This window comes from Arachis stenosperma, chromosome 5 (assembly GCF_014773155.1).
Source record: "Arachis stenosperma cultivar V10309 chromosome 5, arast.V10309.gnm1.PFL2, whole genome shotgun sequence".
Lineage (NCBI taxonomy): Eukaryota > Viridiplantae > Streptophyta > Magnoliopsida > Fabales > Fabaceae > Arachis > Arachis stenosperma.
In genome coordinates this window covers 29058987-29131075 of record NC_080381.1, presented here as the reverse complement: position 1 = coordinate 29131075, position 72089 = coordinate 29058987, and positions in this window count along the sequence as shown.

The following is a 72089-nucleotide window of genomic DNA, read 5'->3' as shown; positions in this document are numbered from 1 at the left end:
AGTTGTGAATTCAACCGGTGCCATAATAATGAATTCATACAAATACAAAGAATATGGATCACAATTTCGTCCACCAAAGGACCAAGCACCCCACAGACTAGAGGAACATCCACTTCCCAAAATACAGGTTGTTAAGTTCTAATTTTAAGCTTTAACTCTGTGATAGTATTTTTATAGAAATTTACCTTAGAAGTTATATAGGAGTAGTAGTAATTAGTATCTCTATTTTGATTTTATCTCCAATTAAGCTATAATTTATTTTTCTCATCATCATCAAACATGAATAAAGTAGTAGATTTTTAGAATAAAGAGGCAATATTTTTTTTCGAGTTCTTAATAAGGAAAATTCTAATTATTTATATGTGGTGGCAATACTTTTTGTCTTCTGAATGAATGCCTGAACAGTGCATATTTTTTATATTGAATTTCATGAATGTTAAAATTGTTGGCTCCTGAAAGAATGATGAACAAGAGAAATGTTATTGATGATCTGAAAAATCATGAAATTGATTCTTGAAGCAAGAAAAAGCAGTGAAAAACAAGCTTGCGAAAAAAAAAGTGGCAAAAAAAATATAAAAAAAAGAAAGAAAAAGAAAAAGCAAGCAGAAAAAGCCAATAGCCCTTAAAACCAAAAGGCAAGGGTAAAAAGGATCCAAGGCTTTGAGCATCAATGGATAGGAGGGCCCTGATGAGCGGATAATTTATACGCTTTTTGGCATTGTTTTCAGTATGTTTTTAGTATAATTAGTTAAGTTTCTAGTATATTTTTATTAGTTTTTAGCTAAAATTCACTTTTCTGGACTTTACTATGAGTTTGTGTGTTTTTCTGTGATTTCAGGTATTTTCTGACTGAAATTGAAGGTTCTGAGCAAAAATCTGATTCAGAGACTGAAAAGGACTGCAGATGCTGTTGGATTCTGACCTCCCTGCACTCGAAGTGGATTTTCTGGAGCTACAGAAGCCCAATTGGCGCGCTCTCAACGGCGTTGGAAAGTAGACATCCTGGGCTTTTCAGCAATATATGATAGTCCATACTTTGCCCAAGATTTTATGGCCCAAATCGGCGTAGCAATTAGGCCTCAGAAATTCCAGCGTTAAACGCCGGAACTGGCATAAAACTTGGAGTTAAACGCCCAAACTGGCATGAAAGCTGGCGTTTAACTCCAGAAAAGGTCTCTACACGAAAATGCTTCATTGCTCAGCCCAAGCACACACCAAGTGGGCCCGGAAGTGGATTTTTATGTCATTTACTCATTTCTGTAAACCTTAGGATACTAGTTTACTATTAATAGGATCTTTTGACATTGTATCTGGACCTCATGACTTTTTTACACGTTTCTTTGTGTACATTCCACAGCATGAGTCTCTAAACCCCATGGTTGGGGGTGAGGAGCTCTGCTGTGTCTTGATGGATTAATGCAATTACCACTGTTTCTTATTCAATCATGCTTGCTTCCATTCTAAGATATCACTTGCTCTTAACCCGGATGAATGTGATGATCCGTGACACTCATCATCATTCTCAACTATGAACATGTGCCTGACAACCACCTCTGTTCTATTTTAGATTAAGTAGATATCTCTTGGATTCTTTAATCGGAATCTTCGTGGTATAAGCTAGAACTGATGGCGGCATTCAAGAGAATCCGGAAGGTCTAAACCTTGTCTGTGGTATTCTGAGTAGGATTCAATGACTGAATGACTGTGACGTGCTTCAAACTCCTAGCAGGCGGGGCGTTAGTGACAGACGCAGACGCAAAAGAATCATGGATTCTATTCCGGCCTGACCGAGAACCGACAGCTGAATTCCGCGTGCTGTGACAGAGCATATGCAATCGTTTTCACTGAGAGGATGGGAGGTAGCCATTGACAACGGTAAAACCCTACATACAGCTTGCCATGGAAGGAGTCTTGCGTGTTTGATGAAGAAGACAGTAGGAAAGCAGAGATTCAGAAGATGGAGCATCTCCAAAGCCTCAACCTATTCTCCATTACTGCTGAACAAGTACCAATTTCATGTTCTTTTGCTTTTTACAATCAATCCTGATAATTTCTGATATCCTGACTAAGATTTACAAGATAACCATAGCTTGCTTCAAGCCGACAATCTCCGTGGGATCGACCCTTGCTCACGCAAGGTATTACTTGGACGACCCAGTGCACTTGCTGGTTAGTTGTGCGGGATTGCAAAAGTGTGATTGCAATTTCGTGCACCAAGTTTTTGGCGCCGTTGCCGGGGATTGTTCGAGTTTGGACAACTGACGGCTTATCTTGTTACTTAGATTAGGACTGTTTACTTGTGTTGGTTTAGAGTCTTTTAGTTGAGTCTAGTTTCATATTTTAAGTTTGGTGTCTTTTGCATGCTTTTATTTTTCTTTTGATTCTCGTTTTTGCATGTTCTTAGTCCCTTTTTGATTCATAAAAATTCTAAGTTTGGTGTCCTCTTTGTGTTTTTCCTTTAAAATTTTCGAAAATTAGTGTTTGATTTTCTAAAAATTTTAAGTTTTGTGTCTTTTTGTGGTTTTTCTCTTTCCTCTTTTCAAAAATCAAATCTTTTTCATAACAATTTTTCAATCATATCTTTTTAATTGCTATTTTCAAAATCTTTTTAATTAACTGATTGATTTAGTTCTCAATTTGCTTTGATCTTGTTTTCTTTTTTATTTTCGAATTTTTTATTTTAATTTCCTTTTGTTTTATTTTAATTTTTCGTTTAAATTCAAAAAAAAAAAAACAAAATTTATCTCTTTGCAATCATTATCATTTTCCTTTTGTCCATTATGGACTTAAGTGGGATTAATCAGTCCAAAAGGACTCTGTGGTCATATGCTAACCCCATTACAGCTGCATATGGGAGTAGCATCTGTACACCTCCCATCAAAGCAAGCAGCTTTGAGCTAAATCCTCAACTCATTATCATAGTACAGCAAAATTGCCAGTATTCCGGTCTTCCACAGGAAGAACCTACTGAGTTTCTGGCACAGTTCTTACAAATTGCTGACACAGTACATGATAAAGAGGTAGATCAGGATGTCTACAGACTATTATTGTTTCCATTTGCTGTAAAAGATCAAGCTAAAAGGTGGTTGAATAACCAACCTACAGCAAGCATAAAGACATGGAAACAGTTGTCAGACAAATTCCTGAATCATTTTTACCCTCCAAAGAGGATGACACAGCTAAGGCTGGACATCCAAGGCTTTAAACAAGAGGATAATGAATCCCTTTATAATGCCTGGGAGAGGTACAGAGGTATGCTTAGAAAATGCCCCTCTGAAATGTTTTCAGAGTGGGTACAGTTAGACATCTTCTACTATGGGCTCACAGAAAAAGCTCAGATGTCTTTAGACCACTCAGCTGGTGGATCTATACACATGAGGAAGACAATTGAAGAAGCTCAAGAGCTTATAGACACTGTTGCTAGAAACCAGTACTTATATTCTAGCAATGAGTTCGTTCCAAAGGAGGAAGTCATGGCATTAGTCACTGATCCTAATCCTCAAGAACAGATGAATGAGCTTAATCAACAATTGCTCCTGATGACAGAACAGTTAGCAGAATTTAAAGAAATGCTCCATGATACTAAGGTTGCTAACAAGAGCTTAGAACTGCAGTTGAATCAAGCAAAACAGCAAATATCTAAACAGATAACAGAGGAATGTCAAGCAGTTCAACTGAGGAGTGGGAAGACACTGAATAACACTACTCAAAAGAGCAAAAAGCCAAACAAGGAACAATTGACAGAGGATAACCAAACCACTGTTCAAAATCCCTCTGAGGACAGTAAGAGCCCAGAGAGGAATGTTATTGGCGTTCAAACGCCAGAAAGGGAAGGAAAGCTGGCGTTAAACGCCCATTCCCTGCCCAGTTCTGGCGTTCAAACGCCAGAAAAGGGGGAAAAGTTGGCGTTTAACGCCCATTTTCCACCCAATCCTGGCGTTCAGACGCCAAGGGAAGATCAGACACCTGAGAGTGCTGACAGTAATCCCTCTAAAAAGGCTTCTTCAACCACTTCTGTAAGGAATAAACCTGCAGCATCTAAGGTTGAAGAATATCAAGCCAAGATGCCTTATCCTCAGAAACTCCGCAAGGCGGAACAGGATAAGCAATTTGCCCGCTTTGCAGACTATCTAAGGACTCTTGAAATAAAGATTCCGTTTGCAGAGGCACTTGAGCAAATACCCTCTTATGCTAAGTTCATGAAAGAAATCTTAAGTCATAAGAAGGATTGGAGAGAAACTGAAAAAGTATTTCTCACTGAAGAATGCAGTGCAGTCATTCTGAAAAGCTTACCAGAAAAGCTTCAAGATCCTGGAAGCTTTATGATACCATGCACACTAGAAGGTGCTTGCACCAAGACAGCTTTATGTGATCTTGGAGCAAGCATCAATCTAATACCTGCATCCACTATCAGAAAGCTTGGGTTGACTGGAGAAGTCAAACCAACCAGGATATGCCTCCAACTTGCTGATGGCTCCATTAAACACCCATCAGGCATAATAGAGGACATGATTGTCAAGGCTGGACCCTTTGCTTTCCCAACTGACTTTGTGGTGCTGGAAATGGAGGAGCACAAGAGTGCAACTCTCATTCTAGGAAGACCTTTCCTAGCAACTGGACGAACTCTCATTGATGTACAAAGAGGGGAAGTAACCCTGAGAGTCAATGAGGATGAGTTCAAGTTGAATGCTGTAAAAGCTATGCAGTATCCAGACACACCAAATGACTGCATGGGCGCTGACATTATTGACTCTCTGGTAGAAGAGATCAATATGGCTGAAAGCTTAGAATCAGAGCTTGAGGACATCTTCAAAGATGCTCAACCTGATCAAGAAGAACTAGAGGAAGCAAAGGAATTTTCGAAAATTCCTCAGGAGGAGGATAAACCTCCCAAACCTGAACTCAAACCTCTACCACCATCCCTGAAGTACGCATTTCTGGGAGAGGGTGACACTTTTCCAGTGATTATAAGCTCTGCTTTAAATCCACAGGAAGAGGAAGCACTGATTCAAGTGCTAAGGACACACAAGACAGCTCTTGGGTGGTCCATAAGTGATCTCAAGGGCATTAGCCCAGCTAGATGCATGCACAAGATCCTGTTGGAGGATAATGCCAAACCAGTGGTCCAACCACAGAGGAGGCTAAATCCAGCCATGAAGGAGGTAGTGCAGAAAGAGGTCACTAAATTACTAGAGGCTGGGATTATTTATCCTATTTCTGATAGCCCCTGGGTGAGCCCTGTCCAAGTTATCCCCAAAAAGGGAGGCATGACAGTGGTTCATAATGAAAAAAATGAACTGGTTCCTACAAGAACAGTCACAGGGTGGCGCATGTGTATTGACTACAGAAGGCTCAATACAGCCACCAGAAAGGATCATTTTCCTTTACCATTCATAGACCAAATGCTAGAAAGACTAGCTGGTCATGATTACTACTGCTTTTTGGATGGCTATTCAGGCTACAATCAAATTGCAGTAGATCCTCAGGACCAAGAGAAAACAGCATTTACTTGCCCTTCTGGCGTGTTTGCCTACAGAAGGATGCCTTTTGGTCTGTGCAATGCACCTGCTACCTTTCAGAGGTGCATGCTCTCTATCTTTTCAGATATGGTAGAGAAATTTCTGGAAGTCTTCATGGATGACTTCTCAGTATATGGAGACTCATTCAGCTCCTGTCTTAACCACTTATCACTTGTCCTGAAAAGATGCCAAGAGACTAACCTGGTTTTAAACTGGGAGAAATGTCACTTTATGGTGACTGAGGGAATTGTCTTTGGGCACAAAATTTCAAGCAAGGGAATAGAGGTGGATAAGGCAAAGGTAGAGGTAATTGAAAAATTACCACCACCTGCCAATGTTAAGGCAATCAGAAGCTTTCTGGGGCATGCAGGATTTTATAGAAGGTTTATAAAGGATTTTTCGAAAATTGCAAAACCTTTGAGTAACCTGCTAGCTGCTGACACACCATTTGTGTTTGACACACAGTGTCTGCAGGCATTTGAGACCCTGAAAGCTAAGCTGGTCACAGCACCAGTCATCTCTGCACCAGATTGGGCATTACCATTTGAATTGATGTGTGATGCCAGTGATCATGCCATTGGTGCAGTGTTGGGACAGAGGCATAACAAACTTCTGCATGTCATTTACTATGCTAGCCGTGTTCTAAATGATGCACAGAAGAATTACACAACCACAGAAAAAGGATTACTTGCAGTGGTTTATGCCATTGACAAGTTTAGATCTTATCTAGTAGGATCCAAGGTGGTTGTGTACACTGACCATGCTGCTCTTAAATACTTACTCACAAAGCAGGATTCAAAACCCAGGCTTATCAGATGGGTGTTGCTTCTGCAAGAGTTTGATATAGAAATAAGAGACAGAAAAGGGACAGAGAACCAAGTAGCTGATCATCTGTTTCGAATAGAACCAGTAGCTGGGGCGTCCCTCCCTTCTACTGAGATCTCTGAGACTTTCCCAGATGAGCAACTCTTTGCCATTCAGGAAGCTCCATGGTTTGCAGATATGGCAAACTATAAAGCTGTGAGGTTCATACCCAAGGAGTACAGCTACGTGCAAAGAAAGAAATTAATTTCAGATGCCAAGTACTACCTCTGGGATGAACCATATCTCTTTAAGAGATGTGCTGACGGAGTGATCCGCAGATGTGTACCCAGAGAAGAAGCACAAAGGATCCTATGGCATTACCATGGATCACAGTATGGAGGACATTTTGGAAGTGAGCGAACAGCCACTAAAGTCCTCCAGTGTGGCTTCTACTGGCCTACTCTCTATAAAGATTCCCGAGAGTTTGTGCGTAACTGTGACAGTTGCCAAAGAGCAGGTAACCTGCCTCACGGATATGCCATGCCTCAACAAGGGATATTAGAGATAGAATTGTTTGATGTATGGGGAATTGACTTCATGGGGCCATTCCCACCATCATACTCAAACACTTACATTCTGGTGGCTGTGGACTATGTGTCTAAGTGGGTAGAAGCAATTGCTACACCCACTAATGATACCAAGACCGTGCTAAAGTTCCTCCAGAAACACATTTTCAGCAGGTTTGGTGTTCCCAGAGTACTAATCAGTGATGGGGGCTCTCATTTCTGCAACAAACAGCTATACTCTGCTATGGTTAGATATGGGATTAGCCATAAAGTGGCAACTGCGTATCATCCACAGACAAATGGGCAAGCTGAAGTCTCTAACAGAGAGCTAAAAAGAATCCTAGAACGGACTGTGATAGCCCGAAGAAAGGATTGGGCAAAGAGCTTGGATGATGCTCTGTGGGCATACAGAACAGCATTCAAGACTCCTATAGGAACCTCTCCATACCAACTGGTGTATGGGAAGGCCTGTCATTTGCCTGTGGAACTGGAACATAAAGCCCACTGGGCAACCAGATTCCTAAACATGGATGCTCAGTTAGCTGGTGAAAAAAGATTGCTCCAGTTAAATGAGCTAGAGGAGTTCAGACTCAATGCCTTTGAAAATGCAAAAATTTATAAGGAAAAGGCAAAGAAGTGGCATGACAAGAAATTGTCAACCAGAGTCTTTGAGCCAGGACAAAAAGTTCTGCTCTTCAACTCCAGGCTCAAATTGTTCCCAGGAAAACTCAAATCCCGGTGGAGGGGTCCGTATGTGATCACAGGAGTGTCACCATATGGATATGTTGAGCTTCAAGATGTTGATTCTGACAAAAAGTTCATTGTTAATGGACAGAGAATCAAGCATTATCTTGAGAGCAATTTTGAGCAGGAATGCTCAAAACTGAGACTTGAGTGATTCTCAGTAAAGGTCCAGCTAAAGACAGTAAAGAAGCGCTTGCTGGGAGGCAACCCAGTCATTAGGAGGTTATATGATTAGTTCTTACAGAGGCAAGTATCAAAAATGAAGGAATTCACAGAGTTACAGAAGGATTCAGCTCAAAAAGCAGAGAAAATGAGCTTACTGGCGAAAAAAACGCCAGTAAGGGGCATTTTGGGCGTTAAACGCCAGAATGGGTACCATTCTGGGCGTTTAACGCCAGGAATGGTGCCATTTTGGGCGTTAAACGCCAGAATGGGCACCATTCTGGGCGTTTAACGCCAGGTGTGCAGCATCCTGGGCGTTTTGAAAAACGCCCAGTGATAAAGGATTTCTGGCGTTTAACGCCAGCCAGGGCACCTGGCTGGGCGTTAAACGCCCAAAAGGGGCAACAATTGGGCGTTAAATGCCAGAATGGGTGCCATTCTGGGCGTTTAACGCCAGCAAGGTGGGGGGACCACAATTTTGTTTTCAAATCAAATTTTTTTCAAACTTTCCTTTTCTTACCCATACTTTTCTACAAAATCACACTTCAATCACTCATCATTCACTTTGAAATCTTCAAAAATCAAAACCATTCTTCAAATTTATTTCAAATCAATTACAAACATTGTCCAAAAATTTCACCCTTTTCTCAATTTCTTTCCATATCTTCTCAAATCTCCTTTCAAATTTCTCTCTTTTTTCGAAAACTCCCCTCCCCACCTTATAAATTCACGTTTGGCTCCCTCATTCCACCACACCATTCGAATTTCCTCTTCCTCCCCCTCTCTTCTCTCTTTTCTTTTGCTTGAGGACAAGCAAACCTCTAAGTTTGGTGTGCTTTTCCGTGATCACTAAGCCAAGATTCATCAAGATCATGGCTCCTAAGGGAAAACAAACCAATTTAAGAGGAAAGAAAGAGACTAATCCAAAGAATCTTTGGAATCAAGAGAAGTTCTTAACTAAAGAACATGAAGACCATTATCACAAAATAATGGGTCTGAGGTCAGTGATCCCGGAAGTTAAATTTGATCTGAAAGAAGATGAATATCCGGGGATCCAAGAGCAAATTCGAAACAGAGGATGGGAAGTTCTAACCAATCCTGAGACAAAGGTTAGAAGGAACATGGTTCAGGAATTCTACTCAAATCTGTGGCTGACAGATAAGCAGAGAATGACTGGAACCGCTTACCATACCTACAGAACCATGGTCAGAGGGAAAGTTATGTACTTCCATCTGGACAAAATAAGAGAAATCTTCAAGTTACCTCAACTGCAAGATGATCCTGACTCCTTTAATAGGAGAATGGTGAGAGTAGATAAAGGGTTGGATCAAGTTCTAGAGGACATATGCCTCCCTGGAACTAAGTGGATAACCAATTCTAAGGGTATCCCAAACCAACTCAAGAGGGGAGACCTCAAACCAATTGCAAGAGGTTGGCTAGACTTTATTGGGCGTTCCATATTGTCCACTAGCAACCGTTCTGAGGTTACCATCAAGAGAGCAGTGATGATTCATTGCATTATGCTTGGAAAAGAAGTGGAGGTTCATCATGTGATTGCCTGTGAGATCTACACAATTGCAAATAAAAATTCCACTGAAGCCAAACTGGCTTACCCAAGCTTAATCTCCTTGCTCTGTAAAGAGGCTGGGGTGAAGATGGGAGTAGATGAATTCATACCCATTGAACATCCAATCACCAAGAAGTCAATGGAAGGACAAGTGCAAGAAAACTCTATCAAAAGGAGGGCGCAGGAGTTCCTCCCTGAATTTCCTGAAATTGGCTACTGGGCCAGCCTAGAAGCATCTATCACCAAGTTGCAAGAAACTATGGAGCAACTGAAGGAAGAACAGCAGAATCAAAACTGCATGCTCTGCAAATTGCTGAAGGAGCAAGAGAAGCAGGGGCGTGAACTCCAAGAGATGAAACGCCAAAAGCTCTCCTCTCAAGCTGAGGGAGCACCCACTTCTCAAAATCAAGGTTGTTGAGTCCTAACTCTGTGAAAACCTCTATCATTAGGAGCCTATTTTTGCGTTTTTCTTTTGTTTTCTATTCTTATTTTTATTTTTTTTAGTCTCATCTTATATCTATATTTGAGTCTTGTTCTTAATTCATAACTAATAAAATTTAAAGTTTATGCCTTAAAGCTATGAATGCCCTATGAATCCATCACCTCTCTTAAATGAAAAATGCTTTAATCACAAAAGAACAAGAAGTACAGGATTTCGAAATTTATCCTTGAAACTAGTTGAATTAGTTTGATGTGGTGACAATACTTTTTGTTTTCTGAATGAATGCTTGAACAGTGCATATGTCTCTTGAATTTGTTGTTTTGAGAATGTTAAAAATTGTTGGCTCTTGAAAGAATGAGGGAAAAAGAGACATGTTATTGAGGATCTGAAAAATCATCAAAATGATTCTTGGAGCAAGAAAAAGCAGTGAATATTCAAAAAAAAATTTCGAAAAAAAAAAGAGAGAAAAAGAAAGAAAAAGAAAGAAATAAAGTTGTGAACCAAGGCAAAAAGAGTGTGCTTAAGAACCTTGGACACCTCTAATTGGGAACTCTAGCAAAGCTGAGTCATAATCTAAAAAGGTTCACCCAATTATGTGTCTGTGGCATGTATGTATCCGGTGGTAATACTGGAAGACAGAGTGCTTTGGGCCACAGCCAAGACTCATACACTAGCTATGTTCAAGAATCATCATACTTAACTAGGAGAATCAATAACACTATCTGAGTTCTGAGTTCTCATAGATGCCAATCATTCTGGACTTCAAAGGATAGAGTGAGATGCCAAAACTGTTCGGAGGCAAAAAGCTACTAGTCCCGCTCATCTAATTGGAACTATGTTTCTTTGATATTTTGGAGTCTATAGTATATTCTCTTCTTTTTATCCTATTTTGATTTTCAGTTGCTTGGGGACAAGCAACAATTTAAGTTTGGTGTTGTGATGAGCGGATAATTTATACGCTTTTTGGCATTGTTTTCAGTATGTTTTTAGTATAATTAGTTAAGTTTCTAGTATATTTTTATTAGTTTTTAGCTAAAATTCACTTTTCTGGACTTTACTATGAGTTTGTGTGTTTTTCTGTGATTTCAGGTATTTTCTGACTGAAATTGAAGGTTCTGAGCAAAAATCTGATTCAGAGACTGAAAAGGACTGCAGATGCTGTTGGATTCTGACCTCCCTGCACTCGAAGTGGATTTTCTGGAGCTACAGAAGCCCAATTGGCGCGCTCTCAACGGCGTTGGAAAGTAGACATCCTGGGCTTTCCAGCAATATATGATGGCCCAAATCGGCGTAGCAATTAGGCCTCAGAAATTCCAGCGTTAAACGCCGGAACTGGCATAAAACTTGGAGTTAAACGCCCAAACTGGCATGAAAGCTGGCGTTTAACTCCAGAAAAGGTCTCTACACGAAAATGCTTCATTGCTCAGCCCAAGCACACACCAAGTGGGCCCGGAAGTGGATTTTTATGTCATTTACTCATTTCTGTAAACCTTAGGATACTAGTTTACTATTAATAGGATCTTTTGACATTGTATCTGGACCTCATGACTTTTTTACACGTTTCTTTGTGTACATTCCACAGCATGAGTCTCTAAACCCCATGGTTGGGGGTGAGGAGCTCTGCTGTGTCTTGATGGATTAATGCAATTACCACTGTTTCTTATTCAATCATGCTTGCTTCCATTCTAAGATATCACTTGCTCTTAACCCGGATGAATGTGATGATCCGTGACACTCATCATCATTCTCAACTATGAACATGTGCCTGACAACCACCTCTGTTCTATTTTAGATTAAGTAGATATCTCTTGGATTCTTTAATCGGAATCTTCGTGGTATAAGCTAGAACTGATGGCGGCATTCAAGAGAATCCGGAAGGTCTAAACCTTGTCTGTGGTATTCTGAGTAGGATTCAATGACTGAATGACTGTGACGTGCTTCAAACTCCTAGCAGGCGGGGCGTTAGTGACAGACGCAAAAGAATCATTGGATTCTATTCCGGCCTGACCGAGAACCGACAGCTGAATTCCGCGTGCTGTGACAGAGCATATGCAATCGTTTTCACTGAGAGGATGGGAGGTAGCCATTGACAACGGTGAAACCCTACATACAGCTTGCCATGGAAGGAGTCTTGCGTGTTTGATGAAGAAGACAGTAGGAAAGCAGAGATTCAGAAGATGGAGCATCTCCAAAGCCTCAACCTATTCTCCATTACTGCTGAACAAGTACCAATTTCATGTTCTTTTGCTTTTTACAATCAATCCTGATAATTTCTGATATCCTGACTAAGATTTACAAGATAACCATAGCTTGCTTCAAGCCGACAATCTCCGTGGGATCGACCCTTGCTCACGCAAGGTATTACTTGGACGACCCAGTGCACTTGCTGGTTAGTTGTGCGGGATTGCAAAAGTGTGATTGCAATTTCGTGCACCAGGCCCAAGGAAATAAAATCCAGGCCTAAGCGGCTAAATCAAGCTGTCCCTAACCATGTGCTTGTGTCATGAAGGCCCAAGTGAAAAGCTTGAGACTGAGTGGTTAAAGTCGTGATCCAAAGCGAAAAGAGTGTGCTTAAGAGCTCTGGACACCTCTAACTGGGGACTCTAGCAAAGCTGAGTCACAATCTGAAAAGGGTTCACCCAGTCATGTGTCTGTGGCATTTGTGTATCCGGTGGTAATACTGGAAAACAAAGTGCTTAGAGCCACGGCCAAGACTCATAAAAGTAACTGTGTTCAAGAATCAACATACTACACTAGGAGAATCAATAATACTATCTGAATTCTGAGTTCCTATGGATGCCAATCATTCTGAATTTCAAAGGATAAAGGGAGATGCCAAAACTGTTCAGAAACAAAAAGCTACTAGCCCCGCTCATCTAAATTAGAATCTGAGCTTCACTTAAAACTCGGAGATTTTATTACTCCTTAAAATTCTTTTTATCCTATTTTGTTCATCTAGTTGCTTGAGGACAAGCAACAGTTTAAGTTTGGTGTTGTGATGAGCGGATATTTTATACACTTTTTGGAGGTAATTTCATGTAGATTTTAGTATGTTTTAATTGGTTTTTAGTAGAATATTATTAGTTTTTAGGCAAAAATCATATTTCTTGACTTTACTATGAGTTTGTGTGTTTTTCTGTGATTTCAGGTATTTTCTGGCTGAAATTGAGGGAGCTGAGCAAAAATCTGAGTTAGGCTGAAAAAGGACTGCTGATGCTGTTGGATCCTGACCTCCCTGCACTCGAAATGGATTTTCTGGAGCTACAGGAGTCCAATTGGCGCGCTCTCAACGGCGTTGGAAAGTAGACATCTAGGGCTTTCCAGAAATATATAATAGTCCATACTTTGCGCAAAGATAGACGACGTAACTTGGCGTTGAACGCCAAGTACATGCTGCTATCTGGAGTTAAACGCTAGAAACACGTCATGATCCGGAGTTGAACGCCCAAAATACGTTATAACTTGGAGTTCAACTCCAAGAAAAGCCTCAACTCGTGGATAGCTTTAGTCTCAGCCCCAGCACACACCAAGTGGGCCCCAGAAGTAGATTTCTGCACCAATTATCTTAGTTTATTCATATTCTGTAAACCTAGGTTACTAGTTTACTATTAAAACAACTTTTAGAGACTTATCTTGTACCTCATGACATTTTCAGATCTAAATTTTATACACTTTGACGGCATGAGTCTCTAAACTCCATTGTTGGGGGTGAGGAGCTTTGCAGCGTCTCGATGAATTAATGCAATTGTTTCTATTTCACTCAAACGTGTGTGTGTTCCGATCTAAGATGTTTATTCGCGCTTAATTATGAAGGAGGTGATGATCCGTGACACTCATCACCTCCCTCAATCTATGAACGTGTTCCTGACAAACACTTCCGTTCTACATCAGACTGAATAAGCTTCTCTTAGATTCCTTAATCAGAATCTCCGCGGTATAAGCTAGAATTGATGGCGGCCACTCTTGAGAATCCGGAAGGTCTAAACCTTGTCTGTGGTATTCCGAGTAGGATTCAATGATCGAATGGCTGTGACGAGCTTCAAACTCGCGATTGCTGGGCATGATGACAAACGCAAAAGGATCAATGGATCCTATTCCAACATGATCGAGAACCAACAGCTGATTAGCCGTGCTGTGACAGAGCATCCGGACCATTTTTACTGAGAGGATGGGAGGTAGCCACTGACAATGGTGACACCCTACATACAGCTTGCCGTAGACGGGCTTTACAAACAATTGAGTTGAATATTACATTGCAGAAATTCAGAGGACAAAGCATCTCCAAAACTCCAACATATTCCCCATTACTGCACAACAAGTAACAACTATTTATTTTATGCCCTTTTTACTTTATACGAGGCTAAAGAACTCTATTGGTATCCTGACTAAGATTAATAAAATAAACATAGCTTGCTTCAAACCAATAATCTCCGTGGGATCGACCCTTACTCACGTAAGGTATTACTTGGACGACCCAGTGCACTTGCTGGTTAGTTGTACGGATTGCAAATTCGTGCACCAAGTACTAAAATATATCATTTTATATATTATTTTTAATTTAATAAATAAAGATGATTTATTATAAAAAAGTACTTAAAATTGACAATTTTTATATGTTATTTTAAATTAATCAATAAATATTAACTTTTATTATAATAATAAAAAATTATTGCATACTAAAATAGAGAGTAATAAAAAATACTATATTAAAAACATATAAAAAAATATAAAAAAAGATTAAATATACTTAAAAAGATAACATTATAATTTAATATAATGTTATTTTAATAATTATCTATCTAGAGTGATTTTAAGTAATATTATCCAAACAATATTCATTTTATCAAAATCAATTTTAGTATAAAATTGCCAAACATAAATCATATTGGCACAACCTCATTTCTATCGAAAATAAATATACAAAATCAGTATTTTATCCGAATTTCAATCTGACAAACGCTAATCTAAACATACACCGCCATAATTTTTTCTATTAACCTTAATCACACATTCACACTTAACCTTTAACACTCATCTTCATAAGGTGAAACCGATAACCCTAATCATCCTAAACTTTTAACACTCATCTCCCATAAGCTAAATCCCTTAACCCTTTTTTCATTGGCTATGAAAACCCTAAACCCTTATGGTGTAACTGTTACTCCACAGCCCTTAACCCATATCTCTAAAGTATTTTCGTTTAAAAGGTAAATTATACTAGCTAACCCCCAAAGTTATTATTTCAAAAGTTATGTGTACGTGTTTATTGTATATTTTTATGTATAATATTTAGTAATTATTGTGTTAGATGTAATAAATTAAATTATACATATATTTATATACAAATATATATATTAATAGCTGATTTTATTGTACGAATAATATTTTTGAATTAATAAGATGCACTTCAATTCATTCAAATAAAATAGTCTTTAAAAATTATTATTGTTGTTCGTTGTTGTTGTTATTGTTGTTGTTATTTATTAATTGGTAATATTAATAAAAAAATATATTTATTATTATAATAAATTTAATTATCCTTAATGTTTGAAGTTGTTACAAAATATGTAATGTAATAAATTTCACGATTAATGATTAGATATTAAGAATAATTAAAACTTAGTACGTTAAAAATAAATATATTATTATTATTACTATCACATAATGTAAAATACTTTAATCTTTTACGAAAATATCTAATATAAATTTTTTATATATTTTATGATTAATGAAAAAATAATAAAAATAAATAAAATATATTATAATAATAATAAATATATTTTATACAATTATCTATACTATTATAATAGTACTAAGAATAATATAAAGTTTATATTACTATTAATATAATAAATGTTAATTATTGTTCATATTTGTCATTAATCATGAAATGTAATTAAAAAACTTTTAATTAAATATTTTTATAACAAGTGAGAAACTAAAAAAATATTTAAAATATAATTATAATAATAAGTATGTGTTTTATATTATTTTTCTTTTTTTTAACCAATAAAATAATGATCGCTATTTTATATACAAAAGTGATTATTAAAGAGTATTTTAATAATATAAGAGATATAATTTTAAATGCTATTGTTTGGCGGAGTCTGCAAAAAATATATATTTTCTGCTAACCTGAAATGAGTTTATTATTTTTTCTTTTGGTTAGCCATTAGCACGTGATCGATGGGATTTGTTGCTACAGGAGAGATTCTGAAGCTGCTAATATATACGTCTGATCACTTCAGAAATTTTTAGGAGCTCTAGAGAGTTTTACCTAATATTTTGTTGGGAGTTGTGTGTGAAAAATTTTAATTAACTATAGTATACTAGTGTTAGAAAAAAATATTAAATGGCAATGTAGATTACAGGTGAGAAATTTAATATTAAATATTATTTTATTACTATTACAATTTTGTCTCATCTTATATAGTTGGGATGAGATTTTGATCTTTTAAATTTTGAATTTCACTTTAGAGGGTAAAGTGTGATCTCTCACCCTTAAATAGTTTATCTCTCATATTTTCTCTTGGTCCCGCCTATAAAATAAATGGTGAGAGATCACACTTTACTTTCTAAAGTGAAAATTTAAAATTTAAAGAATGCAAATTCGTTTGGATGATGCCCCTTGGTGTAAATGAAAAGCATGCATTATTCCGTCCCTATATAAAAGGCTTGCATGGAACTCATTTTTGAAGAGCTAGAGTGAAAAGGATTGCACTCATGGAGAATGGGAGGAAACGCTTCTATGCTATGAGGAGGGGCCGCCAGCCAGGTATCTACACCAAGTGAAAAGACGCACAACTTCAAATGGAGGGATTCAGCGACAACGAACACAAAAGTTTCCGTTACAAGAGTGATGCGGAGGCTTGGCTGGTTCAGATCCGAATGATGAAGAGCACATGCCACATCGTCTAGAGTTGGGGCCGCATGGTTTGGTTGTTCCACTTCAGACTCTGAAAATGGCCAAGGCGCTGTTGATAGGTGGTGAGGGGAGTTGTAACTCTCGGGCGTTCAATTCGGAGACTGGTAAGTTGGTGTGTTTATGTTCCTTTATGTTTACATGTTTTGATCTTGATGGCATTGTTATGCATTATTCAATATTTGAGTGCAGAGCATGAGGTCGTGCCAAAGTTAGACCAAACAGAGTTTGTTTACATCGAGGACATGGAGTAGATACTCATTCGGACATGTGGCCAACTTCAAGTTGGACCTCCCATCTTTATGAAGTGTGATAACGTCATGAGGCAGGGAAGGTGTCTTGTTTCTTTTGGTGTTGTAGTTCATCAGCCATACAAGGGTGCAAGCATCGTTGCCAACGGATGATTGTCGACTACTGCAGAAAGCCAAGCTAGAGAAGACGCTGCTTTTGCGACACTTGAGCAGTTGCTATCGGAAACGCAGTTGAAGATCTTCGACTTTAACTATCAAGTTATTTTTAGGTACCAACAACGGGTGTGTTAGTTGCGGCGCCAAGCTGGTACGTCCTTGTCGGAACTATTGATGGTCCTAAAGAAGGAGAATGCAGAGCTAAGGCAAATGGTAGCCATGTATGGTGATATGTATCGGCATTAGGATATGTTGTTTAGGGTTGAAGCATGGGGGTAGGTATATTTGTGTTTGGTTTAGGGTTCACATTTAGTTTTTGATGCAAAATGAATGATATTCCCATATTTTGTTAATACAATGTTTGTATTTGTTGAAGGATCTGCTGTGAACTAAATTGTATTGTTAAAACAATGACTCAATATTGCATTATGAGGTTACCTCCTTTATTAATTAGGTTATGGAAATTGGGTGTCATTATCAGACGAGGTAATGACAATTTTTAATTACTAGGTTTGGCTATTTCAGATTAAAGTCTAGTGTCACAGTGTAAGCATACCATGTTAGATTGTCGAGAAAAGTTTATAATTGTAAATTAAAGAGGTAATGACCAATTCGGTACTCGAAAGATTCAAACGCTGACATTTTGGTACCCAACTATTGATATTGACAAAAAGGTATCTGAATGATTTAAAATTTTGCCAAGCGTGTCCAAGAGCTTGCCGGAACATAGCTCCGGTGAGTACGATGCTTACGTGGTGGGCGGTTTTTGCTGACAAGGCTAGTGTTATGTTAGATGGAATTTCTAATTTTAATTATGCTTATCCTACTTGGAAAATAAACTAAACCTAATTTGAACATTAGTTTTGCCCCAATTTTGCCCTAAAACCCAATTAGCATATAGCAAGTTACTAGTTACTGAGTTACTGTGGTTATTGTGTCACTAGCGAAAATCAAAGGTCACGTAGAGAGGGAGAGACGTTGCTCTCGAAGCTTGGCGCGAAGAAGAAGAAGGATAGAAGACGATACGCATTGTCGAATCAAGGGTAAGGGTTCTCAAGTGGCATCGTGGGATCACCATTGTTGGCAAGGAGCAACCCTACGAAGAGGTACGTTCTGCTTCATGTTCTTTGTTTATGTTCTGGTTTTTTGCGTTTGCTGGTGACATCCTGTTTATTCATTATATCTTCTCTCTACTATTTCTTAGATGGATCGTTTAGTTACGTTTGTGTATCATCACATGGGTTGCTTGAAAAAGGTTAGAGATGGGAATGTGATATACGAAGGGGGTTTAGTCACTGAGATACACAGGGTGAATGTGGAGACATGTAATTTATTTTTTGTTGAGGGGTTGTTTTTAGACCTGGGTTACCCTGGATATAGTGAGGCATATTGGCTAGAACCTGGTTTCGAATTAGGTCAGGGTCTTAGAGTACTGAGGACAGATGCTGAAGTGATGAGGATGTGTGAGAGTGCAATTAAAAACGACAATACTGTCCATCTCTACTTTGATCACCCTATTGATGCCAACCCTGAAATCATTGATGATGATGTGGTGTCTTCTGGTAGCAGTGAGAGTGTGGTTGAGGTCAATCCACCCGATGATGAGAGGGAAACTGAAGTTGTGAGTGAGAAAACTGGCGAGGTTAATCAGTTGAGTAAGGATATAACAGTTGTTGTGAAGGAGACTTTGAATGAAGTTGTGACTGAGAAGGGTGTTGATGTTAACGAGTCTGAGGCCAGAGAGGGTGGTGTTATGAATGAAGATGTGAATCACGGGAATGGGGATAAAGAGACTGAGCAACCTGCAGCTCCAGAAAAAGTTGTTAAGAGGGTGAGAAAGAGGCATCCAAGACCACCACCCAGTGGTTTATCACAAGAAAGGAGAGCTGCTGAATCTGAACAGCCTGAGGGTGATCCTCTAGAAGCTGAAATAGTAAATGAACAAACACATGAGAGGAATGATGATGATGCACATGTTGCCAATGAAGGTGCTAACAATGAAGAACCATTGGTGGATGAGATGAGGGCAGAGGAAGCAGCTACTCAGAATGCAGGAGGTAAAAATATTAGGTTTTTTTACTTATAGCATTTTTGGATAAGTATTGGTTTTATGAATTCAATGATTATGATACACATGTTGCCAATGAAGGTGTTAACCTTGAAGAACCAGTGGTGGATGAGTTGAGGGCAGAGGAAACAGCTACAGAAAATGCAGCAGGTAAACATATTATATCTGTTTTGTTACAGCATTTTTTGATAAATATTGCATGATGGCTGACAAGTATCACCTGATGTATTAACAGATACAGAAACACAGAGAAAGGATAGGACAAATTCAAGGAGAAATCATCCTAGGCCTCAACCATCTGGGCAGAGGATTGTACCTGGAAAGGATGATGAAGCACCAAGGGTAGAGGTGCCTAACCCAAACAGAGCAGATGGAGAGATGGGACCTGAGATGTACCAATACGAATCTGATGAACTGTATAGCCCTCCTGGATCTGATGATGAAGATGAACCTGTTTTTCCTCAACATAACCCGAACACACCCTTTGGGAAAATTACTCTGGAGTTGAACATGGAGTTTGAGACCATGGAACACTTTAAAGCAGCGGTTCAAAAGTACAACATACAGATTGGGAGACAGGTTTTATATCTTAGGAATGAGAAGAAGAGGTGCAGGGTTATTTGCTATGACCCCGACTGCCCTTGGTTGTGTTACTGTTCTAGGACCAACTATCCAGCCTCGTTTCAGATTAAAACATTTGTGGATGAGCATACGTGTCCGAGAAGCAACAAGAGTAAGTCAGTGAGTTGTGCTTGGGTAGCTGAAGAGCTTGTGCCTAAACTCAGAATCCATCCTAACATGTTACAAAGGGAGGCACAGGAGTGGTTTAAGGTGGAGTATGACATCTCAGTTAATGAGAGGATGATGTACAGGGCTATGGATAAGGCCAAAGATGTTATTGAAGGAACAGAAAAGGATCAATACCTGAGACTTAGAGACTATCTGAATGAGATCATCAAGGTTAATCCTGGGTCAAGAGCCAACATGGGGACAACTCCACAGCAGGAAGGGTTGCCAAGATTTAGGAACTTGTATGTATGTTTGGCTGCTTGCAAGCAGGGATTTAAAGCAGGGTGCAGACCCTTCATAGTGTTAGATGGTACGTTTCTGAAAGGCTACTTTGGAGGGCAGTTACTAACAGCAGTAGGTCAGGACGCGAATAACCAGCTATTTCCAATTGCTTACGGTGTTGTCGATGCAGAAACTCGGGAAAATTGGAGATTCTTTCTCGAGGAGTTACATACTGACATAGGGGACTATAATGAGAATGGCTGGGTGTTCATGTCTGACCAGCAGAAGGTAATATGAAGAGTATCCAATCATTATTGTTCTTATATTCCTACTTGAGTAACTTTAGTGTATTAATGTTAACTACTGAATTTACCCATGAATGCAGGGATTGATACCAGCATTACAAGATGTGATGCCAGGTGTGAAGCACAGATTTTGTTGTATGCATATGTGGAGAAATCTGAACAAACGATGGAAGGATAAGGAGCTTAAGGGAGCATTCTGGCAATGTGCAAAAGCAACTACTGATCAAGAATTCAAGGATGCAATGGCTAACGTGAAAAGGATCAATAAACAGGCATGGGAGTATTTGGATAAATTTGAGCAAGAACAGTGGTCAAGGAGCAAGTTTTCTGAATGGCCAAAGGTTGATAGCTTGACTAGCAACAACTGTGAATCGTTTAACTCAACAATCGTGGGTCTGCGGGGGAAAAGCATACTGACAATGCTTGAGGAGCTCAGATTCTATATCATGAAGACGATGGCAACTCACAAGGACGCACTGATGGCTTACACTGGACTTATAGCCCCTATACAAGTGAGTAGATTAGAGAAGGAAAAAAAACAAGCTAACTACTGGGAGGCACAGTGGTGTGGTGATGATGAACATAACGAATTTGAAGTCAGAAAGTGGCAACACAGAGTCAGGGTGAACACAAGAGAGAGGACATGTTCCTGCAGAAAATGGCAGCTGACTGGACTACCATGCTGTCATGGTATTGCAGCAATCCAGAGGAAGAATGAGAAGCCCGAAGACTATGTCCATCACAAGCTCACCATGGAGGCATACAACAGGACTTACCAGTTTCACATTAACAGCATACCAAGCCAAGAATATTGGGAGCACCATGAAGGGTTGCCTTGTCTGCCTCCTCCATACAAGAGGCCTATTGGCAGACCTTCCAAGAAAAGGAAGAAGGACAGCAGCGAGCAAGACTCTGGGAGCCAATACCATGCCAAGAGAAGATATGGCCAGATAACATGTCAAACCTGCAAGAGAGTAAGTGAATCAACTTTATTATCTACTATCTACTTACATAATATCATTCAATCATACATAAACTGTTTGAATACTGATTTAATTTATTTATTGCCTGGCTGCAAGGTTGGACATAATAGTAGGACTTGCCCTGAGAGATCAAATGGAGCAGCAGCTCAAGAAGAAGGAATTGATGAGGATGAAGCTAGAGAGCAAGAAGCTAATTGGGAGGAGACCATGGAGGCTGCACATCCTGCACATGTTGCAGATGAGGAAAACCTCACTCAAAACCACCCACAGAGTCAACCTGATGAGGTAAACTTTTGTATTTTAATTCAAACCTTGTTCTTTCCCAAAATGTTGCACCTGGAACTGAGAAAGCCCCACCCTAAACTAATCACCCAACTCATACAGAACACTGAGGTTGATTTGTCTACCACAACAACTACTGCACCCCCTAATGCAGCCACTACACCAGCAACCAGCTCAGGACCAGCACCTCCAGTGGCAGCAAGGCCAGTAGAGCCAGCACCACCAATACTACCAACAAGAGGCAAGGGCAGGACCATTCGAAGAGGAAGACCCCCAACCTTAACAGCACCTCAAACTAGGGTTGCCAGCCATGATGCTGGGTCTAATTGTCAGATCCCAGCCACACCAACCAATGCTGCAGGACCAAGTACTGGGCCTGGGTCAATGTCACAAGGTCCTTTGGGTAGGCCCACTCTGCAAGCCCAAAATTCAGCATCCTCTAGGCCACCAACTGTGACTAGAGAAACCATGGCAGCAGCAAGTCCAGCCACACAGAGCAGGTTCACAGGCTTCATGCCCACCCCATCCTTGAAGAAGAAAAAGCCTTCAGCAAGCATCAAGAAGTGACAGCTTTCTTTCTTGGGTTTTCATTTTGTTTTTAGTAGTTCCATGTTGGACCTGATGTAGATACTATGCAAGTAAATGCCATTATGGCATGTTTAGTTTTTAGTTACATGTTGGACCTGATTTAGTATTACTTGTTATCAACATTATTGTCATTATGCCATGATAGTTTTTTGGGGCAAAACTTTTGTTATTTTGGGTCTGAGGTTTGTTACTCTGGATACTTATGGATTATGTTTTCATGCTATGAGACAGGTGTTTTTATACAGCTTCCGTTTATGCCATTTTTTCATCAATGGCTAACCTATCTTATATTTGGCTTGCTCATAATTCAAAAGCAATAACTCAGTTACAGAAGACTAACAAGAGTGCATCCATTAATTCATCTCAATTACAATTAGGATAACATTACAAATAAACAAAATTTCATTCCTAAAATCTTAAATTTGACCATTGTCTTCCTACTTAGCCATACACAGCAGACTCAAAACCAGATTTAACCCAAGCAATACACAGATAACAATCAACAAGAACTCAACCCTCTTCAGTTCCTCCTTCATGTCATTAACCACAGGAAGCACCATCATCATCCTATCCCTTTCTCGGCCATCACTACACTCCTGGTTCATTCTGATTTTATTTTTTGGGTCAGCTATACCCACCATGTTGCTATTCTCCGAAGACACTTCTCCTTCCACACATTGCTCTTCAATTTCATCCAACCATTGAAAATACCCACAACGTCTTTGTGTGTTCTAGCATGGCACAAAAATTTCATGAATCAGAGAAGATCGGAAAGTAAATCTGAAAAGTGGAGAAAATAAATCCAGGAAGAATGCATCATTTCCTCACGTAACATCAACATTTTAACCTTACCTTCCACAGAGGGCAACGTAGAAACCATCTATCAGGGTTGCTACTTGTCTTCGACTTCAACGGAAGGGGACAAAAGCAACACCCATCGTAGAGTTTACTACCAACTCCAGAACCACCATCAACGTCGAAGGCTACGGATGAGTGCTTTCTCACGGTTCCACCTTTTCCACGAGCCCTAGCTACTTGCATCTTTCAGATTGGGATTGTGCTCTACGAGAGAGCAAGGAGAGCTAATTGGGTTTTAGGACAAAATTGGGGCAAAACTAATGTTCAAATTAGGTTTAGTTTATTTTCCAAGTAGGATAAGCATAATTAAAATTAGAAATTCCATCTAACATAACACTAGCCTTGTCAGCAAAAACCGCCCACCACGTAAGCATCGTACTCACCGGAGCTATGTTCCGGCAAGCTCTTGGACACGCTTGGCAAAATTTTAAATTATTCAGGTACCTTTTTGTCAATATCAATAGTTGGGTACCAAAATGTCAGCGTTTGAATCTTTCGGGTACCGAATTGGTCATTACCTCTAAATTAAAAGAAGAATACAATACTATGAATGTATTTTTATGGTCAAAGTCAAAAGAGGAATTTTATCAAATCTAATCAGTCAATGGTCAACATGGATTTAGAGGTCATGAACACAAAGAAGACGTTACTGGAAATGTGATGATTATTGGAAAAAAAGTAAATTGCTTTTCTATTTTGGGATTATAGTTTCTTCACATTAAGAAGATCTTGTTTTACTATAACCAATTTTCTAAATTATTATAGCTTGGTTGCCGATGAAATAATGGATAATTTACATTACTAAGTCAAAAATTTTTATTCGATTTATATCTATATAGAACCAATACTAAATCGAATTTAATTATTTTGAGTATTACAAGTCTATAAAAAAATTTGTATTTTTATAAAATTTAAAAATTTAATTATGTAATAAGTTCATACCGTTTAAGCAAATGTTAAATCTTATAAAATTACTTACAATAATGACCAAAATTATTTACAATAAATTTTTAAAACTTCATAACTTAAATTGAATATTTAAATTTTAGTTGTATTAGTTACAAAATAAAGAATTGTCAAACAATTTTTGTATTCAGACAAGCCATTAATAAATTTGAACCTATATTTTATTGAAAAATGTAGATAACTATTATGAAAATAAAAAAAAACAATTTAAAAATTTGATCTTTAATTTCTTATTCATATGTTTAACGTATTATTAGTTGTTGACATAAATAATACTATCAAAAAATAAATTTAGCAAAAAAATTATTAAAATTTAAAAGTAATGATATATCAATCTTTTAATCATAGTTGTTAAAAAATTGTAAGAAAAATTAATCTGTATAATATGTTTTGATAATACATCTTTAAAAATTTGAGGAGTTTAGTTGTTTTTTCCATCATATCAAATTGTGGTTATCCTATAAGCCTCTCCTATTAAGCATATGGTTCATTTATCCAATACATGCCTTATTATTGGTTGTTTCTTAGGATAATAATGAATGAACTGAAATCCAATACATTGTAAAAAGTGTTGGCTTTGTATGTCTTGTATGTCTTTAAATTACCTCAGGCAAGTATAGATGACTATCATATGGGTTTAATCGTGGGCCAACTACTGAAATGGCCCTTATAAAAAGAGAAGCCGACTGATGAGCGGATAATTTATACGCTTTTTGGCATTGTTTTTAGGTAGTTTTTAGTAGGATCTAGCTATTTTTAGGAATGTTTTCATTAGTTTTTATGAAAAATTCACATTTATTGACTTTACTATGAGTTTGTGTATTTTTTTGTAATTTCAGGTATTTTCTGGCTGAAATTGAGGGACCTGAACAAAAATCTTATTCAGGCTGAAAAAGGACTGCTGATGCTGTTGGATTCTGACCTCTCTGCACTCGAAATGAATTTTCTGGAGTTACAGAACTTCAAATGGTGCGCTCTTAACGGCGTTGGAAAGTAGACATCCAGAACTTTCCAGAAATATATAATAGTCCATATTTTATTTGAGTTTAGATGACGCAAACTGGCATTCAATGCCAGTTCCATACTGCATTCTGGAGTAAAACGCCAAAAACACGTCACAAACCAGAGTTAAACGCCAAAAGCACGTTACAGCTTGGCGTTTAACCCCAAGAGAAGTTTTTGCACGTGTAAAGCTCAAGCTCAACCCAAGCACACACCAAAGTGGGCCCCGAAAGTGGATTTCTGCACTTAGACTTATTTCTGTAAACCCTAGTGGCTAGTTTAGTATAAATAGAACTTTTTACTATTGTACTAGTGTCAGTCTTTGACCAGGTCCTTTTCCCTATTGTTCGAATTTATATCACATTTTGGGGGCTGGCCATTTGGCCATGCCTGGACCACCATCACTTATGTATTTTCAACGGTGGAGTTTCTACACACCATAGATTAAGGTGTGGAGCTCTGCTGTACCTCGAGTTTTAATGCAATTACTACTACCTTTTATTCAATTCAAGCTTATTCTTATTCTAAGATATTACTCGTACTTCAACCTGATGGATGTGATGATCCGTGACACTCATCATCATCCGTTCCTATGAACGCATGCTTGACAACCACTTCCGTTCTACAAGCGAAAGCTAGAGTGAATATCTCTTGGATTCCTTAAGCAGAATCTTCGTGGTATAAGCTAGAATTATTGGCGGCCATTCTTGAGAATCTGAAAAGTCTAAACTTTGTCTGTGGTATTCCGAGTAGGATTCAGGGATTGAATGACTGTGACGAGCTTCAAACTCGCGATTGTTGGGCATAGTGACAGATGCAAAAGAATCAATAGATTCTATTCCGACATGATCGAGAACCGACAGATGATTAGCCGTGCTGTGACAGAGCATTTGAACCATTTTCACTGAGAGGATGGGAAGTAGCCATTGACAACGGTGACGCCCTACATATAGCTTGCCATGGAAAGGAGTAAGAAGGATTGAAGGAAGGCAGTAGGAAAGCAGAGATTCAGAAGGAACAAAGCATCTCTATACACTTATCTGAAATTCTCACCAATGAATTACATAAGTATCTCTATCCTTATTTTATGCTTTATTTATCTTTTAATTATGAAAACCATTATAACCATTTGAATCCGCTTAACTGAGATTGACAAGATGACCATAGCTTGCTTCATACCAACAATCTCCGTGGGATCGACCCTTACTCACGTAAGGTTTATTACTTGGACGACCCAGTGCACTTGCTGGTTAGTTGTGCGAAGTTGTGAAGAATGTGAGTGAACCATAGTAGTGTGCACCAAGTTTCTAGAGCCATTGCTAAGAATTGTTCAATTTATGAAAAGAGTAAATCACAATTTTGCCTATCAAGTTTTTGGCGCCGTTGCCGGGGATTGTTCGAATATGGACAACTGACTGTTCATCTTGTTGCTCAGATTAGGTAATTTTCTTTTCAAAAAGTTTTCAAAATTTTTCTTTGTTTTCGTTTTTCCAAAAAGTAATTTTCGAAAAACCAAAAAAATTATAAAATCATAAAATCAAAAATTTTTTTGTGTTTCTTGTTTGAGTCTAGTGTCAATTTTTAAGTTTGGTGTCAATTGCATATTTTTTTTAAAAAATTTATGCATTTTTCGAAAATTTCATGCCTGGTGTTCTTCATGATCTTCAAGTTGTTCTTGACAAGTCCTCTTGTTTGATCTTTATGTTTTCTTGTTTTGTGTCTTTTGTTGTTTTTCATATGCATTTTTGCATTCATAGTGTCTAAGCATTAAAGATTTCTAAGTTTGGTTTCTTGCATGTTTTTCTTTTCTTGAAAATTTTAAAAAAATAAGTCTTGATGTTCATCTTGATCTTCAACGTGTTCTTGGTGTTCATCTTGACATTCATAGTGTTCTTGCATGCATTAGTGGTTTTGATCCAAAATTTTCATGTTTTGGGTCATATTTGTGTTTTTCTTTCTCTTCATTAAAAATTCAAAAATAAAAAATATCTTCCCTTATTTTTCTCATAAATTCCAAAAATTTGAGTTGGCTTAGTCAAAAATTTTTAAAACTTAGCTATTTCTTAAAAGTCAAGTCAAATTTTCAATTTTAAAAATCCTATCTTTTCAAAACTTTTTTCAAAAATCAAATCTTTTTCATTTTTTTATTATTTTCGAAAATTTTTAAAATTTATTTTCAAAATCTTTTTCTTATCTTTATTTCAAAATTTCGAAAACTTTACTAACAATTAATGTGATTGATTCAAAAATTTGAAGTTTGTTACTTTCTTGTTAAGAAAGGTTCAATCTTTAAATTCTAGAGTCATATCTTTTAGTTTCTTGTTAGTCAAGTAATCAATTTTAATTTTAAAAATCAAATCTTTTCCAAAATATCTTTTGCAATCATATCTTTTCAAAATATCTTTTTCAAATCATATCTTTTTCAAAATTGATTTCAAAAATCTTTTCTAACTTCTTATCTTTTCAAAATTGATTTTCAAATATTTTTCAACTAACTAATTGACTTTTTATTTGTTTCTTAGCTTTTTCAAAACCACCTAACTAATTTTATCTCTCTAATTTTCGAAAACTCCTCTCTTTTTTTTTTCAAAATTCTTTTAATTAAATAATTGTTTCAAATTTTAATTTTAATTTTAATTTTTCTCTTAATTTTCGAAAATCACTAATTTTTTTAAAACAATTTTCGAATTTCTCTCTCCCTCATCTTCTTCTATTTATTTATTTAATTACTAACACTCTTCTCTTCATCTTAAAAATTCGAACCCTCTCATCTCCTCTGTGTTCGAATTTTTCTCATCCCTCTTGTACTCTTCTATTCTTCTACTCACATAAAGGAGTCTCTCTACTGTGGTAAAGAGGATCCCTATTATTATTTTCTATTCCCTTCTTTTTCATATGAGCAGGAGCAAGGACAAGAATATTCTTGTTGAAGCAGATCCTGAACCTGAAAGGACTCTGAAGAGGAAACTAAGAGAAGCTAAATTACAACAATCCAGAGACAACCTTACAGAAATTTTCGAAAAAGAAGAGGAGATGGCAGCCGGAAATAATGACAACAACAATAATGCAAGGAGGATGCTTGGTGATTATACTACACCTACTTCCAAGTTTGATGGAAGAAGTATCTCAATTCCTGCCATTGGAGCAAACAATTTTGAGATAAAACCTCAACTAGTTGCTCTAATGCAACAGAACTACAAGTTCTATGGACTTCCATCAAAAGATCCCTACCAGTTTTTAATTGAGTTCTTGCAGATCTGTGAGACTGTTAAGACTAATAGAGTAGATCCTGAAGTCTACAGGCTCATGCTTTTCCCTTTTGCTGTAAGAGACAGAGCTAGAACATGGTTGGACTCACAACCTAAAGATAGCCTAGACTCTTGGGATAAGCTGGTCACGGCCTTCTTGGCTAAGTTCTTTCCTTCTCAAAAGCTGAGCAAGCTTAGAGTGGATGTTCAGACCTTCAAACAAAAAGATGGTGAATCCCTTTATGAAGCTTGGGAAAGATACAAGCAGATGACCAAAAGGTGTTCTTTTGACATGCTTTCAGAGTGGACCATTTTGGATATATTCTATTATGGTCTATCTGAGTTCTCTAAGATATCACTAGACCATTCTGCAGGTGGATCCATTCACCTAAAGAAAATACCTGCAGAAGCTCAAGAACTCATTGACATGGTTGCAAATAACCAATTCATGTATACCTCTGAGAGGAATCCTGTGAGTAATGGAACGCCTCAGAAGAGGGGAGTTCTTAAAATTGATTCTCTGAATGCCATATTGGCTCAGAACAAAATGTTGACTCAGCAAGTCAACATGATTTCTCAAAGTCTGAATGGATGGCAAAATGCATCCAACAGTACTAAAGAGGCATCTTTTGAAGAAGAAGCTTATGATCCTCAGAACCCTGCAATGGCAAAGGTAAATTATATGGGTGAACTTTATGGAAACACCTATAATTCCTCATGGAGAAATCATCCAAATTTTTAATGGAAGGATCAACAAAAGTCTCAACAAGGCTTTAATAATGGTGGAAGAAACAGGCTTAGCAATAGCAAGCCTTTTCCATCATCTTCTCAGTAACAGACAGAGAATTCTGAGCAGAGTCCCTCTAGCTTAGCAAATATAGTCTCTGATCTGTCTAAGGCCACTTTAAGCTTCATGAGTGAAACAAGGTCCTCCATTAGAAATTTGGAGGTACAAGTGGGCCAGCTGAGTAAGAAAATCACTGAAACCCCTCCTAGTACTCTCCCAAGCAATACAGAAGAGAATCCAAAAAGAGAGTGCAAGGCCATTGATATAATCAATATGACCGAATGCACAAAGGAGGAGAATGACGTGAATCCCAGTGAGGAAGACCTCATGGGACGTCTTCCAGACAAGAAGGAGTTCCCTAATCTGAGGCTCATATAGAGACCATAGAGATTCCATTAAACCTCATTCTACCATTCATGAGCTCTGAAAACTATTCTTCCTCTGAAGAGGATGAAGATGTAACTGGAGAGCAAGTTGCTCAATATTTAGGAGCTATCATGAAGCTGAATGCCAAGTTGTTTGGTAATGAGACTTGGGAAGATGCACCTCCCTTGCTCATTAGTGAACTAGATATATGGGTTCAGCAAACTTTACCTCAAAAGAAACAAGATCCTGATAAATTCTTAATACCCTGTACCATAGGCACCATGACGTTTGAGAAGGCTCTGTGTGACCTGGGGTCAGGCATAAATCTTATGCCACTCTCTGTAATGGAGAAACTAGGAATCTTTGAGATACAGGCTGCCACATTCTCATTAGAGATGGCAGAGAAGTCAATAAAACAAGCTTATGGAATGGTAGAGGATGTGTTAGTGAAGGTTTAAGGCCTTTACATCCTTGCTGATTTCATAATCTTAGACACTAGGAAGGATAAGGATGAATCCATCATCCTTGGAAGACCCTCCCTAGCCACAGCAGGAGCTGTGATTGATGTTGACAGAGGAGAGCTAATCCTTCAATTGAATGGAGACTACATGGTGTTTAAAGCTCAAGGATCTTCCTCTGCAACCATGGAGAGGAAGCATGAAAAGCTTCTCTCAATACAGAGTCAAATAGAGCCCCCACAATCAAACTCAAAGTTTGGTATTGGGAGGCCACAACCAAACTCTAAGTTTGGTGTTGAACCCCCACATTCAAATTCTAAGTTTGGTGTTGGGAGGTCCCAACAATGCTCTGATGATTTGTGAGGCTCCATGAGAGCTCACTGTCAAGCTATTGACATTAAAGAAGCGCTTATTGGGAGGCAATCCAATTTTTTTTATTTATCTATATTTTTATTGTTTTTTTATGTTTTATTAGGTTCATGATCATGTGGAGTCACAAAACAATTACTAAAATTAAAAACAGAATCAAAAATAGCAGAAGAAACAGCACACCCTAGAGGAAGAGCTTACTGGCGTTTAAATGCCAGTAAGGAGCATCTGGCTGGCGTTCAACGCCAGAACAGAGCATGAATCTGGTGTTGAACACCAGAATCAAGCAGCAGTCTGGCGTTTAAATGCCAGGATTACACCCTGAGGAGAGCTGGCGTTAAACACCAGAAACAAGCATGGAACTGGCGTTTAACGCCAGAAATATGCTGCAGATTGGCGTTGAACGCCCGAAACAAGCATAGAGTTGGCGTTCAACGCCAGAAACAAGCATCAATCTGGCGTTGAACGCCAAGATTGCATGCAGAGGGCATTTTACACGCCTCATTGGTGCAGGAATGATAAATCCTTGACACCTCAGGATTTGTGGACCCCATAGGATCACCTCAGGATCTGTGGACCCCACAGGATCCCCACCTACCTTCTCCCTCTCTCTCACACCTTTTCATAACACTCTTCCCCATCACCTCTGCACCACTCACATCTATCCTCTCTTCTCCATAAACCCCACCTACCTTCAAATTCAAAATCTCTTTCCCACCCAAATCCACCCTAAATGACTGAACTCCACTCCCTCTCCCTCCACTATATAAACCCCTCAATCCTTTTTCATTTTTACACAATACTACCCTCTCTTCTCCCCCTTAGCCGGATACATACCTCTCTCTCCCTCTCCTCCATATCTTCTTCTTTTTATTCTATTCTTTCTTTTTTTGCTCGAGGGAGAGCAATATTCTAAGTTTGATGTAGTAAAAGCATAGCTTTTTTGTTTTTCCATAACTATTGATGGCACCTAAGGCCGGAGAAACCTCCAGAAAGAGGAAAGAGAAGACAAAAGCTTCCACCTCCGAGTCATGGGAGATGGAGAGATTCATCTCAAGGGTCCATAGCTCAGTGGTAGAGCATTTGACTGCACATCAAGAGAGCCCACTCATGGACCTCAACAAGAGTATGAGGAATTCCCTCATCAAGAAATCCCTGAGATACCTCAGGGGATACATTTTTCTCCACACAATTATTGGGAGCAACTAAGGATAAGAGCACCAAAATCACTAGGGATCAAGCAACAGAGGCAAGGAAGAGACATAGAGGAGCTCAAGACACCTTTGGTTCTTCAAGAGGAAGACGCCACCCACACTAAGGTGGACTCATTCCTTAATCTCCTTGTCTATTTATTTACTGTTTTCAGTTTTTATGCTCTATGTTTGTCTATGTTTTGAGTCTTTACTACATGATCATTAATATTTAGTAACTATGTCTTAAGGCTATGAGTAATTCTATGAATCCTTCACCTTTCTTAAATGAAAAATGTTTCTAATACAAAAGAACAAGAAGTACACGAGTTTCAAATTCATCCTTGAAATTAGTTTAATTATATTGATGTGGTGACAATACTTTTTATTTTCTGAATGAATGCTTGAACAGTGCATATTTTTTTATCTTGTTGTTTATGAATGTTAAAATTGTTGGCTCTTGAAAGAATGATGAACAAGAGAAATGTTATTGATGATTTGAAAAATCATAAAATTGATTCTTGAAGCAAGAAAAAGCAGTGAAGAACAAAGCTTGCGAAAGAAAAAAAAGTAGCGAAAAAAATTATATAGAAAAAAAAAAAGAAAAAGCAAGCAGAAAAAGCCAATAGCCCTTAAAACCGAAAGACAAGGGTAAAAAGGATCCAAGGCTTTGAGCATCAGTGGATAGGAGGGCCCAAGGAAATAAAATCCAGGCCTAAGCGGCTAAATCAAGCTGTCCCTAACCATGTGCTTGTGGCATGCAGGTCCAAGTGAAAAGTTAGAGACTGAGTGGTTAAAGTCATGATCCATAGAAAAAAAGAGTGTGCTTAAGAGTTCTGGACACCTCTAACTGGGGACTTTAGCAAAGCTAAGTCACAATCTGAAAAGGTTCACCCAGTTATGTGTCTGTGGCATTTATGTATCCGGTGGTAATACTGGAAAACAAAGTGATTAGGGCCACGGCCAAGACTCATAAAAGTAGCTGTGTTCAAGAATCAACATACTTAACAAGAGAATTAATAACACTATCTGAACTCTGAGTTCCTATAGATGCCAATCATTCTAAACTTTAAAGGATAAAGTGAGATGCCAAAACTGTTCAGAGGCAAAAAGCTACAAGTCCCGCTCATCTAATTAAAACTAATATTCATTGATGTCTTGAGATTTATAGTATATTCTCTTCTTTTTATCCTATCTGATTTTCAGTTGCTTGGGGACAAGCAACAATTTAAGTTTGGTGTTGTGATGAGTGGATAATTTATACGCTTTTTGGCATTGTTTTTAGGTATTTTTAGTAGGATCTAGCTACTTTAGGGATGTTTTCATTAGTTTTTATGCAAAATTCACATTTCTGGACTTTACTATGAGTTTGTATGTTTTTTTTTGTGATTATAGGTATTTTCTGGCTGAAATTGAGGAACCTGAGCAAAAATCTGGTTCAGGCTGAAAAAGGACTGCTGATGCTGTTGGATTCTGACATCCTTGCACTCGAAATGGATTTTCTGGAGCTACAGAACTCCAAATGGTGCGCTCTCAACTGCGTTGCAAAGTATACATCTAGAGCTTTCCAGCAATATATAATAGTCCATACTTTATTCGATTTTAGATGACACAAACTGGCGTTCAACACCAGTTCCATGCTGCATTCTGGAGTAAAACACCAGAAACACGTCACAAACTAGAGTTAAACGCCAAAAACACGTTACAACTTGGCGTTTAACCCCAAGAGAAGCCTCTGCACGTGTAAAGCTCAAGCTAAGCCCAAGCACACACCAAAGTGGGCCCCAGAAGTGGATTTCTGCACTTAGACTTATTTCTGTAAACTCTAGTGGCTAGTTTAGTATAAATAGAACTTTTTACTATTGTACTAGTGTCAGTCTTTGACCAGGTCCTTTTCCCTATTGTTCGAATTCATATCACATTTTGGGGGCTGGCCATTTGGCCATGCCTGGACCACCATCACTTATGTATTTTTAACGGTGGAGTTTCTACACACCATAGATTAAGTTGTGGAGCTCTGCTGTACCTCGAGTTTTAATGCAATTACTACTATCTTTTATTCAATTCAAGCTTATTCCTATTCTAAGATATTACTCGTACTTCAACCTGATGGATGTGATGATCCGTGACACTCATCATCATCCGTTCCTATGAACGCGTGCCTGACAACCACTTCCGTTCTACAAGCGAAAGCTAGAGTGAATATCTCTTGGATTCCTTAACCAGAATCTTCGTGGTTGATGAGCGGATAATTTGTACGCTTTTTGGCATTGTTTTTAGTATGTTTTTAGTATATTTAGTTGAGTTTTTAGTATATTTTTATTAGTTTTTAGTTAAAATTCACTTTTCTGGACTTTACTATGAGTTTGTGTGCTTTTCTGTGATTTCAGGTATTTTCTGGTTGAAATTGGGGGACCTGAGCAAAAATCTGATTCAGAGACTGAAAAGGACTGCAGATGCTGTTGGATTCTGACCTCCCTGCACTCGAAGTGGATTTTCTGGAGCTACAGAAGCCCAATTGGCGCGCTCTCAACAGCGTTGGAAAGTAGACATCCTGGGCTTTCCAGCAATATATGATAGTCCATACTTTTCCCAAGATTTGATGGCCCAAACCGGCGTTCAAAGTCACCCTCAGAATTCCAAGCGTTAAACGCTGGAACTGGCACCAAAATGGGAGTTAAACGCCCAAACTGGCACAAAAGCTGGCGTTTAACTCCAAGAAGAGTCTCTACATGAAAATGCTTCAATGCTCAGCCCAAGCACACACCAAGTGGGCCCAGAAGTGGATTTTTATGTCTTTTACTCATCTTTGTAATTCTTAAGCTACTAGTTTCCTATAAATAGGACCTTTTACTATTGTATTTTCATGGGGAGATATTGGAATCTTTTGATCACTGGAGGCTGGCCTCACGGCCATGCCTAGATTAAGGTGGAGTTTCTACACACCATAGATTAAGGTGTGGAGCTCTGCTGTACCTCGAGTATTAATGCAATTACTATTGTTCTTCTATTCAATTCAGCTTTTTCTTATTCCAAGATATTCATTTGCACTCAAGAACTTGATGAATGTGATGATTATGTGACGCTCATCATCATTCTCACTTATGAACGCGTGATTGACAATCACTGTCGTTCTACAAGCAACAAGGCTCTAATGTTTATCTCTTGGATTCCTGATGCACGATGCATGGTTGATCGCCTGACAACCGAGCGCTCGCCTGACAAACGAGCCAGCCATTCCGTGAGATCAGAGTCTTCGTGGTATAGGCTAGAATTGATGGCGGCATTCAAGAGAATCCGGAAGGTCTAACCTTGTCTGTGGTATTCTGAGTAGGATTCAATGATTGAATGACTGTGACGTGCTTCAAACTCGCGATTGTGGGGCGTTAGTGACAGACGCAAAAGAATCACTGGATTCTATTCCGACATGATCAAGAACCGACAGCTGGATAGCCGTGCCGTGACAGGGTGCGTTGAACATTTCCACTGAGAGGATGGGAGGTAGCCACTGACAACGGTGAAACCCTTGCATAAGCTTGCCATGGAAAGGAGTAAGAAGGATTGGATGAAGACAGTAGGAAAGCAGAGAGACGGAAGGGACAAAGCATCTTCATACGCTTATCTGAAGTTCTCACCAATGAAATACATAAGTATCTCTATCCTTATCTTTATGTTTTATTCATATATCATCCATAACCATTTGAGTCTGCCTGACTGAGATTTACAAGGTGACCATAGCTTGCTTCATACCAACAATCTCCGTGGGATGGACCCTTACTCGCGTAAGGTTTATTACTTGGACGACCCAGTGCACTTGCTGGTTAGTTGTGCGAAGTTGTGTTTATGCCATGGTATTGAGCACCAAGTCTTTGGGGCCATTACTAGGGATTATTTGAGTTGTGAAAAGAAGTGATCACAATTTCGTGCACCAAGTTTTTGGCGCCGTTGCCGGGGATTGTTTCGAGTATGGACAACTGACGGTTCATCTTGTTGCTTAGATTAGGTATTTTTCAGAGCTCTTAAGAATGAATTCTAGTGTTTCAAGGTGATGTTCTTATCATCACCAAGTTCTTGAATGCAATGTCCTGCTGAAGCTTGGCTATCCATGTCTAATTCCTTTAGACTGAAGCTTTAGACTAACATTGCATGATTCCTGGAATTCTCATTAAGAATTTTGATACCTTTATTTTCTTTTCCCACTTAATTTTTGAAAAAAAAAAGCACAAAAAATTTTTCAAAATCATAAAAAACCAAAAATATTTTATGTTTCTTGTTTGAGTCTAGTGTCTAATTTTAAGTTTGGTGTCTTGCATGCATTGTTTATTTGATCTTGGTTCTATTTTCAAGTCAATAGTACAGGGAACTGAAGATTCAGTACATACAGCAGAGGAATTACACAGAAAAAGCTGGGCGTTCAAAACGCCCAGTGAAGAAGGACAGACTGGCGTTTAAACGCCAACTAGGGTGCCTGGTTGGGCGTTTAACGCCCAAAAAGGTAGTGCATTGGGCGTTAAACGCCAGAATGTGCACCATTCTGGGCGTTTAACGCCAGGATGGCACAAGAGGGAAGATTCTGTTTTTAATTCAGATTTTTTTCAAGTTTTCAAAGTTTTTCAAAATCAAATCTTTTTCAAATCATATCTTTTCAATCAAATCTTTTTCAAAATCAATTTCTTTCCTTTTTCAAAGATACTTGCTAACAATTAATGATTTGATTGAACAATTCAAGTATGTTGCCTCTTCTGTTGAGAAAGGTTTAATGTTTGAATCATATCTTTTCTTGTTAGGCAAGTCATTTATTTTTAAAATCAATTCTTTTTAATTTGTTTTTCAAACCATATCTTCTTCAAAATCTTTTTCAAAATGTTTTTAAAAATCTTTTTAACTTAATTTTCGAAAAACTCTTCCCCTCTTCTCACATCCTTCTATTTATGGAGTAACACTCCTCCTCAATGCACAATTCGAACTCTATCTCACTAAGTTCGAATTCTTCTACCTCTTCCTTCTATTTTCTCTGTTCCTCTGACACCTCAAGGAATCTCTATACTGTGACATAGAGGATTCCACATTTTCTTGTTCTCTTCTCTTTCATATGAGCAGGAACAAAGACAAAGGCATTCTTGTTGAAGCTGACCCTGAACCTGAAAGGACCTTGAAGCGAAAGCTAAGAGAAGCTAAGGCACAACTCTCTGTAGAGGACCTAACAGAAATCTTCAAAGAAGAAGAACCCATGGCAGCCGAAAACAACAACAATGCCAACAATGCAAGGAAGGTGCTGGGTGACTTTACTGCACCTACTCCCGACTTCTATGGGAGAAGCATCTCTATCCCTGCCATTGGAGCAAACAACTTTGAGCTTAAGCCTCAATTAGTTTCTCTAATGCAACAGAATTGCAAGTTCCATGGACTTCCATTGGAAGATCCCCATCAGTTTTTAGCTGAATTCTTGCAAATCTGTGACACTGTCAAGACTAATGGGGTTGACCCTGAGGTCTACAGACTTATGCTATTCCCTTTTGCTGTAAGAGACAGAGCTAGGATATGGTTGGATTCACAACCTAAAGAAAGCCTGAACTCTTGGAAAAAGCTAGTCAATGCCTTCTTGGCAAAGTTCTTTCCACCTCAAAAATTGAGTAAGCTTAGAGTGGAAGTCCAAACCTTCAGACAGAAGGAAGGAGAATCCCTCTATGAAGCTTGGGAAAGATACAAACAATTGATCAGAAAGTGTCCTTCTGACATGCTTTTTGAATGGAGCATCATAGGTATTTTCTATGATGGTCTCTCTGAACTGTCCAAAATATCTTTGGATAGCTCTGCTAGAGGATCTCTTCATCTAAAGAAGACGCCTACAGAGGCTCAAGAACTAATTGAAATGGTTGCAAATAACCAATTCATGTACACTTCTGAAAGGAATCCTGTGAACAATGGAACAAATCAGAAGAAAGGAGTTCTTGAGATTGATACTCTGAATGCCATATTGGCTCAGAATAAAATATTGACTCAACAAGTCAATTTGATTTCTCAAAGTCTGTCTGGAATGCAAAATGCACCAAACAGTACTAAGGATGCTTCATCTGAAGAAGAAGCTTATGATCCTGAGAACCCTTCAATGGAAGAGGTGAATTACATGGGAGAACCCTATGGAAACACCTATAATTCTTCATGGAGAAATCATCCAAATTTCTCATGGAAGGATCAACAGAGACCTCAACAAGGTTTCAACAACAATAATGGTGGAAGAAACAGGTTTAGCAATGGCAAGCCTTTTCCATCATCTTCTCAGCAACAGACAGAGAATTCTAAGCAGAACCACTCTGACTTAGCAACCATGGTCTCTGATCTAATCAAAACCACTCAAAGTTTCATGACTGAAACAAGGTCCTCCATTAGGAATTTGGAGGCACAAGTGGGACAGCTGAGCAAGAAAATTACTGAACTCCCTCCTAGTACTCTTCCAAGCAATACAGAAGAAAATCCAAAAGGAGAGTGCAAGGCCATCAATATGGCCAAATTTGGAGAGGAGGAAGAGGCAGTGAACGCCACTGAGGAAGACCTCAATGGGCGTGCACTAACCTCCAATGAATTCCCTAATGAGGAACCATGGGAATCTGAGGATCACAATGAGACCATAGAGATTCCATTTGATTTACTTCTGCCATTCATGAGCTCTGATGAGTATTCCTCCTCTGAAGAGGATGAGTATGTCACTGAAGAGCAAGTTGCTAAATACCTTGGAGCAATCATGAAGCTAAATGACAAGTTATTTGGTAATGAGACTTGGGAGAACGAACCTTCTTTGCTCACCAAAGAACTGGATGACTTGTCTAGGCAGAAATTACCTCAAAAGAGACAAGATCCTGGGAAGTTTTCAATACCTTGTTCCATAGGCACCATGACCTTCAAGAAGGCTCTGTGTGACTTAGGGTCAAGTGTAAACCTCATGCCTCTCTCTGTAATGGAGAAGCTAGGTATCTTTGAGGTACAAGCTGCAAGAATCTCACTAGAGATGGCAGACAACTCAAGAAAACAAGCTTATGGACTTGTAGAGGATGTTCTGGTGAAGATTGAAGACCATTACATCCCTGCTGATTTCATAGTCCTAGAGACTGGGAAGTGCATGGATGAATCCATCATCCTTGGCAGACCCTTCCTTGCCACAGCAAAGGCTGTGATTGATGTTGATAGAGGTGAACTGATCATTCAAGTTAATGAAGAATCCCTTGTGTTTAAGGCTCAAGGATATCCCTCTGTCACCATGGAGAGGAAGCATGAAGAGCTTCTCTCAAATCAGAGCCAAACAGAGCCCCCACAGTCAAACTCTAAGTTTGGTGTTGGAAGGCCACAACCAAACTCTAAGTTTGGTGTTGAATCCCCACATTCAAACTCTAAGTTTGGTGTTGGGAGGTTCCAACATTGCTCTGAGTATCTGTGAGGCTCCATGAGAGCCCTCTGTCAAGCTACTGACATTAAAGAAGCGCTTGTTGGGAGGCAACCCAATGTTATAATTTATCTATTTTCCTTTGTTATTTTATGTTTTCTATAGGTTGATGATCATGAGAAGTCACAAAATCAATTGAAAAAGCAAAAATAGAATGAAAAACAGGAAGAAAAACAGCACACCCTGGAGGAAGAACCTACTGGCGTTTAAACGCCAGTAAGGCTAGCAGATGGGCGTTTAACGCCCAGTCTGGCATCATTCTGGGCGTTTAACGCCAGAAAGGGGCACCAGACTGGCGTTAAACGCCAGAAAAGGGCAAGAACTTGGCGTTAAACGCCAGAAATGGGCACCAGCCCGGCGTTTAACGCCAGAATTGGCACATAGTGCATTTTCGCACAATACTTGGTGCAGGGTTGAATTTTCCTTGACACCTCAGGATCTGTGGACCCCACAGGATCCCCACCTACCCCACCACCCTCTCTCTTCTTCACCCATTCACCAATCACCTCAACCACTCTTCCCCAAAACCCTTCACCTATCAACTCCCATCTTTCTCTTCACCACTCACATCCATCCTTCATAAACCCCACCTACCTCACCATTCAAATTCAAACCACTTTCCCTCCCAAACCCACCCATAATGGCCGAACCCTACCCCCTCCTAACCCCTATATAAACCCATCTTCACTCCTTCATTTTCACACACACTAAACACTACTTCTTCCCCTTTTGGCCGAACCACAAAGCCATCTCCCTCTCCTCCATTTCTTCTTCTTCTACTCTCTTCTTTCTTTTTTTGCTCGAGGACGAGCAAACCTTTTAAGTTTGGTGTGGTAAAAGCACTGCTTTTTGTTTTTCCATAACCATTTATGGCATCCAAAGCTGGAGAAACCTCTAGAAAGAGGAAAAGAAAGGCAAAAGCTTCCACCTCCGAGTCATGGGAGATGGAGAGATTCATCTCAAGGGTGCATCAAGACCACTTCTATGAAGTTGTGGCCTTGAAGAAGGTGATCCCCGAGGTCCCTTTCAAACTCAAAAAGAGTGAATATCCGGAGATCCGACATGAGATTCGAAGAAGAGGTTGGGAAGTTCTCACCAACCCCATTCAACAAGTCGGAATCTTAATGGTTCAAGAGTTCTATGCCAATGCATGGATCACCAAGAACCATGATCAAAGTGTGAACCCGGATCCAAAGAATTGGCTTACAATGGTTCGGGGGAAATACTTAGATTTTAGTCCAGAAAATGTAAGGTTGGCATTCAACTTGCCCATGATGCAAGGAGATGAACACCCTTACACTAGAAGGGTCAACTTTGATCAAAGGTTGGACCAAGTCCTCACTAAAATTTGTGAAGAGGGCGCCCAATGGAAGAGAGATTCAAGAGGGAAGCCGGTTCAATTGAGAAGGCATGACCTCAAGCCCGTGGCTAGGGGATGGTTGGAGTTTATCCAACGCTCAATCATTCCCACTAGCAACCGGTCCGAAGTTACTCTAGACCGGGCCATCATGATTCATAGCATCATGATTGGAGAGGAAGTAGAAGTTCATGAGGTTATAGCCCAAGAACTCTATAAGGTGGCGGACAAGTCCTCTACCTTGGCAAGGTTAGCCTTTCCTCATCTTATTTGTCACCTCTGTTATTCAGTTGGAGTGGACATAGAAGGAGACATCCTCATTGATGAGGACAAGCCCATCACTAAGAAAAGGATGGAGCAAACAAGAGACCCCACTCATCATGAAATCCCTGAGATACCTCAAGGGATGCACTTTCCTCCACAAGACTATTGGGAGCAAATCAACACCTCCCTAGGAGAATTGAGTTCCAACATGGGACAACTAAGGGTGGAGCACCAAGAACATTCAATCCTCCTCCATGAAATTAGAGAAGATCAAAAAATCATGAGAGAGGAGCAACAAAGACAAGGAAGAGACATTGAGGAGCTCAAGCACTCTATAAGACCTTCAAGAGGAAGAACAAGCCGCCATCACTGAGGTGGACCCGTTCTTTAATCTCCTTGTTCTTTATTTTTCTGTTTTTCGAAAATTATGCTTGATGTTTATCCATGTTTGTGTCTTATGATCATTAGTGTCTATGCCTTAAAGTTATGAATGTCCTATGAATCCATCACCTTTCTTGAATAAAAAAATGTTCTTAATTGAAAAAAAAGAAAAGAATTGCATGAATTTCAAATTTTATAACAGATTAATTATTTTGATGTGGTGGCAATGCTTTTGTTTCTGAATGTATGCTTAAACAGTGCATATGTCTTTTGAATTTGTGGTTCATGAATGTTAAAGTTGTTGGCTCTTGAAAGAATGATGAAAAAGGAGACATGTTACTGAGGATCTGAAAAATCACAAAAATGATTCTTGAAGCAAGAAAAAGCAGTGAATACAAAAAAAAAAGAGAAGGAGAAAAACGAAAAAAAATAGAAGAGAAAAAGATAAAAAGTAAGCAGAAAAAGCCAATAGCCCTTTAAACCAAAAGGCAAGGGTAATAAAAAGGATCCAAGGCTTTGAGCATCAGTGGATAGGAGGGCCTACAGGAATAACATCCTGGCCTAAGCGGCTAAACCAAGCTGTCCCTAACCATGTGCTTGTGGCGTGAAGGTGTCAAGTGAAAACTTGAGACTGAGCGGTTAAAGTCGTGATCCAAGATAAAAAGAGTGTGCTTAAGAACCCTGGACACCTCTAGTTGGGGACTCTAGCAAAGCTGAGTCACAATCTGAAAAGGTTCACCCAATTATGTGTCTGTGGCACGTATGTATCCGGTGGTAATACTGGAAGACAGAGTGCTTTGGGCCACGGCCAAGACTCATAAAGTAGCTGTGTTCAAGAATCATCATACTTAACTAGGAGAATCAATAACACTATCTGGATTCTGAGTTCCTAAAGAAGCCAATCATTCTGAATTTCAAAGGATAAAGTGAGATGCCAAAATTGTTCAGAGGCAAAAAGCTAAAAGTCCCGCTCATCTAATTAATACTGATCTTCATAGATGTTTTTGGAGTTCATTGCATATTCTCTTCTTTTTATTTTATTTGATTTTCAGTTGCTTGGGGACAAGCAACAATTTAAGTTTGGTGTTGTGATGAGCGGATAATTTGTACGCTTTTTGGCATTGTTTTTAGTATGTTTTTAGTATATTTAGTTGAGTTTTTAGTATATTTTTATTAGTTTTTAGTTAAAATTCACTTTTCTGGACTTTACTATGAGTTTTTGTGTTTTTCTGTGATTTCAGGTATTTTTTGGCTGAAATTGGGGGACCTGAGCAAAAATCTGATTCAGAGACTGAAAAGGACTGCAGATGCTGTTGGATTCTGACCTCCCTGCACTCGAAGTAGATTTTCTGGAGCTACAAAAGCCCAATTGGCGCGCTCTCAATGGGGTTGGAAAGAAGACATCCTGGGCTTTCCAGCAATATATGATAGTCCATACTTTGCTCAAGATTTGATGGCCCAAACCGGCGTTCAAAGTTACCCTCAGAATTCCCAGCGTTAAACGCCGGAACTGGCACCAAAGTGGGAGTTAAACGCCCAAACTGGCACAAAAGCTGGCGTTTAACTCCAAGAAGAGTCTCTACACGAAAATGCTTCAATGCTCAGCCCAAGAACACACCAAGTGGGCCCGGAAGTGGATTTTTATGTCTTTTACTCATCTTTGTAATTCTTAAGCTACTAGTTTCCTATAAATAGGACCTTTTACTATTGTATTTTCATGGGGAGATCTTGGAATCTTTTGATCACTGGGGGCTGGCCTCACGGCCATGCCTAGACCTTGTTCTTATGTATTTTCAACGGTGGAGTTTCTACACACCATAGATTAAGGTGTGGAGCTCTGCTGTACCTCGAGTATTAATGCAATTACTATTGTTCTTCTATTCAATTCAGCTTGTTCTTATTCCAAGATATTCATTCGCACTCAAGAACTTGATGAATGTGATGATTATGTGACGCTCATCATCATTCTCACTTATGAACGCGTAATTGACAATCACTGTCGTTCTACAAGCAACAAGGCTCTAATGTTTATCTCTTGGATTCCTGATGCACGATGCATGGTTGATCGCCTGACAACCGAGCGCTCGCCTGACAAACAAGCCAGCCATTCCGTGAGATCAGAGTCTTCGTGGTATAGGCTAGAATTGATGGCGGCATTCAAGAGAATCCGGAAGGTCTAACCTTGTCTGTGGTATTCTGAGTAGGATTCAATGATTGAATGACTGTGACGTGCTTCAAACTCGCGATTGTGGGGCGTTAGTGACAGACGCAAAAGAATCACAGGATTCTATTCCGACATGATCGAGAACCGACAGCTGGATAGCCGTGCCGTGACAGGGTGCGTTGAACATTTCCACTGAGAGGATGGGAGGTAGCCACTGACAACGGTGAAACCCTTGCATAAGCTTGCCATGGAAAGGAGTAAGAAGGATTGGATGAAGACAGTAGGAAAGCAGAGAGACGGAAGGGACAAAGCATCTTCATACGCTTATCTGAAGTTCTCACCAATGAAATACATAAGTATCTCTATCCTTATCTTTATGTTTTATTCATATATCATCCATAACCATTTGAGTCTGCCTGACTGAGATTTACAAGGTGACCATAGCTTGCTTCATACCAACAATCTCCGTGGGATCGACCCTTACTCGCGTAAGGTTTATTACTTGGACGACCCAGTGCACTTGCTGGTTAGTTGTGCGAAGTTGTGTTTATGCCATGGTATTGAGCACCAAGTCTTTGGGGCCATTACTAGGGATTATTTGAGTTGTGAAAAGAAGTGATCACAATTTTGTGCACCAGTGGTATAAGCTAGAATTATTGGCGGCCATTCTTGAGAATCCAGAAAGTCTAAACCTTGTCTGTGGTATTCCGAGTAGGATTCAGAGATTGAATGACTGTGACGAGCTTCAAACTCGTGATTGTTGGGCGTAGTGACAGACACAAAAGAATCAATGGATTCTATTCCGACATGATCGAGAACCGACAGATGATTAGCCGTGCTGTGACAGAGCATTTGGACCATTTTCACTGAGAGGATGGGAAGTAGCCATTGACAACGGTGACGCCCTACATATAGCTTGCCATGGAAAAGAGTAAGAAGGATTGAAGGAAGGCAGTAGGAAAGCAAAGATTCAGAAGGGACAAAGCATCTCCATACACTTATCTGAAATTCTCACCAATGAATTACATAAGTATCTCTATCCTTATTTTATGCTTTATTTATCTTTTAATTATGAAAACCATTATAACCATTTGAATCCGCCTAACTGAGATTTACAAGATGACCATAGCTTGCTTCATACCAATAATCTCCGTGGGATCGACCCTTACTCACGTAAGGTTTATTACTTGGACAACCCAGTGCACTTGCTGGTTAGTTGTGCGAAGTTGTGAAGAATGTGAGTGAACCATAGTAGTGTGCACCAAGTTTCTGGAGACATTGCTAAGAATTGTTCAAGTTATGAAAAGAGTAAATCATAATTTTGCCTATCACCGACCTCGTATTATTTCATTGAAGTGTGAGTGTCATTGCATCTTGTATTCCCGCACTAAAGAAAAGTTGAAAAGTCGGGTCGCAACACCAATGGATCACCACCCACAATGTGTGGAAAAGGTGATGGAGAAGTTAAAGACAAAAAACGTTGAAGCTATTGATGTCGATGCCTCTACTGCTAGGTATAATACTTGTTTATTTTTACATTCTACTTGTCTTGTGTTAATATGGAATAAATGAAAGTACTAGTTTCATTCTTTTCATTTTATTCGATTTCAGCGAGATTTTGAAAGGGACTAACGGGGGTGAGAGAAGCATCATGGAAGACCATTTTTTCCGCATGCTAGACAAGATCGAAGAGGTAAATATGGGAGTATTTTAAAAGGAATTAAAACATTGTAGAGAGTGTGTTCACTTAAAAAAAAACAGAATATTAACCTCTTTGGATATTTCGCAGCAATACATTCTCAGTGATAATGAGACCATTAAGGCCATCTGGAAGAGTCAGTGTGAGCAGATAAGGATGCTGGCTAAGATGATGGTAGATCATGGGAGGGCTATTCAGGCTCTTATAAAGGTTGTTACCACCTTTGCTGAGACAACAGCCTTGGCAGCGAAACCAATACCAACTTATGTGACCCTCACCAAGGGTCAAACCTCAAAGCTAAAGAAAGAAAACAATGATGCTAAGGAGTTGGAAACATGCAAGTGCAACTCGAATATGACGTCATCTGAGGGAAAGGCAAAATCCTCTTCGTCACGTCAACGATGGAGTAAGAAAAGCCTTAATTTCTATCTTAATTTCTGTGTGTTGCTATATGGGTTGTATTTTGGATATATTCTAGTCCCTGGGTACAATGTTTGGTGTCTAACGTAGCGATATAATATTCAGATGCATTAATAGATGCAACAATATGTTTTGGTTATGCCTTATTTGGTTTTAGTGTGGTTACTTATATGTATAACAAACACTGGCTGGCACTACTAACATGTCTCGTATGGCTATGTTTTTTGGTTGCATTCCCAACTGTAAGACACAAATGCATGGTATAATTTAAGTTTCTCTTTTGGTAGCCCAATTTTATTATCTCTCTTTTGATGACCCAGTTTTATTGTGAAATATAAGAAGGAACTCTTTTACATAGAGACAGGAGACACGCGAGGAATTAGAGTAGATACGAGTGTTTGAATGAGCCATTAATTTTGGCTATATCAATCTATTACCTTCTTAGGAATAGTTAATTTCAAATGATACAATTTTATTCCATGCTTTTATACATAATCAAATGAATCTTATGAGTGATTAATTTCAACAACTTTTTCTATTGGTGAAAAATCTTTTGAAAATTTTTTACACCCTAAGTCCCTATAACGCCAACACAATTCTAGAAGCCAACCTCTTCATATGAAAGCTTATCAATCTCCCTTTCATCCTGTTAGCATACCTAGTGTCAAAATGTCTTCGATTCACATTTTAAAAGTTTTGGCAAATGAAAAGATAAGGATAGGATATATAAGTGAACAAAATTTACAATGATGACTTTAGAGGCTTGATTAATGTGATCAATTTTATTATCTCTTTTTTGTTGGTCCAATTTTATTGTCAAACATGAGATGAAACTCTCTAAAACAGACAGAGGAGACTGATAAACCACTATTTTATGGTTTACAATGTGCTTAATTGTGTGGTTTTATCATGGTCTTTACCCACTTATTCATATAATTAGCATGCATTTATATTTCCTTTCTAAAATTATTACATGATTGAAAACATACTTCTTTGGTCTTAATTTAGCTAATCTTAATTCTCTCTTATTACCATTCGATGCCTTGATCTGTGTGTTAAGTGTTTCAGGCTTTATAGGACATGAATGAGTGAGAGATTAGGAAGGAAGCTTGCAAAAATAGAAAGAACACAAGAAATTGAGGAGATGACCAGCGAGAAATGATGCGTACGCGTCAGCGACGCAACCGCACGGAAGAAAGGAATTCGCAGTGACGCGGCCGCATGGCTCACGCGACCGCGCGGATTGGAAAAGCACAAGTGACGCGGAAGCGTGGACGACGCGAACGCGTGGCAGGGAAAAACGCGAATGACGCGTCCGCATGGATGACGCGATCGCGTGACGTGCGCGATCTACAGAATTACAAAAGTCACTGGCAGAGATTCTGGGCCGCATTTCAACCCAGTTTTTGGCCCAGAAACACAGATTAAAGTCAGGGAACTTGCAGGGACTTCAGAGGATGCTTTCATAATTCACCTTCCATGATTTAGGTTTAGTTGGAGAGAGGTTCTTTCCTCTCTCTTTAGGATTAGGATTTAGGACTTTTCTTAGTTTTAGGAGTGACTCTCGATCCCAGGTTCAATGTTCTTTTACTTTACATTTATTTCTTATTTTCAGATACTTGAATGCTTATATTAGTTATGTTGCCTATTTGACTTATGCCACATTCATGATGATTTCCATATTTAATGATATTTGAGGTATTTCAGTTTAATATTGCTTTCTTTTGTTTGTGTTATTGATTATTCCCAATCTGAAGACATTTTATTCCAGTAGATTTAATTTCCTTTCCTTTGGTCTTGGTCAAGAAATCAGTAACTCAGGAGTTATCTTAGCTCAACATAATTAATAACTGTTATCTTGCTAATTGAACTGAACTTCAATAATCCCAACCTTTTCTTAGGAAATAAATAGGATTCGAAGGTCTAACTAATTAGTCCCTTGACTTTCCTTTGCTTTAGCAAAGGTTAACTAAGTGGAATTAAGATTCAACTTTCATTATTATTGATAAGAATAACTAAGTCTGGACTTCCAATTTCTCATACCTTGCCAAAAGTTTGCTTTACAGTATTTATTTATTTTAATTGTCATTTAAATTACTTGTCATACTTCTTCCTTAATTCCAAAACCCCCAATTTTACCTTTTTCATAGCCAATAATAAGAACATACCTCCCTGCAATTCCTTGAGAAGACGACCCGAGGTTTAAATACTTCGGTTATCAATTTATTTAGGGGTTTGTTACTTGTGACAACCAAAACGTTTGTATGAAAGGACTTTTGTTGGTTTAGAAGCTATACTTGCAACGGGAATTTATTCTGAATTCTAGACCACGCAAAAGTTCTCTCATCAAAATGGCGCCGTTGCAGGGGAATTGCAAACGTGTGCCTTATTATTAGTTATTGTAAATATTTAAAAAAATATTTTTCTTTTACTTGTTTATTTGTTTCTCCTTTTTCCCCTTATTTCTGATATCTACTATGAATTCTCACCCCTCTCGCTTTGAGTTTGGTTCTAACTTTGTTGAAGGAAATAGAAACCACAGCAGGAATATGCATCAAGGTCAGACCAATCAAGGATGGATGGAGCCAAGAGGATCTAATCAACCCTTTAGGCAACAACACCCTCCAAGATATCATGGACAACGACCATTTTACAATGCATACCCAGCTGAAAGATATGGTGGACAACCTTGTAACTACCAAAAAGCCCCACCCTGTGCTCAGAGACCATCCTCTCGACATAACTTCGAACCACCACACTCACAAGCTTCTTTTCACCATTCACTACCACATGATCCTTATCCACCCCAATGCCAATCCAATTACTCCCAAGAACCACCACTCCCCTATACACCATGTCCATATCCATCAAGCCCAGAATCACAGGTTCGCCTCGAAGAATCAGTAAAACAATTTAATGCAACCCTTCATCAACTGGAGCAAGCAATAAATCAATTATCTTCTAGACGTTCAGCCCCTCAATAGACTTCCATGGCTACATGTGGAGAATCTAATGAAGAATGTATTGTGAAGAAGACACAAGAAACTCCAGTGGATAGCATAGAGCATAACTTCGTACTGGAACAATTAGAGGAAGCTGTCATGGTAGAAGAAGAAGAGTTGGTTGAAGATTTAGGAGATGCCGAACCACCACCTGAATCCAGAGTTGTGGAGAATTCCGTCAAGGAGGTTACAATTGATGCTCAAGAGGATTTTGCACCGCCTCCAATGCAAATATCTTATGAAGAACTGGACGGAATAACCCTGGACGCAGGTTTCCTTGATGATGATGATCACGAGTCCTGTTCTCTTAGTGATGAACTTGTATCCGCAAGTGATTTCTTTGAGACAGAAGAATCTTCCCCGAGTGAATATGAAGATGATGCTGAGATAGATCTTTCTCAACCTCCAATATATGACTTGAGCGATGATGAAGGAGAAATTGAAGATTTTGATCAAGATATGGTTGAAGTGGAAGAATTCACAGAAGATTATAAGGGAGTAGAACTTACAGAACCACTGGAAATACCTATCCCAAGGCCATTACCGCCCAACACAAACTACAAGTGGGTAAAATCCTTGCCTTTTATCTTCAATCTTCCACTTGAATATGGTTTGCTTGAAACAGATGGCCAGCTTAGAGCTCTCTACGGCTTTAAGAGTAAGAGGAAAATGGCTCGTACTCAGAGCTGGTGCACAAGGTTCAATAAGGTTCCACGCTTCAACTCGAAGTGCAAGGATTGGTATCATGCTCAATTGAATAGATCACGGAGAACGTTTGGTCACCGTGGTGAGAATCCACTTTTTAAACCGCCCGGATGGAAACATGTAGATCAAGACGGAAGCGGATTTAAAAGCAAGGCTTGGGATCATGGAGTCTATGCTGACATTCGTCACCCCAGGAGCCTGAAAATTTGTTTGAAGCTGCTCAGAAGCTTTACATGCATAGTTTGGGACCCCGGAGGCTATTGGCATTTGGTGCACGAAATTGCAATCACACTTTTGCAATCCCGCACAACTAACCAGCAAGTGCACTGGGTCGTCCAAGTAATACCTTGCGTGAGCAAGGGTCGATCCCACGGAGATTGTCGGCTTGAAGCAAGCTATGGTTATCTTGTAAATCTTAGTCAGGATATCAGAAATTATCAGGATTGATTGTGAAAAGCAAAAGAACATGAAATAGGTACTTGTTTTGCAGTAATGGAGAATAGGTTGAGGCTTTGGAGATGCTCCATCTTCTGAATCTCTGCTTTCCTACTGTCTTCTTCATCAAACACGCAAGGCTCCTTCCATGGCAAGCTGTATGTAGGGTTTCACCGTTGTCAGTGGCTACCTCCCATCCTCTCAATGAAAACGTTCCTATGCTCTGTCACAGCATGGCTAATCATCTGTCGGTTTTCGGTCAGGCCGGAATAGAATCCATTGATTCTTTTGCGTCTGTCACTAACGCCCTGCCTGCTAGGAGTTTGAAGCACGTCACAGTCATTCAGTCATTGAATCCTACTCAGAATACCACAGACAAGGTTTAGACCTTCCGGATTCTCTTGAATGCCGCCATCAGTTCTAGCTTATACCACGAAGATTCTGGTTAAGGAATCCAAGAGATATCTACTCAATCTAAAGTAGAACAGGGGTGGTTGTCAGGCACATGTTCATAGTTGAGAATGATGATGAGTGTCACGGATCATCACATTCATCCGGGTTAAGAGCAAGTGATATCTTAGAATGGAAGCAAGCAAGATTGAATAAGAAACAGTAGTAATTGCATTAATCCATCAAGACACAGCAGAGCTCCTCACCCCCAACCATGGGGTTTAGAGACTCATGCCGTGGAAGGTATACAATGAAATGTGTAAAAATGTCATGAGGTACAGATACAATGTCAAAAGATCCTATTAATAGTAAACTAGTAACCTAGGGTGTACAGAAATGAGTAAATGACGTAAAAATCCACTTCTGGGTCCACTTAGTGTGTGCTTGGGCTGAGCAATGAAGCATTTTCGTGTAGAGACCTTTTCTGGAGTTAAACGCCAGCTTTCATGCCAGTTTGGGCGTTTAACTCCAAGTTTCATGCCAGTTCCAGCGTTAAACGCTGGAAATTCTGAGGCTGATTTGCCACGCCGGTTTGGGCCATCAAATCTTAGGCAAAGTATGGACTATCATATATTGTTGGAAAGCCCAGGATGTCTACTTTCAAACGCCGTTGAGAGCGCGCCAATGGGGCTTCTGTAGCTCCAGAAAATCCACTTCGAGTGGAAGGAGGTCAGAATCCAACAGCATCTGCAGTCCTTTTTAGTCTCTGAATCAGATTTTTGCTCAGAACCTTCAATTTCAGTCAGAAAATACCTGAAATCACAGAAAAATACACAAACTCATAGTAAAGTCCAGAAAAGTGAATTTTAACTAAAAACTAATAAAAATATACTAAAAACTAACTAAAAGATACTAAAAACATACTAAAAACAATGCCAAAAAGGGTACAAATTATCCGCTCATCACAACACCAAACTTAAATTGTTGCTTGTCCCCAAGCAACTGAAAATCAAAATAGAATAAAAAGAAGAGAATATACTATAGACTCCGAAATATCAAAGAAACATAGTTCCAATTAGATGAGCGGGACTAGTAGCTTTTTGCCTCCGAACAGTTTTGGCATCTCACTCTATCCTTTGAAGTTCAGAATGATTGGCATCTATAAGAACTCAGAACTCAGATAGTGTTATTGATTCTCCTAGTTAAGTATGATGATTCTTGAACATAGCTAGTGTATGAGTCTTGGCTGTGGCCCAAAGCACTCTGTCTTCCAGTATTACCACCGGATACATACATGCCACAGACACATAATTGGGTGAACCTTTTCAGATTGTGACTCAGCTTTGCTAGAGTCCCCAATTAGAGGTGTCCAGGGTTCTTAAGCACACTCTTTTTGCCTTGGTTCACAACTTTATTTCTTTCTCTTTCTTTTTCTTCTCTTTTTTTTTCGAAATTTTTTTTGTTCACTACTTTTTCTTGCTTCAAGAATCAATTTGATGATTTTTCAGATCCTCAATAACAGTTCTCTTTCTCCTCATTCTTTCAAGAGCCAACAATTTTAACATTCTCAAAACAACAAATTCAAAAGACATATGCACTGTTCAAGCATTCATTCAGAAAACAAAAAGTATTGTCACCACATCAAACTAATTCAACTAGTTTCAAGGATAAATTTCGAAATCCTGTACTTCTTGTTCTTTTGTGATTAAAGCATTTTTCATTTAAGAGAGGTGATGGATTCATAGAACATGCATAACTTTAAGGCATAATCTTTAAATTTTATTAATTATGAATTAAGAACAAGACTCAAATATAGATATAAAATGAAACTAAAAATAGAAAAAAATAGAAAACAAAAATTTAAATAGGCTTCTAATGATAGAGGTTTTCACAGAGTTAGGACTCAACAACCTTGATTTTGAGAAGTGGATGCTCCCTCAGCTTGAGAGGAGAGCTTTTGGCATTTCATCTCTTGGAGTTCACGCCCCTGCTTCTCTTGTTCCTTCAGCAATTTGCAGAGCATGCAGTTCTGATTCTGCTGTTCTTCCTTAAGTTGCTCCATAGTCTCTTGCAACTTGGTGATAGATGCTTCTAGGCTGGCCCAGTAGCCAATTTCAGGAAATTCAGGGAGGAACTCCTGCGCCCTCCTTTTGATAGAGTTGTCTTGCACTTGTCCTTCCATTGACTTCTTGGTGATTGGGTGTTCAATGGGTATGAATTCATCTACTCCCATTTTTACCCCAGCCTCTTTACAGAGCAAGGAGATCAAGCTTGGGTAAGCCAGTTTGGCTTCAGTGAAATTCTTATTTGCAATTGTGTAGATCTCACAAGCAATCACATGATGAACCTCCACTTCTTTTCCAAGCATAATGCAATGAATCATCACTGCTCTCTTGATAGTTACCTCAGAACGGTTGCTAGTGGGCAGTATGGAACGCCCAATAAAGTCTAGCCAACCTCTTGCAATTGGTTTGAGGTCTCCCCTCTTGAGTTGGTTTGGGACACCCTTAGAATTGGTTATCCACTTAGTTCCAGGGAGGCATATGTCTTCTAGAACTTGATCCAACCCTTTGTCTGCTCTCACCATTCTCCTATTAAAGGAGTCAGGATCATCTTGCAGTTGAGGCAACTTGAAGATTTCTCTTATTTTGTCCAGATGGAAGTACATAACTTTCCCTCTGACCATGGTTCTGTAGGTATGGTAAGCGGTTCCAGTCATTCTCTGCTTATCTGTTAGCCACAGATTTGAGTAGAATTCCTGAACCATGTTCCTTCCAACCTTTGTCTCAGGATTGGTTAGAACTTCCCATCCTCTGTTTCGAATTTGCTCTTGGATCCCCGGATATTCATCTCCTTTCAGATCAAATTTTACTTCCGGGATCACTGACCTCAGACCCATTATTTTGTGATAATGGTCTTCATGTTCTTTGGTTAAGAACTTCTCTTGATTCCAAAGAGTCTTTGGATTATTCTCTTTCTTGCCTCTTAAATTGGTTTGTTTTTCCTTAGGAGCCATGATATTGATGAATCTTGGCTTAGTGATCACGGAAAAGCACACCAAACTTAGAGGTTTGCTTGTCCCCAAGCAAAAGAATGGAAAGAAGAGAGAGAGAGGAGCAAATTCGAATGGTGTGGGCAATGAGGGGCCGAACGTGTTCTTATAAGGGGGGGAGGAAGGAGATTTTGAAAAAAAATAAGAAGAGATTTGAGAAGATATGGAGAGAATTTGAAAAAAGGGTGAGTTTTTGAAGAAGATTTGGGATTAATTTGAGATAGATTTGAAGAATGGTTTTGATTTGTGAAGATTTGAGAGTGAATGATGAAAGGTTGAAGTGCATTTATGTAGAAGAGTATGGGTAATAAAAGGAAAGTTTGAAAAAATTTGAGTTGAAAACGAAATTGTGGTCCCCCCACCTTTCTGGCGTTAAACGCCCAGAATGGCACCCATTCTGGCGTTTAACGCCCATTTGATGCCCCTTTTGGGCGTTTAACGCCCAGCCAGGTGCCCTGGCTGGCGTTAAACGCCAGAAAGCCTTTATCACTGGGCGTTTTTCTAAACGCCCAGGATTCTGCACACCTGGCGTTAAACGCCCAGAATGGTGCCCATTCTGGCGTTTAACGCCCAAAATGGCACCATTCCTGGCGTTAAACGCCCAGAATGGTACCCATTCTGGTGTTTAACGCCCAAAATGCCCCTTACTGGCATTTTTTCTCCAGTAAGCTCTTTTTCTCTGCTTTTTGAGCTGAATCCTTCTGTAACTCTGTGAATTCCTTCATTTTTGATACTTGCCTCTGTAAAAACAAATCATATAGCCTCCTAATGACTGGGTTGCCTCACAGCAAGCGCTTCTTTACTGTCTTTAGCTGGACCTTTACTGAGACTCACTCAAGTCTCAGTTTTGAGCATTCCTGCTCAAAATTGCTTTCAAGATAATGCTTGATTCTCTGTCCATTAACAATGAACTTTTTGTCAGAATCAATATCCTGAAGCTCAACATATCCATATGGTGACACTCCTGTGATCACATACGGACCCCTCCATCGGGATTTGAGTTTTCCTAGAAACAATTTGAGCCTGGAGTTGAAGAGCAGAACTTTTTGTCCTGGCTCAAAGACTCTGGTTGACAACTTCTTGTCATGCCACTTCTTTGCCTTTTCCTTATAAATTTTTGCATTTTCAAAGGCATTGAGTCTGAACTCCTCTAGCTCATTTAACTGGAGCAATCTTTTTTCACCAGCTAACTGAGCATCCATGTTTAGGAATCTGGTTGCCCAGTAGGCTTTATGTTCCAGTTCCACGGGCAGATGACAGGCCTTCCCATACACCAGTTGGTATGGAGAGGTTCCTATAGGAGTCTTGAATGCTGTTTTGTATGCCCACAGAGCATCATCCAAGCTCTTTGCCCAATCCTTTCTTCGGGCTATCACAGTCCGTTCTAAGATTCTTTTTAGCTCTCTGTTAGAGACTTCAGCTTGCCCATTTGTCTGTGGATGATACGGAGTTTCCACTTTATGGCTAATTCCATATCTAACCATAGCAGAGTGTAGCTGTCTATTGCAGAAATGAGAGCCCCCATCACTGATTAGTACTCTGGGAACACCAAATCTGCTGAAGATGTGTTTCTGGAGGAATTTTAGCACGGTCTTGGTATCATTAGTGGGTGTAGCAATTGCTTCTACCCACTTAGATACATAGTCCACCGCCACCAGAATGTAAGTGTTTGAGTATGATGGTGGGAATGGCCCCATGAAGTCAATTCCCCATACATCAAACAATTCTATCTCTAATATCCCTTGTTGAGGCATGGCATATCCGTGAGGCAGGTTACCAGCTCTTTGGCAACTGTCACAGTTACGCACAAACTCTCGGGAATCTTTATAGAGAGTAGGCCAGTAGAAGCCACACTGGAGGACTTTAGTGGCTGTTCGCTCACTTCCAAAATGTCCTCCATACTGTGATCCATGGCAATGCCATAGGTTCCTTTGTGCTTCTTCTCTGGGTACACATCTGCGGATCACTCCGTCAGCACATCTCTTAAAGAGATATGGTTCATCCCAGAGGTAGTACTTGGCATCTGAAATTAATTTCTTTCTTTGCACACTGCTGTACTCCTTGGGTATGAACCTCACAGCTTTATAATTTGCAATATCTGCAAACCAAGGAGCTTCCTGAATGGCAAAGAGTTGCTCATCTGGGAAAGTCTCAGAGATCTCAGTAGAAGGGAGGGACACCCCAGCTACTGGTTCTATTCGGGACAGATGATCGGCTACTTGGTTCTCTGTCCCTTTTCTGTCTCTTATTTCTATATCAAACTCTTGCAGAAGCAGCACCCATCTTATTAGCCTGGGTTTTGAATCCTGCTTTGTGAGTAAGTATTTAAGAGCAGTATGGTCAGTGTACACAATCACTTTGGATCCCACTAGATAAGATCTAAACTTGTCAATGGCATAAACCACTGCAAGTAATTCTTTTTCTGTGGTTGTGTAATTCTTCTGTGCATCATTTAGAACACGGCTAGCATAATAAATGACGTGCAGAAGTTTGTTATGCCTCTGTCCCAACACTGCACCAATGGCATGATCACTGGCATCACACATTAACTCAAATGGCAATGTCCAATCTGGTGTAGAGATGACTGGTGCTGTGACCAGCTTAGCTTTCAGGGTCTCAAACGCCTGCTGACACTGTGTGTCAAACACAAATGGTGTGTCAGCAGCTAGCAGGTTACTCAGAGGTTTTGCAATTTTCGAAAAATCCTTTATAAACCTTCTGTAAAATCCTGCATGCCCCAGAAAGCTTCTGATTGCCTTAACATTGGCAGGTGGTGGTAATTTTTCAATTACCTCTACCTTTGCCTTATCCACCTCTATTCCCTTGTTTAAAATTTTGTGCCCAAGGACAATTCCTTCAGTCACCATAAAGTGACATTTCTCCCAGTTTAAAACCAGGTTAGTCTCTTGGCATCTTTTCAGGACAAGAGATAGGTGGTTAAGACAAGAGCTGAATGAGTCTCCATATACTGAGAAGTCATCCATGAAGACTTCCAGAAATTTCTCTACCATATCTGAGAAGATAGAGAGCATGCACCTCTGAAAGGTTGCAGGTGCATTGCACAGACCAAAAGGCATCCTTCTGTAGGCAAACACGCCAGAAGGGCAGGTAAATGCCGTTTTCTCTTGGTCCTGAGGATCTACTGCAATTTGGTTGTAGCCTGAATAGCCATCCAAAAGCAGTAATAATCATGACCAGCTAGTCTTTCTAGCATTTGGTCTATGAATGGTAAAGGGAAATGATCCTTTCTGGTGGCTGTATTGAGCCTTCTGTAGTCAATACACATACGCCACCCTGTAACTGTTCTTGTAGGAACCAGTTCATTTTTTTCATTATGAACCACTGTCATGCCTCCCTTTTTGGGGACAACTTGGACAGGGCTCACCCAGGGGCTATCAGAAATAGGATAAATAATCCCAGCCTCTAGTAATTTAGTGACCTCTTTCTGCACTACCTCCTTCATGGCTGGATTTAGCCTCCTTTGTGGTTGGACCACTGGTTTGGCATTATCCTCCAACAGGATCTTGTGCATGCATCTAGCTGGGCTAATACCCTTGAGATCACTTATGGACCACCCAAGAGCTGTCTTGTGTGTCCTTAGCACATGAATCAGTGCTTCCTCTTCCTGTGGATTTAAAGCAGAGCTTATAATCACTGGAAAAGTTTCACCCCCTCCCAGAAATGCATATTTCAGGGATGGTGGTAGTGGTTTGAGTTCAGGTTTGGGAGGCTTATCCTCCTCCTGAGGAATTTTCGAAAATTCCTTTGTTTCCTGTGGTTCTTCTTGATTAGGTTGAACATCCTTGAAGATGTCTTCAAGCTCTGATTCTAGGCTTTCAGCCATATTGATCTCTTCTACCAGAGAGTCAATAATGTCAGCGCCCAGGCAGTCATTTGGTGTGTCTGGATGCTGCATAGCTTTTACAGCATTCAACTTGAACTCATCCTCATTGACTCTCAGGGTTACTTCCCCTCTTTGTACATCAATGAGAGTTCGTCCAGTTGCTAGGAAAGGTCTTCCTAGAATGAGAGTTGCACTCTTGTGCTCCTCCATTTCCAGCACCACAAAGTCAGTTGGAAAGGCAAAGGGCCCAACCTTGACAATCATGTCCTCTATTATGCCTGATGGGTGTTTAATGGAGCCATCAGCAAGTTGGAGGCATATCCTGGTTGGTTTGACTTCTCCAGTCAACCCAAGCTTTCTGATAGTGGATGCAGGTATTAGATTGATGCTTGCTCCAAGATCACATAGGGCTGTCTTGGTGCAAGCGCCCTCTAATGTGCATGGTATCATAAAGCTTCCAGGATCTTGAAGCTTTTCTGGTAAGCTTTTCAGAATGACTGCACTGCATTCTTCAGTGAGAAACACTTTTTCAGTTTCTCTCCAATCCTTCTTATGACTTAAGATCTCTTTCATGAACTTAGCATAGGAAGGTATTTGCTCAAGTGCCTCTGCAAACGGAATCTTTATTTCAAGAGTCCTTAGATAGTCTGCAAAGTGGGCAAATTGCTTATCCTGTTCCGCTTTGCGGAGTTTCTGAGGATAAGGCATCTTGGCTTGATATTCTTCAACCTTAGATGCTGCAGGTTTATTTCTTACAGAAGTGGTTGAAGAAGCCTTGTTAGAGGGATCACTGTCAGCACTCTCAGGTGTCTGATCTCCCCTTGGCGTCTAAACGCCAGGATTGGGTGGAAAATGGGCGTTTAACACCAACTTTTCCCCCTTTTCTGGCGTTTGAACGCCAGAACTGGGCAAGGAATGGGCGTTTAACGCCAGCTTTCCTTCCCTTTCTGGCGTTTGAACGCCAATAACATTCCTCTCTGGGCTCTTACTGTCCTCAGAGGGATTTTGAACATTGGTTTGGTTATCCTCTGTCAATTGTTCCTGTTTGGCTTTTGCTCTTTTGAGCAGTGGTATTCAGTGTTCTCCCACTCCTCAGTTGAACTGCTTACATTCTTCTGTTATCTGTTTAGATATTTGCTGTTTTGTTTGATTCAACTGTAGTTCTATGTTCTTGTTAGCAACCTTAGTATCATGGAGCATTTCTTTAAATTCTGCTAACTGTTCTGTCATCAGGAGCAATTGTTGATTAAGCTCATTCATCTGTTCTTGAGGATTAGGATCAGTGACTAATGCCATGACTTCCTCTTTTGGAACGAACTCATTACTAGAATATAAGTATTGGTTTCTAGCAACAGTGTCTATAAGCTCTTGAGCTTCTTCAATTGTCTTCCTCATGTGTATAGATCCACCAGCTGAGTGGTCTAAAGACATCTGAGCTTTTTCTGTGAGCCCATAGTAGAAGATGTCTAACTGTACCCACTCTGAAAACATTTCAGAGGGGCATTTTCTAAGCATACCTCTATACCTCTCCCAGGCATTATAAAGGGATTCATTATCCTCTTGTTTAAAGCCTTGGATGTCCAGCCTTAGCTGTGTCATCCTCTTTGGAGGGTAAAATGATTCAGGAATTTGTCTGACAACTGTTTCCATGTCTTTATGCTTGCTGTAGGTTGGTTATTCAACCACCTTTTAGCTTGATCTTTTACAGCAAATGGAAACAGTAATAGTCTGTAGACATCCTGATCTACCTCTTTATCATGTATTGTGTCAGCAATTTGTAAAACTGTGCCAGAAACTCAGTAGGTTCTTCCTGTGGAAGACCGGAATACTGGCAGTTTTGCTGCACTATGATAATGAGTTGAGGATTTAGCTCAAAGCTGCTTGCTTTGATGGGAGGTGTACAGATGCTACTCCCATATGCAGCTGTAATGGGGTTAGCATATGACCCGAGAGTCCTTTTGGACTGATCAATCCCTCTTAGGTCCATAATGGACAAAAGGGAAATGATAATGATTGCAAATAGATAAATTTTGTTTTTTTTTTTTGAATTAAACGAAAAAATTAAAATAAAATAAAAGGAAATTAAAAAAATTCGAAAATCAAAAGAAAACAAATCAAAGCAAATGAGAACTGAATCAATTAGTTAATTAAAAAGATTTTGAAAAAAAAACAATTAGAAAGATATGATTGAAAAGTTTTATGAAAAAGATTTGATTTTTGAACAGAGGAAAGAGAAAAACCACAAAAAGACACCAAACTTAAAATTTTTAGAAATCAAACACTAATTTCGAAAATTTTAAAGGAAAAACACAAAGAGGACACCAAACTTAGAATTTTTATGAATAAAAAAGGGACTAAGAACATGCAAAATCGAAAATTTTAAAGAAAAACAAAAGCATGCAATTGACTCCAAACTTAGAATATGAAACTAGACTCAACTAAAAGACCTAAACCAACAAAAATAAAACAGCCTAATATAAGCAACAAGATAAGCCGTCAGTTGTCCAAACTCGAACATCCCCGGCAACGGCGCCAAAACTTGGTGCACGAAATTGCATCACACTTTTGCAATCCGCACAACTAACCAGCAAGTGCACTGGGTCGTCCAAGTAATACCTTGCGTGAGCAAGGGTCGATCCACGGAGATTGTCGGCTTGAAGCAAGCTATGGTTATCTTGTAAATCTTAGTCAGGATATCAGAAATTATCAGGATTGATTGTGAAAAGCAAAAGAACATGAAATAGGTACTTGTTTTGCAGTAATGGAGAATAGGTTGAGGCTTTGGAGATGAGATCTTCTGAATCTCTCTTTCCTACTGTCTTCTTCATTAAACACGCAAGGCTCCTTCCATGGCAAGCTGTATGTAGGGTTCACCGTTGTCAGTGGCTACCTCCCATCTCAGTGAAAACGTTCCTATGCTCTGTCACAGCAATGGCTAATCATCTGTCGGTTCTCGGTCAGGCCGGAATAGAATCCATTGATTCTTTGCGTCTGTCACTAACGCCCCGCCTGCTAGGAGTTTGAAGCACGTCACAGTCATTCAGTCATTGAATCCTACTCAGAATACCACAGACAAGGTTTAGACCTTCCGGATTCTCTTGAATGCCGCCATCAGTTCTAGCTTATACCACGAAGATTCTGGTTAAGGAATCCAAGAGATATCTACTCAATCTAAAGTAGAACAGGGTGGTTGTCAGGCACATGTTCATAGTTGAGAATGATGATGAGTGTCACGGATCATCACATTCATCCGGGTTAAGAGCAAGTGATATCTTAGAATGGAAGCAAGCATGATTGAATAAGAAACAGTAGTAATTGCATTAATCCATCAAGACACAGCGAGCTCCTCACCCCCAACCATGGGGTTTAGAGACTTATGCCGTGGAAGGTATACAATGAAATGTGTAAAAATGTCATGAGGTCCAGATACAATGTTAAAGATCCTATTAATAGTAAACTAGTAACCTAGGGTGTACAGAAATGAGTAAATGACGTAAAATCCACTTCTGGGTCCACCTAGTGTGTGCTTGGGCTGAGCAATGAAGCATTTTCGTGTAGAGACCTTTGCTGGAGTTAAACGCCAGCTTTTATGCCAGTTTGGGCGTTAACTCCAAGTTTTATGCCAGTTCCAGCGTTAAACGCTGGAATTTCTGAGGCTGATTGCCACGCCGGTTTGGGCCATCAAATCTTGGGCAAAGTATGGACTATCATATATTGCTGGAAGCCCAGGATGTCTACTTTCCAACGCCGTTGAGAGAGCACCAATTGGTATCTGTAGCTCTAGAAAATCCACTTCGAGTGCAGGGAGGTCAGAATCAAACAGCATCTGCAGTCCTTTTCAGTCTCTGAATCAGATTTTGCTCATAATCTTCAATTTCAGTCAGAAAATACCTGAAATCACAGAAAAACACAAACTCATAGTAAAGTCCAGAAAAGTGAATTTTAACTAAAAACTACTAAAAATATACTAAAAACTAACTAAAAGATACTAAAACATACTAAAAACAATGCCAGAAAAGGGTACAAATTATCCGCTCATCACTCCTCCTCATATAGGGAAGAAGAGAACAAGAAAAGAAGAGGAATCCTCTATGTCACAGTAAAGAGGTTCCTTATTGTTATTAGAAGAAGAAGGAATAAAAGTGGAGAATCCAATCACAATGGTGGGATAGAGGCAGTGATTGGAGATGAAGAGAGTGAAGAGAAGTGTTAGTAAATAAATAAAATAAATAGAAAGAGATGAGGGGGAGAGAAATTCGAAAATAAATTTGAAAAATGTGTTAGTAATTTTTGAAAATTAAAACTAAAATTTGAAACAATTAATTAATTAAAAAGAATTTTTGAAAAAAAGGGAGGTATTTTCGAAAATTAGAGGGAAAAGTAGTTAGGGGTTTTGAAAAGATAGAAACAAACAAAAGTTAATTAGTTAGTTGAAAAAAGATATTAAAATCAATTTTGAAAAGATAAGAAGATAAGAAGTTAGAAAAGATATTTTAAATTTTTTGAAAAAGAAAATTTTGAAAAAATATGATATAAAAGATATGATTTAAAAAGATATGGTTTTGAAAAGATAAGATTGAAATTAGTTTTGAAAAATTTGAATTTTAAATCACAATTAATGACTTGACTCACAAGAAATCACAAGATATGATTCTAGAACTTAAAATTTGAATCTTTCTTAACAAGAAAGTAACAAACTTGAAATTTTGAATCAAAACATTAATTTTTGATGCAATTTTCGAAAATATGATGTAAAGATAAGAAAAAGATTTTGAAAATATTTGAAAAAGATTTTTGAAATTTTCGAAATGATGAAAAAATGGAAAAGATATGATTTTTGAAAAAGATTTTAAAAAGATAAGATTTAAAAAGATAAGATATTTTTTTTTATTTTTGAATTTTTTTTGATGAGAGAAAAACACTAAAAATACCAATGCATGAAAGTTTTGGATCAAAACACATGATGCATGCAAGAACACTATGAATGTCAAGATGAACACCAAGAACACTTTGAAGATCATGATGAACATCAAGAACATATTTTTGAAAAATTTTCAAGAAAAGAAAACATGCAAGACACCAAACTTAGAAATTTTTCATGTTTAGACTCTTTGAATGCAAGAATGCATATGAAAAACACCATACAACACAAAACAAGAAAATATGAAGATCAAACAAGAAAGTTCATCAAGAACAACTTGAAGATCATGATGAACTATGATGCATGAATTTTTCGAAAATTTTATGCAAGAAAAAGATGAACATGCAATTGACACCAACTTATGACTTGACACAAGACTCAAACAAGAAACACAAAATATTTTTGATTTTATGATTTTCTAATTTTTTTTTGTATTTTATTTGATTTTTTTCATAAAAATATAGGAAAAATAAATAAGAAATTCAAAATTTTTAATATGAATTCCAGGAATCTTCGCAATGTAGTTTAAAGCTCCAGTCCAGGAATTAGACATGGCTTAATAGCCAGCCAAGCTTTGTGAAAGCCCCGGTCCAAAACACTAGACATGGCCAATGGCCAGCCAAGCTTTAGCATACAGCTAATAATCAAATTAGCTTGCCTCTATGAAGATGGTTTTGAAGCCTCAGTCCAAAAGAATTTAGACATGGCTTTACAGCCAGCCAGGCTCAACATGCTTCATGAACTCTAGAATACATATTAAAAATTTTTTTGAATAATTTTCGAAAATAGGAGAAGATTTGAAAAGATTTTCGAAATTTTTTTTTAATAAAATAAAAATTACCTAATCTGAGCAACAAGATGAACCGTCAGTTGTCCATACTCGAACAATCCCCGGCAACGGCGCCAAAAACTTGGTGCACGAAATTGTGATTCATTCTTTTCACTTCACAATCCCAGGTATGGCTCCAAAAATGTGTGTCAATGCCATGGTTCACAACTTCACAGTCTCGCTCAACTAACCAGCAAGTGCCTGGGTCGTCCAAGTATACCTTACGTGAGTAAGGGTCGATCCCACGGAGATTGTTGGTATGAAGCAAGCTATGGTCATCTTGTAGATCTCAGTTAAGTGGAATCATAGGGTCAAATGTAATAAAATTGGATAAATAAGAAAATAAAGTAGGATAGAAATACTTATGTAATTCAATGGTGGGAATTTCAGATAGGCGTATGAAGATGCTGTGCTCCTCTTGAATCTCTGTTTTCCTGCTGCTTTCATCCAATTCTTCTTACTCCTTTCCTGGCAAGCTGTTTGTAGGGTATCACCGTTGTCAATGGCTACATCCCATCCTCTCAGTGAAAAAGGTCCAAATGCTCTGTCACGGCACGGCTAATCATCTGTCGGTTCTCAATCAGGTTGGAATAGAATCCCTTGATTCTTTGCGTTTGTCATCACGCCCAGCCTTCAGGAGTTTGAAGCTCGTCACAGTCATTCAATCCCAGAATCCTACTCGGAATACCATAGACAAGGTTAGACTTTCTGGATTTTCAAGAATGTTGCCATCAATTCTAGCTTATACCACGAAGATTTGTTGGGGAATCTAAGAGATATGCGCCCGGCCTAAAGTAGAACGGAAGTGGTTGTCAGTCACGCGCGTTCATAGTGAGAATGATGATGAGTGTCACGGATCATCACATTCATCAAGTTGAAGTGCAACGTATATCTGGATAAGAATAAATTGATTGGATAGAAAATAATAGTAATTACATTGAAACTTGAGGTACAGCAGAGCTCCACACCCTTAATCTATGGTGTGTAGAAACTCCACCGTTGAAAATACATAAGTGAGAGAGGTTCAGGCATGGCCGAATGGCCAGCCCCCAAAACGTGGTCACTGGATCAAAATACAATCCAGGGATCAAAACCAATGATAATATGATAGTAAAGAGTTCTATTTATAATAAACTAGCTACTAGGGTTTACAGAAGTAAGTAATTGATGCATAAATCCACTTCCGGGGCCCACTTGGTGTATGTTGGGCTGAGCTTGGTCTATCCACGAGCTGGGGTTTTCTTGGAGTTGAACTCCAAGTTATAACGTTTTGGGTGTTCAACTCCGGATCATGACGTGTTTCGGCGTTTAACTCCAGAGAGCAGCATGTACTTGGCGTTCAACGCCAAGTTACGTCGTCAATTTCCAAATAAAGTATAGACTAATATATATTGCTGGAAAGCTCTGGATGTCTACTTTCCAACGCCGTCGAGAGCGCGCCATTTGGAGTTGTGTAGCTCTAGAAAATCTATTGTGAGTGCAGGGAGGTCAGATTCCAACAGCATCAGCAGTCCTTTGTCAGCCCTTTTCAGAGTTTTGCTCAAGTCCCTCAATTTCAGCCAAAAATTACCTGAAATCACAGAAAAACACACAAACTCCTAGTAAAGTCCAGAAATGTGAATTTAACATAAAAACTAATGAAAATATTCCTAAAAGACTAGATCATACTAAAAACTACCTAAAAACAATGCCAAAAAGGTATAATTATCCCATCAATTATATCAATGGCCTTGCACTCTCCTTTTGGATTCTCTTCTGTATTGCTTGGGAGAATACTAGGAGGAGTTTCAATGACTTTCTTACTCAGCTGGCCCACTTGTGCCTCCAGATTTCTAATGGAGGATCTTGTTTCACTCATGAAACTGAAAATGGCCTTGACAGATCAGAGACTAGATTGGCTAAATTAGAGGTGTTTTTGTTCAGATTTCTCTGTCTGTTGCTGAGAAGATGATGGAATGGCTTGCTATTGCTTAGCCTATTGCGTCCACCATTGTTAAAGCCTTGTTGAGGCTTTTGTTGATCCTTCCATGAGAAATTTGGATGATTTCTCCATGATGAGTTATAGGTGTTTCCATAAGGTTCACCCATGTAATTAACCTTGCCATGGCAGGGTTCTCAGGATCATAAGCTTCTTCAGAAGCCTCTTTTGTACTGTTGGATATATGTTGCCATCCATTCAGATTTTGAGAGATCATGTTGACCTGTTGAGTCACACTTGTTCTGAGCCAATATGGCATTCAGAGTATCAATTTCAAGAACTTTTTCTGAGGTATCCCATTATTCACGGAATTCCTCTCAGAAGTGTACATGAATTGGTTGTTTGCAACCATATCAACGAGTTCTTGAGCCTCTTCAGGCGTTTTCTTTAGGTGAATGGATCCACCTGCAGAATGGTCCAATGACATTTTCGAAAATTCAGATAGACTATAATAATATATCTAATATGGTCCATTCTGAAAACATGTCAGATGGACATCTTTTGGTCAGCTGCTTGTATCTTTCCCAAGCTTCATAGAGGGATTCACCATCTTTTGTTTGAAGGTTTGAACATCCACTCTCAGCTTGCTCAGCTTTTGAGGAGGAAAGAATTTATCCAAGAAGGCAGTGACAGCTTATCCCAAGAGTCCAGGCTATCCTTGGTTGTGAATCCAACCATTCTAGCTCTGTCTCTTCAGCAAAAGGGAAAAGCATGAGTCTATAGACTTCAGATCAACTCCATTTGTCTTTACAGTCTCACAGATCTGCAAGAACTCAGTTAAAAACTAATAAGGATCTTCAGATGGAAGTCCAAAAACTTGCAGTTTTGTTGCATTAAAGCAACTAGCTGAGGCTTAAGCTCAAAATTATTGGCTCCATGGCAGGAATGGAGATGCTTCTTCATCAAACTTGGACGTTGGCTTTGTGAAGTCACCAAGCATTCTCCTTGCATTATTATTATTATTTTCGGCTGCCATCTCCTTCTCTGTTCCAATATTTCTGAAAGGTTACCTTTAGAATAATGTAATTTAGCTTCTCTTAACTTCTTTTCAGAGTTTTCAGGTTCTGGATCAATTTCAACAAGAGTGCCTTTTTCCCTGTTCCTGCTCATATGAAAGAGAAGAAAACAGGAAAAGAAGAGGAATCCTCTATGTCACAGTATAGAGATTCCTTTATGTTAGTAGAAAAAGAAAGGGAAGAAGAATGTAGAAGAGTGGGTGAAGAGAAGTGTTAGTAAATAAATAAGTAAATAGAATAAGAAAAGAGAGGGAGGATTTCGAAAATAATTTTAAAAAAAAGGTTAGTAATTTTCGAAAATTAGAGTAAGATGTAATTAAAATCAAAACATGAAACAATTAGTTAATTAAAAAGAATTTTTGAAAAAGGGTGAGATATTTTCGAAAATTAGAGAGGGAAAGTAGTTAGGTGGTTTTGAAAAAGATAAGAAACAAACAAAAAGTTAATTAATTAGTTGAAAAAGATTTTAAAATTAAATTTTAAAAGATAAGAAGATAAGAAGTTAGATAAGATTTTGAAATCAATTTTGAAAAAGATAAAATTTTGAGAAGGATAAGATAAAAAGATAAGATAAAAATTTTAAGAAAAAGATTTTGAAAAAGATTTAATTTTTAAAATGACTTAACTAACAAGAAACTACAAGATAAGATTCTAGAATTAAAGATTGAACCTTTCTTAACAGAAAGTAAATAAACTTCAAATTTTGAATCAATCACATTAATTGTAGCATATTTTCGAAAATATGTTATAAAAGATAAAAAGATTTTGAAAAAGATTTTGAAATTTTCGAAAAAGAGGAAAAATTGGAAAAGATATGATTTTGAAAAAGATTTTGAAAATATAAGATTTTTAAATTTTTGAAAATTTGATTTGACTTGTAAGAAACAACTAATTTTAAAAATTTTTGACCAAGTCAACCCAAAATTTCGAAAATTTGGAGGGAAATAAGGAAATATATTTTTTTGATTTTGAATTTTTAATTATGAGAGAGAAAAACAACAAAAATACTCAATGCATGAAATTTTTAGATCAAAACAATGAATGCATGCAAGAATGCTATGAAAGTCAAGATGAACACCAAGAACATTGAAGATCATGATGAACATCAAGAACATAATTTTGAAAAAATTTTTGATGCAAAGAAACATGCAAGACACCAAACTTAGAAATCTCTAATGCATGGACTCTAACAAACAAAAATACATATGAAAAACAACAACAACACAAAACAAGAAAACATCAAGATTAAACAAGGAGACTGTCAAGACACAACTTGAAGATCATGAAGAACACTATGAATGCATGGATTTTTCGAAAAATGCAGAAATTTTTTTTTAAAACATGCAATTGACACCAAACTAAAAAATTGACTCAATACTCAACAAGAAACACAAAATATTTTTGGTTTTTATGATTTTCTAATTTTTTGTATTTTTATTAATTTTTTTCGAAAATAAAGCTTGGAAAGACGAAAAAGAAAAGAAAATTTTGAAAAAAATTTTGAAAAGAAATTACCTAATCTGAGCTACAAGATGAACCGTCAGTTGTCCATACTCGAACAATCCCGGCAACGGCGCCAAAACTTGGTGTTGTTGCTGGATTAAAAACTTGGCACCATTGTGGGTTGGAAACAATTGTTTGAATTGTTGTTCGAATTGATTGTTCCCCGGCAACGGCCAAAAACTTGGTGGACGAAATTGTGATCCTTAAAGTTGTACTCTTTGTACTTATAGGAATTTAAAATTGGCACGTGTGATCATAACTCCGTTCAACTTAACCAGCAAGTGTACTGGGTCATCCAAGTAATACCTTACGTGAGTAAGGGTCGATCCCACAGAGATTGTTGGTATGAAGCAAGCTATGGTCACCTTGTAAATCTCAGTTAGGCAGATTAAATTGGTTTATGGATTTTCGAATATTAATAATAAAAAGAAATAAAAGGGATAGAAATACTTATGTAAATTAATAGTGGAATTTTAAGTGTATGGAGATGCTGTGCTCCTTGAATCTCTACTTTCCTATTACATTCGTCCAATCCTTCTTACTCCTTTCCATGGCAAGTGTATGTAGGGCATCACCGTTGTCAATGGCTACATCCCATCCTCTCAGTGAAAATGGTCCTATGCTCTGTCACGGCACGGCTAATCATCTGTCGGTTCTCAATCAGGTTGGAATAGAATCCCTTGATTCTTTTGCGTTTGTCATCACGCCCAGCCTTCAGGAGTTTGAAGCTCGTCACAGTCATTCAATCCCAGAATCCTACTCGGAATACCATAGACAAGGTTTAGACTTTTCGGATCCTCATGAATGCCGCCATCTATCTACTTATACCACGAAGATTCTGTTGGGGAATCTAAGAGATATGCGCCTGGCCTAAGGTAGAACGGAAGTGGTTGTCAATCACGTGCGTTCATAGGTGAGAATGATGATGAGTGTCACGGATCATCACATTCATCAAGTTGAAGTGCAACTTATATCTTGGAATAAGAATAAAAGAGAATTGAATAGAAAGTAATAATAATTGTATTGAAACTTGAGGTACAGCAGAGCTCACACCCTTAATCTTGAGAACTAATCGTCCCAAGATGTTCCTTAGATCTAAGTGATCAAAAGATGTCTAATACAATAGTTAAATGTCCTATATATACTAGACTAGCTACTCGGGTTTACATGAGTAAGTAATTGATGCAAATCCACTTCCGGGGCCCACTTGGTGTGCTTGACTGAGCTTGATCTATCCACGAGCTGAGGCTTTTCTTGGAGTTGAACTCCAAGTTATGACGTGTTGGGCGTTCAACTCCGGATCATGACGTGTTTTCTGGCGTTTAACTCCAGACAGCAGCATGTACTTGGCGTTCAACGCCAAGTTACGTCGTCAATTTCGGAATAAAGTATGGACTATTATATATTGCTGGAAAGATCTAGATGTCTACTTTCCAACGCCGGTGAGAGCGCGCCATTTGGAGTTCTGTAGCTCAGAAAATCCATTTTGAGTGCAGGGAGGTCAGATTCCAACAGCATCAGCAGTCCTTTTTGTCAGCCTTTTCAGAGTTTTGCTCAATCCCTCAATTTCAGCCAGAAATTACCTGAAATCACAGAAAACACACAAACTCATAGTAAAGTCCAGAAATGTGAATTTAACATAAGAACTATGAAAACATCCCTAAAGTAGCTTGAACTTACTAAAAACTACCTAAAACAATGCCAAAAAGCGTATAAATTATCCGCTCATCACCCACGTTAACTCCAACGTTAGTGGCACCAACGTGACCACTAACGTAGCCTTGTAAACCTTCGCAAGCGTTATTGGGACTCACCTTTCCCAATAACGTTGCTGAAGAGATGACTTTTGCGTGGTTCTAGAATTAGAATAAATTTCTGTTGCAAGTATAGCTTCTAAACCAACAAAATCCTTTCTTACAAAAGTTTTGTTGTCCTTAAGCAAACCAATAAAATTGATAACCGAGTATTTAAACCTCGCGTCTTCTTCTCAAGGAATTGCAGGGAGGTATGACTTATTATGGCTATGAAAAAGGTAAAATTTTGGGTTTTTTAATGTATAAGATAAAAGCAAGAATAGTAAATGGTAAGAAAGTAAATTAAAAGAATAATTCAAATAAATAATAAACTCTTGCAAGGTATAAGAAATTAGAAGTCCTATCCTAGTTATCCTTATCAATTGTGATGAGAATTGGATTTTTCTCCCACTAAGTAAAACTTCTAATTATGAAGGTAAGTCAAGTGGATGAATTAATTTTAATTCCTCAGGTCCTAGTCTTTCCTTGGGAAAGGCTAGAGTTATTGGAACTTGAATTAATTCTTGAAGAGTTTCAATTTTCAGTCAACAATGAGTTTGACAACTCAAGAGTTACCAATTAATCAACCAAGCCAAGGATGTAGAAGCTAAATTAAAATCATATATCTGAAAAATCTCAATAATGTATATTAAATAAGAGAATCAATCCTAACATGAAAGTTCATAAGCCAATTGGGCAACACAAATCAGATACAATGAAAGCATCAGAGTAAATGAAAGTAGAAGAGAAACATAAATTATTGAACCTGGTATGAAGAAATAATCCTAATCCTAATAGAAATCCTAATCTTAAATCCTAAGAGAGAGGAGAGAACCTCTCTCTCTAAAAACTACATCTAAAACTATGAAAGTGAATTATGATAGCCTCCCTATTAATGGATGCATTCCCCCACTTTATAGCCTCTAATCTGTGTTCTCTAGGCCGAAACTGGGTCAGAAACAGCCCAGAAATCGCGATTATGAAATCAGGTCCATACAGGTCGCGGCACAGTGACGCGGAAGCGTCATCCACGCGTTTGCGTGGAATGAGATTCGTAGATGCGACGCTCCGCGTAGAGCGCGTGTTCGCGTCGCCTATCTGCACGGCCACTATGGCGAATTATATATCAAATCGAAGCCCCGGACGTTAGCTTTCCAAAGCAAGTAGAACCGCATCATTTGAACCTTTGTAGCTCAAGTTATGATCGTTTTAGTGCGAGAGGGTCAGGTTGACAGCTTTTCAGTTCCTTCAACTTCTTGTATTCCTTCCACTTTTGCATGCTTCATTTCCATCCTCTAAGCCATTCCTGTCCTGTAATTCCTGAAATCACTTAACACACATATCAAGGCATCTATTGTAATAAGAGAGGATTAAATAAAAGAAAATAAAAGCCAAAGAAGCATGTTTTCAATCATAGCATAAAATCAGGAAGGAGAATGTAAAACCATGCAAATCATATGAGAAGTGGCAAGGCCTTGATAAAAACTACTCAATTGTGCAAGATAAACATGAAATAGGGGTTTATCAGTTGCCTTATAACCTTCGCAAGCATTATTGGGACTCACCTTTCCCAATAACATTGCCTTATAAACCTTCACAAGCGTTATTGGACTCACCTTTCCCAATAACGTGCCTTGTGCCCTTTTGTCCTATGTTAGAGTTCACGTTAGTGTAACTAAACGTGGCTCTTAACGTGGTATGCCTCACCTTCGAGAGCGTTAGTGACACTACCTTTGTCACTAACGCTTCAAGTGCCCTACTCTCCACGTTAGCGCTCACGTTAACTAAACGTGGCCACTAACGTGGGCAATGCTAGTTGATCCAACGTTAGTGACAAAGGTGAGTGTCACTAACGTTGGCATTGTTCCTCTCTTCCACGTTAGAGTTCACGTTAACTAAGTTAATGTGACTCTTAACATGGTTATTGCAAAATCTTGGAACATTAGTGGTGTTCACGTTTACCACTAACGTTGGAGCTTTCTTTTGTCTTCACGTTAACTACCACGTTAACTAGTTAACGTGGCAATTAACGTGGGATTATGATGGCTTCGCAGGCGTTCTTGGTGATCACTTTTCTCATTAACGTTGCAAGCTATTTACCATTCCACGTTAGCGGTCACGTTAACTAGATTAACGTGAGTACTACGTGGTTCTTCCTTGCTTCCTTTGTCCTGAAATCAAGCAAATAAAGTGCATCAAAGCTCTAGCCAAAGTCATGAGATTATGCATCATCAATTTATCATTCAATTCTAGCAAAAATCCTCATGAAATCATGTGAAATTCACATAGTTGCTTGAATCAAGGTGTAAGTGTTTTTTATCCAAAACTTGCTTTATTCACTAAGAAAATGCATGAAACTAACCTAAACAGTAAAGAAAAGGTCAGTGAAGCTGGCCTAGATGCCCTGGCATCACAACACCAACTTAAAGCTTGCTTGTCCCTAAGCAAGTACTGAAATATAGGAAGAATGAATGAAAGAACAAGAAGATAATATAGAAATAGAATTCCTGGTTTATGGATTTCACGCATAGCAACTTAGGTTCTTTCCTTTTAGGTTTCAAGCCTTTATCAAGTCCTTGGTCACTCTCTTGATTGCATCCTTTGATTCTTAATAGTTGATCCCTTCCTTTTCCAAGGTTTATTACATTCTTCTTTTGGCTAAGTGCTCTGTAAGAGGGCGACTATTATGATAAGCTTTCAGCCAACACTCCCGAACAGCTGGTTCAAGGGCTATGTATTAAACACCCCTAAGGACTTACTCCCTCAAGTCTCTTTCCCTCATACAACACACCACAGGCACATGGTTTGTTATTTTTCTTTCTTGAGACCTGGTGTCCAGCACCTCTTTGGGTTACTACGTGTTCTGTAGCAAAGGTCACTCTTGATAGTGGACTTTCAGCTAATAATCCCGGATTAGTTAATCCAGTTACCAAGTGATGAGGCACCCTAAGAGCTTTTCTTCCAAGCATATCCCTTGCACATGAACACCACAGACACATGCCTCAATCTTAAAACCCTTGGTGCCTAGCATTGTTTCTTATTGTGTTTCTTTCCTTTTCACTTTTATGCTCTTCTCCTTTTTTATTAGGATCTTATTTTTTAATTAGTCTCACAGGATGTGTTTCAAGCATAGGTAGGATAGATAGTTGTCTTCTTTCTTGTTGGTGAACCAACTTAGCTAATTAATCACCCTACCACAAACATTCAGAACTTAACTTCACAACATTTCTTTTTGATTAACTTAAAGGCAAGCATACAAGTAGTAAGATGTAAGCGAACACTAG